Source organism: Tenrec ecaudatus, chromosome 3 (assembly GCF_050624435.1).
Source record: "Tenrec ecaudatus isolate mTenEca1 chromosome 3, mTenEca1.hap1, whole genome shotgun sequence".
Lineage (NCBI taxonomy): Eukaryota > Metazoa > Chordata > Mammalia > Afrosoricida > Tenrecidae > Tenrec > Tenrec ecaudatus.
The window spans coordinates 148,522,273-148,594,361 of NC_134532.1; the positions used below are offsets into that span (position 1 = coordinate 148,522,273).

Below are 72,089 nucleotides of genomic sequence, written 5' to 3' on the forward strand. Positions count from 1 at the left end.
GCTCACGGCTACACATCAGCAGTGGGAGCCCCATCCCCAGCCCTACACAGGCAAGGCCAGCATGTTTTAGCATTATTTGTCTCCTTGTGGAAAAGCAGTTTCCCCCCTGTGTTTGTCCTTGAGGATCTCAGCTTATTTTAACTGCCCCGTATTGCCTACACCCAAATCCTGAGCCTTGTGTCTCCCACCCGGATGTATTTTCTCAAATGCCATTGTGAAAAACCTGAGGTTCTAAATGATCAAACCCAAACTAAACAAACTGCGACTGAGTCAATTCCAACTCACAGCGACCCTGTAGGACAGGACAGAAGTGCCCCTGTGAGCTTCTGAGGCTAGCTCCACAGGACTAGAAAGTCCCCTTTTCCCTGGGAACCATTGTGCCACCAGGGCTCCTTCTAAGTGATTGGGACCCTCAAGTCCCAGGGGCAGAATACTTGCAATGGGTCATGCAAACAGAAAAGACTGGCCACTTGGGAAAATGCCTTGGGTCTCCCTGAGGCTTTTGGCGGAACCCCCCTGAGCTGTGGAGTCACCTCTGAGCTCTCAGGCCCCTCGCTGTCTGCTCAGCACTCTTCTATCTCTGGCTAAGGAGCTCAGGCTTCTTAGACACAGCTAGACACACAGCTGCCTAATCCAGGAAAGCAGAAGGATTGAGAACTGGGGGTGGGGCAGACGTCAGAGGGAAAGAGACGACCTTCTGGAGTTGGGCTTGGGTAGGAGGGGGCAGCCCAGACGATGCCACCTCCCCCTCTTGGACCTGCTCTGACTGAGGTGCCGGGAAGGGGAGTCTGGAGCTTTCCCCAGGGCTTGGGTGTCCCCACTGCCTTCAGATGGTATTCCTGATAGGCCAGACCATGGGTCTGGAGGAAATCCAATCAGCCCGGGATCCCACAGCCACCTCTGCACACAGGATGGGGATCTTGTCTCTGTGTATCTGCCTCATTGTTTCCCAGCGAAGTGCACCATAGAAGGTAAGAGCTTTCTTTCCAACCTTTATTAAAGGACAGAAATGTGGGAGACAGGAAGGTAGTGAATGTAAGTTTGCATGCAGGAAATGAATCCAATTTGGTTTGGGGATTGGTCAGAACACAGATCTCATCCAGGGAGTCGTGTGCGCGCGCGCGCGCGCACGGTCAAGTCTTACAAAGTCAGGTTTCTTTGCATTTCTGGGGTTCACTTAGGTGTAGATAAAGAATCACCTACATTTGCTGTGTTTTTCAGTGACCTCAGGTATGGATGAGGCTGAGTCAAGTCCCAATGGAGGCAGAAGTAGGCCAGTGACAGAATTCTCAACTACCAGGCAGGAGACCCTTGTTTGGTTCTTGGCCACTGTACCTCGTGTGTAGCCACCATTGGTCTGTTGGTTCAAGCTTGTGCCTTGTTATGATGCTCAACTTTCAGTGAAGCTTCTAGGCTAAGACAGCCTAGGAAGGAAGGACTGACAATTGACTTCTGAAAATCAGTCCACAGATCACAATGGTTCGATCTGCTGCATTCTGTTGTGCTTGAGGTTGCCATAGCTCGGGGCTGATGGAGCCCCCAACCACAAGTCAAACCCTCTGCGGTGTAGACGCACTTGTTACTTGACAGGACGGAGCTGATGGGACGCCAGCAGGAGAAGCAGTGATTCTCAATCAACACTGATTCCTTCCGAAACCCTGGGCCAGCTCAGGCTCATTGTCATGTCTGATCCGCTGATGTGTTTGGTCTTTCAGTGTTGCTTCTCTGAGAAGTGCTTCCTTCCCTTCCTATGTATGTTTTGACATGACTCTCCACAACCATATATCCTGCTTATTTAATCAGACACATTACCCCTTCTTACACGGGAGAAGTTGGGAAAATATAACTTAGTGATTCTTACTTAGGAAAAAAGGTATAGAAAAGCTATTTAATGTTAGAAACCAAAGTCCCTCATCCCACTCCGCTCTCCAAAGGTAATTCCTATTAATAGTTTGGCGAAACTGTTTGATTCTTAGACACTTTCTGACTTTTCAAATTACATACATGAGATCGGCAGAAGCATTAAACTCAAACCAAACTCACTGCCATAGTCAAGGCTGGCTCACAGTGACAACCCCACCCCCCACCCCCCTGCGTAGGGTTTCCGAGACTAGCTGTTTACTGGAATAGAAAGTCTTTCTCCTGAGGAGCTGCTGGTGGTTACAAACTGCCCACCATTGACCAGGGGGAATGCAGCCCAACCAGTAACTCTGTACCACCAGGGCCCCCCAGATAAAGCAGTTTGCTTTTCACCTAACAAGGTGTTTGGGGGTTATTTGCATACCATTATATGTAGACTGGCTTTGTTCTTTTTTCATGGTTTTCAATGGCCCACGATACATTTTGTCAGTCCTATAGTTCTAAATATTTCAGGTATTTTTTTATTTGGGGGAAGGGAAGAATTTAAAGAAATTTCTGGGAATGGCATTTAGGAAGGCTTTTCATCTAATTCTCCCCTCCCCCCGCCCCCCCCCCCCATGACACCAACAAACACCAAGACCGCATCTAATGACATTTCCCGCTCAGAGCCACTTACCGCTGAGTGGCAGTGAGCACACCCAACAGGGAAACCATGCTGAGCCGGGGCGGCGGCAATCTCCAACACCTGTGCAGTGATAGGCGTCATGGGAGTGCCCGCCCTCCTCCTAACGAGGCAAAAGCACACGCTTTGGTCTTTGGTGACCCGCTGATAATGGACATCTGACTTCTGGTACAACCCGATGCGCTGCCAGAGCAGAGACTCCATTGCTTTCACCGCTCGCGGTGGTTTTGCAAAGTTGTCGAGTGGGAAAGAGCTCGGGTCTTGGCTTCGCTCGAGAAGGAATTCACGCCGACGCCTGCTTTGTAATCCCAGTGGGCTCTTGCAAAGGACGGAGGAAGTGTCCGGTTGTGCAGTCTCCAAGGGGTACGCGCTCTTTCAGGGAAGCGTGCCAGGCCGCGGGGAAGCCGCGCTGGGGCTGGCAACCGGACAAGAGCAACCTCGTGGAACAGCGCGCCCCCACGTGCCCACGGAGGGCAGCGAGGCGGTGGCTCGGAGGAGAGTAAGAGAGATGGAGAGGCGGGGGCCCTGCGTAGGCCGGGGTACCCCCTTCACAGGCCACTGACCAGGAGCAGAGAAAACGGAGCGGCCTCCCTGCAGCCAGGGTCAAACCTCTGGCAGGGCGCGCGATTGCTGGTACTGGTTGAGCCCACTGGCTCTGTGGAGTCACCTGGGTGATGTCAAGGGCCCGGCCCTAGTTTGGCCGGCCCAGGTGTGCCTCCCACCTGGCTCAGGACTTGAATTGGAGCATGCTCAGTGAAGGGGTCTTCATAGTTTCTTTCATGCTCGCCTGGTTTCCTTCCCAGCCTCCTCTAGGGGTCTGTGCTGGCATGGGAGGGACAACCCCTGTCCCTGGCTCTAGCTCCCCAACTGTTTAAATGGTTTAAATGGTGGTTCTCTTCACTCCCTCACTCTACAGCAGTGTCATTTCTTTCTCCACTAGCTCTGTACAAATAATGCTTGATACTGCCGTTGTTGCCATGACACATGGTCAGATATGCACCAGTTCACCAGCTGACGCTTCACTTAGCAGCTGCCAGGGCTTCCTCACCTCTTTTGCCTTCTTAAATTTGAGCCAAGGACGTGTTATCGGTGGTTGACGTTTCAAAATAAGTCAGAGCGTCAGACTCAGTCTACGAACATAGGAGTGAGGCTCTACAATACACTCAACACTTTGAAGATGTTATTTGTAATTCTTGAGAGACATCAATGAGAAACCAGTCTCTGAGACGTGTACTCGAGAAGGTGAGAAACTGAGCTGAGCTCGTCTTAAACCCAAACCCTAAAGTCGCTAATGACCGGTTGGTTTGGTGTGGTGGCTGCCCAACTCTCCCTAATCAGGCCTGCGTCCCGACATCGCTTACAGCTGGGAGTGTTGTTTGCTCCCCCCCCCCCCCCCCCCCCCCGCACACAAAGAGAACAAGGTCACCCACCACCCACCGCTTTGGTTATTTACAAAGAATAAGATCCTGTAAGCAAAGTGAACCCTTTATTTTTATGTACAGGGAAAAGGGTAACAATCCTCAGACAAGCACAGTTCATTCAATAACCCTCAAGAACAGAGGAGTCGGGTGGAGTAGAAGTGGAGGAGGGAAAACACAATGGACTAGAATTCAGTCTTGCCATAGTCAGTACCTCTCGCATTGCTTCCCCAGGACGGTCCAGCGAAAGAGTCATCTTTTTGTGCACACATCCATGTGGCATAAAGTTTATTCTAGTACTCTTTCTCCGACCCCTCCTCTGAGCCGTCGCTTTGCTAAGTCCTGCGGAGAAAATGACGAACAGGATTCAGAATCTGGTCTCAAGGAGCGCACAGGCTGATCCAGGACTGCAGGATCCAGCTGTGAATGGGACAGACAGACAGGGGCTCAGAGGAGCGGGGGCCTGGGCTGAAGAAGGGGAGAGGTGGGGGTGAGAATCAGAGGGCCTTCTCGGAGGAGGCCGCTGTTAACGGGAATCAAAGGAAGGCTGACCTAGCAGTGGGTTTCAAGAGCAGGTTCCCGTTAAGAGTTAATGACCTGCCCCCGCTGTTCAGAATGAGAGTCACGGGGCCAGGGGGAGGGGAGCTTGGAAGAGCGAGTAAGAGAGACCAGCTGAAAGAAAGGGAGAGCTAGAGAGAGGAAGAGACGGGGTGAGAAAGCCAGAGAGAGCGAACAAAGGAATCCCGTATTAATAAACTTCTGGAACAGAAATCAATCAGAATGTCTAAAAGGAGCCGTCGCATCCCACCCCCACCCAGCTCTGCTGGAGAATGGCGGGGCTTTCCACTCCCGTGAAGAGTTACAGTCTCAGGAACTCACAGGGGCAGTGCTACCGGGTCCTATGGGCACCAGCAGAAGGGTGAAGCGAGGGCAAGGCTTCGGTGAGCCCTCTGGAGAAGGCCAGGTGTTATACTAGGTGGGGATGGAGAAGGGGTTGGAGATGCAGCCTGTGGCGAGAACCGTAGTGTTACTGCTGGACCCTTTAGCCACCTCGTGCCTGAGACTGAAGGGGAAGTGGGGAGGACGCTCTCCCATGATGTCTTGTCCTTCTGTTTTTGGTGTAATAAGGGAGGAGACAAAGTTCCTAGATCAGTTGATCAGTGTGTCCTGATACTCTGCTTGAATCTCCCTCTTCCAGATTTCCTTTGTCTACAAACAAGCCGGCCTCCCGTGGATATTTGGAGAGAGTGCTGTTGGGCTATGGGAAGTGGCACCTCCACCCAACATCCCTTTGCTTTTCAGAATGCCGAAAACGGTATGTGTCCCCAGCTCCCAGGCCAGCTATGGGTGTCCAAGGCCGACATTGGCTAGCAGGGGCTTGCTGATGGGTTACTGAGACGGCATGCCACACTTTATGGAAGTACAAAGCCCCATCTCTCTCCCAGGGAACTGCTGGTAGTTTCAAACTGTTGGTCTTAGGGTTAGCGGCCCAATGCATCATCAGGATGACATCCAGGCTTCTTGCTGAATATCTTCGGGCTTAGTAAACTACGCTTACTTCCATCGAGTCAATACTGACTCACCGTGGCCCTTTAGGATAGGGTAGATTTGCCCCTGTGAGTTACTGAGACTGTAACTCTTTGCGAGAGTAGAGAGCCCTGTCATTCTCCCGCAGAACTCTGGTGGTTTCAAACTGCCAACCTTGAGGATTACAGCCCAATATGTAATCACTATGCCACCAGGGTTCAACTAGTAAGCTATACTCGACAGAATTAACATTAGCTCAAGGAGTCAGTGTTTTCCCAAAGGATAGATGTACAAGTGAATGGATTAAGCTTTGTCAAAGGGCAATGAAAGAGAATTCCAGTCAGTGTGTTATACCTGTGGGGGAAAAATTTTTTTTTTTTTAATAAGAGGAGCATTCTTACCAGGAACTGGGTGACCCCTGCCTAGGTGCAATTGGTTATTCAGAGAACAATGCTATTCAGGACAGGAGGGAACTTGACAATCACCAAGCCTTCTTGTGTCCCTGTGACCACCAGGTGCTGCAGAAGCAAGTCTGCTGCTGAGGGGGCTGCTTGTTGCCCTGGGCCCGACTCTCCACTGGCTTCTTCTGCAGCTCAGTCCCTTCATTGGCTGGGGCCCCCGCCTTTCCTTGGAAACAGGGACTAAAGGGAAATTCATATCTCAGACAGCATGAGATGATTTGAGCAGGAGGGACTTCTTACAACCAAAATGCCCTCTCATGTAACATCAGGGACTCATACAGTGTTTCTTCTATAGCAGTCACCACAAGGGTTGTAGATCAGCTTAGGAATGGTGTGTGTGTGTGTGTGTGTGTGTGTGAGAGAGAGAGAGAGAGAGAGAGAGAGAGAGAGAGAGAGAGAGAGAGAGAGATGTTTACATGGAATATCCCAGCTGCCTTGTATTTTGGAGCAGCTGGGTGACTCCTGGCTGTCGGAGTGGCAGCTGTGGTTGTCTGAGATTGTCTGTGGTTAGATCACTGGAGGCCTCTGCATCTTCCTTTCTTGACACGTGTTGATCACTTGGCTTATAATGACCGAGCGCAGTGTGTCTCAAAGCGGACAGCGCTGCCCCCTGGCAGGTGCTGGCACAATCCCGGGGAGCTGCAAAGCAGATTACCTTACACTTGATCCTGAAGGATACAGGAACAAATATGTCTTGGAGATATTGTCATGAGAATGCTCCTTAAAAGTGCAGCTGGAGAGGCTCTCTCACTTGCTTTGGACATAGGATCAGGAGGGATGATTTCTGGAGAAGGACATCATGGTCGGTGGAGAACCTGTGAGAAAAGAGGAGGAGCCTCAGTGAGACTGGTTGGCACAGTGGCTGCAGCAACAGGCTCAACTCTAGCTTCTGCTGTGAGGACGGCAAGGTCTAGCAACGTTGCGTCCAGTTGTACATAGCAGGACTGAGTGGGCATTGACTCATTGTGGGGGGGAGTTTTTGAAGCCCACTAGGAAAGTAGAGAACCTGGGGACCACAAGAATGGGACCCAGTAAGCACCTGGCATGATATTGCACACTCATTTATGTATTTGCTATTCTGTTTTTTTCGGTCATTTAGTAGCTTCTTTTCCAAAGGAGGAATGGGCCCTGGGGGCGGTGTGCTTACATGTTGGGCTGCTCACCACAAGACCAGCCGTTCAAACCCACCCACCCACACACAGGAGAAAGACTTGGCTTTCGACTTCTGTGAAGAGTTACAGTCTTGGAAACCCACGGGAACAGTTCTGCTCTGTGGCAGTGAGTCTGAGGTTTTTCCAGATGAGGACATTGAGGTCAAACACTGCCACTTGGCCGGAAGTCACCGCTTGTGGAGTCAGGGCTATTCGAGGCTCAGACCCCAAGTGTCGTGGCTCTAGTCTTTTGTCACAATGGCCTCCCTCTCCCTGCACATCCTGTCCTTCACAGTGCTGTATCCTTAAATCTCTCCAGTTGACATCCGTTCAAAAGCTTTCCTCTATGCAGATGTATAAGTGAGGATCCCCGGCAAGCTCCAGCCATGTACACTTGCCTGTAGAACCACCAGGCAAGGGTGAAGTGAGGTAGGGAACAGGTAGGGGCCCAGCGCTGTGAGCAGCAATAAGGCACATTCTTCCTGCCGACAATTCTTGCCCCATGTGGTCCCCACAGCGTGCGCTTGGACTTTTATTTCGAAATGCACAGTTGAGAGGACCAGCCCCTGCTTCTCCGCAGGTCTTGGGTGGCTCAGCTCATAGTTTTGCTTCTTCCTCACGCCTGTCACAGCCTTCAAGGCAGCTGCGCTGATCCAGAGGTGGTACCGGCGGTACATGGCCCGCCTGGAGATGAGGCGGCGCTGCACCTGGACCATCTTCCAGTCCATCGAGTATGCTGGACAGCAAGACCAGGTCAAGGTGTGATGGGCTGTGGGATGGAGACGTTTCCAGCTGTGCTTTCCAGGCTCTGGCAGTACGGCCCAGGGGCTCAGAAATGAGGCTGGTGACGCTGATGGATGTGGGCCACTCCTAGGTCTTCCACCCCGCACCCTCCCTAATAGTCTTATTGACATAGACTTCACATATCACATAATTTAATCATTCAGTCACTTCAAGACAAGATGTGCCATCATCACAACAATCCGTTTCTTCTTGTATTCATCGCTGTTAGCTCTCCATTTCCTCCCAGGCTCTCTGGCCATGGCCAGGGTAAGGATCCATCCAGTTACTGTCTCTGTAGATTTAGCTCTCCTGGATTTCATAGTCAATAAATTAAAACAACAAGCAGGAAACAAACCCAAACCAACAACAACGACAAAACAAAACACAGCAAAGATCCAATAGAAAGGAAACCAGAAAATATTAAAAACTAGAAACAACTTTAAAATGGGTCAAAAGATAAGATTTTTTAACTTGACTATTTCTGCCATAATCGACTGTACAATGCTCTCTGTCAGAAAGCAAGGTGATTCACCTCCATAGACTACGGTCAGAGGGGATCCACCACAGGCTTAACCCCCGCCGGGACTTTGGGCTTTCTCTGTCATCCAGAGCCTTCTGCAAACTGGGTGTTCAGAATTTAAGCTCTGATACCAGTCCATCCTTTAGATTTGCATTTTATTATTTACAATCCTTGGATCACACAGGCTGGTGTGCTTCCTCCAGGTAGACTTCATTGATGCCTCACTTAGAGTGTTTGAAGTCAAGCCTTTCAGACCTCAGATGCTACTTTTTCCTAGTTTCTGCACCACAGTTCCTATAGTACTCACATCTTCAGTGATGGCTTCATGAGGGTGAGCATCGATTTGGGCTATGTCATAAGACCTACTTGTTCTTAGAGGGGGGCTCGAAGTAAGTGCCAGCACTCCTGGGCCTTCACTCATCTCTAAAGCTGTCTTCTTGGGTTCTTCCTCAGCTCCATGATTTCTTCAGCTACCTCGTGGACCACTTCACCCCCAGGTGCCGCACTGAGAGTGAGTATGAACTGCCAAATGGGACGTCCTCTTGTCTTGGGGTCATAGATAGGTGTGAGAAGTGTACTGGGAGTAAGAAGGTACATTCAGAGACAGAGTGAAGAGGCTGATCCACAAATGGTAGCGTGGATGTTTACTCGAGTTGTCTTGGAGAGAAGCATTGGAGTGTTTGCTCAGTGCAGGAAACATTGGGAGCACCTGCGAAAGGGATTTAGGGAAGGTCAGGCATCCCTGGGGACACGGTGGTTAAGCCTGCTGGGCTGCTAACCGAGGAGGTCTGTGGTTCGAGCTCCGCAGTTGTTCCCAGCAGAAAAGTGTGGCAGTTTCTTCCACTGAGACAGGTTTTCATTTGGGATGGTTATTAGTGTCCTCAGGCCGCTGTCATCAAACTGCACAGACTGGGTGATTTACAAGGTTAGAAGTTTATAAAAGGCTGGAGGGCCCAATGAGCAAATCTGCCAGGTCATGTTCCTTCTGAAAGGCATGGGAGAAGCTCCGTGTTCTCCTCTCTCCCAGTGTCTGCTATCTTGTTATGTAGGTGGGTCTTAGATGGCGGTCCATCCTCTGTCCATCTCTCTGTTTTGTTTTTTCTCCATTTTTAAAAAAGAGCACTGCTTCTGTTAGAGTAGGGTCCACACTGCCCCCAGTAGAAGGAGCCCTGGAGAAATTCCAATCACTCAGCAGGTAGATGGAGAAAGATATGGCCGTCATTCCCAATACAATTCATCTGGGAAAACCCTGTGGGGGTTGTTGCCCTCTGCCACCCGGGGTTGCTATGTGTAAGAATCAATTCCACTGCCCCTAGCAACCACCATCACTCCAGTATGACCTCTTGTAGGCATCTTCAAAGACCCCGACCCACAGAAGGCCACATTCACAGATATCAGGGGTTAGGATTTCAACATACCTTTTCTCACTGCCATTGTCTCGATGGTGGCTCATAGGGACCCTATAGGGCGGGGAAGAGCTGCCCCTGTGAGTCTCCGAGGCTGTAATTCCTTACAGAACCTTTCTCCCTCAGGTGACTGGTGGTTTCAAACCACTGACCTTGCAGTGAACAGCCCAATGTGTAACCAGTGCGCCACCAGGGTTCTTAATATATCTCTGAGGGAGACACAGTGCATCACATTTACTTAGCCCACAAATGAATCCGAATAGGAGCGAGTGCAGATGATGAACGTCATTCACCTACCTTGAAGGCCCATGGGAATGGAGTCTTTACATCTTAACTGCGAGGGTTATTGGGCGGAGACTGCTCGAGTGAGCGCAAGATTGGTCATTCTACAGCACACCCGCCTGCCATGCCTGCTCTTCGGTGGATCCAGGTCCCGCATTCTAGGGGGAAGCTGTCAAGCTAGACATGCAGAGGCTGGCGGTACCAACTGCGCACACTACAAGTGCCGATGCTGCTGTTGGCTTGTTTCTTCATCGCGTGCCTGTCCCCTTTCTTGCTACTTGTAGACCTGGACTATGCTTTCTAAGTCTGACAAAAGTTGATCTTTTCAAACACAAGTAGAAAGGAAACCAGCTAATGTTTTTGCTGACACTACAGCAATCTATTTTCTTCCTGTCCAGCCTCACTGTCAGCATTTCCCCTCTTCTGTTCGCCTTTCCTATCGCCATGCTGGGAGATCCTCTTCAACTGCTGTACACTGGACTACTGGTCCTTAGTGCCCACTAAACACTGCAGCGCTGACTCATACGCTTTCCCACCATTTCTATCCGGAGTAGGGGACTTCCTGGATCGCATGTTCACTGAAGAAAGATTCCCCGAGGACCCTGCGCTGGAGAGATGTGGGGACTTTGAGTGCATAGAGGTAACAGACAGTTACTCGGGGCCACATCTCTCCTTCCCGCTTGTTCCGGACCATGCAACTGCCCTCGTGGAAGCTTTCAGACGGAAACAAGTAAGCTCACCTGGGGAACCTGGGATGGGGGTCACCACCAGCTCTACATCACACCTCCACCAGCTCCAAGTCCACCTCCAGCTCCAAGTCCACCTCCACCAGCTCCATACCCACCTCCACCAGCTTCATGTCACACCTCCATGTCCACCAGCTTCATGTCCACCTCCACCAGCTCCATGTCCACCTCCACCAGCTCTACGTCACACCTCCACCAGCACCATGTCACACCTCCATGTCCACCAGCTCCATGTCCACCTCCACCAGCTCCATGTCCACCTCCACCAGCTCCAAGTCCACCTCCACCAGCTCCACATCACACCTCCACCAGCTCCATGTCACACCTCCACCAGCTCCAAGTCCACCTCCACCAGCTCCATGTCACACCTCCACCAGCTCTACATCACACCTCCACCAGCTCCATACACACCTCCACCAGTTCCATGTCACACCTCCACCAGCACCATGTCACACCTCCATGCCCACTAGCTCCATGTCCACCTCCACCAGCTCCATGTCACACCTCCACCAGCTCCAAGTCCACCTCCACCAGCTCCATGTCACACCTCCACCAGCTCCACATCACACCTCCACCAGCTCCATACACACCTCCACCAGTTCCATGTCACACCTCCACCAGCACCATGTCACACCTCCATGCCCACTAGCTCCATGTCCACCTCCACCAGCTCCATGTCACACCTCCACCAGCTCCACATCACACCTCCACCAGCTCCATGTCACACCTCCACCAGCTCCAAGTCCACCTCCACCAGCTCCATACACACCTCCACCAGCTTCATACACACCTTCACCAGCTCCAAGTCACACCTCCACCAGCTCCACGTCACACCTCCACCAGCTCCACGTCACACCTCCACCAGCTCCACGTCACACCTCCACCAGCTCCACGTCACACCTCCACCAGCTCCACGTCACACCTCCACCAGCTGCACTTCATCTCTCTACCAGCTCCACTTCTCCTGATCCTTCATTGTGGTTTATCTCACAGATCACATGAGGGGGCAACTGGTCTGAGCATTGCAGATATAATAATTACCTACACAGGCACAACCAATGCCTTTCTGGGGCTGACATTCTAGTAGAAGATGGACAAGAAATAGCTAATTAAAACAAGGAAATCATGTATTATGTTAAATGGCATTATTCAAAACTTACTGCCATCGAGTCGATGCCAACTCATAAGTACCCTAAAGGACAGGGTAGAACTGCCCCTTTGGGTTTCTGAGACTGTAGTTCTTTTTTTTTCTTTTAAATCATTTTATTGGAGGCTCGTACAACTCTTATCACAATTCATAATATATCCATTGTGTCAAGCACATTTGTATATTTGTCGCCCTCATCATTCTAAAAACATTTGCTTTCTACTTGAGTCCTTGGTTTCAGCTCTTCATCTTACCCCTCCCTCCCTGCCCCCCAAGACTAATTCTTTAAGGCAGTAAGAAAGCCTCATTCTCTCTTTTGGAGCCACTGTTGGTTTTGAATTGCTGACCTTTTGGATAGAAGACCAGCGCATAACTACTATGCTACCAGGGCTCCTTAAACGGTGTATGAGACTTCTGAAAAAGAATAAACTAAGTCATGAGTGGAGAAGATGGTAATTTTATAGAGTGACCCATGAAGCCATACCTGAGAAGGTCATTCCTGAGTCAAGCCCGAAGCCTCAAGAAGGGAATGGGCCCTGTGGGCACCCGAGGGAAGGGGAGCTAACACAAAGGCTCCGAGGCAGGAGTTTGCGTGGGCATGGGCTCCCTAGGACACCAGGAGGGCCAGTGTCGCTGGACAGGGAGATCTGAGAGAATGGAGGCAAGGACGGGAGGGGAGATGGACTCACTCTTCTGAAAGAGATGGGAAGATGTTGGGCATTGAGCACAGGAATGCCTCAATCTAGTTTGCTTTTTGAAAGACTGGTTCTGGCTGTTGGTTAAGCTGGTAGTTGACAGAGGGCCAGTCCGGAGAAAGATGATGATAGACTGAAAGATGCCTTGCCAGCCCAGGCAGACATGGGGCAGAGGAGTGACATTCTGGCTCTATGCAGAGCCTTCCTCATAGGCACCTGAAGATGAAGATAACTAACTACAGGAAGAACTCTGATGATGTGTCCCAGTAATGTCTGGACCACCAGGGACTTATTAGGTACTTTGCCGAGACAATCATGTGTTTCTACCAAGCTAAGGCAAGGCAAGTTTTGTAGTGTAGATGGGAAAGGGAAATTTAGTTCAGCACTTGGGGGAGGGACAAGTGGGGAGAATGAAAAACTGAAATAAGAAGACATAAAAGGAAAAAAAAAATCAGTGATGAAGGGTCCAAGGAACAATTTACTAGAGTCACTATTTAGAAAACAAAACAAACAAACAAAAAACCCTTTAAATTATTTTAAAGGTGTGTTAGGCCAAGTTGTCTAGAGAATCAAATATATATATATATATATATATATATATATATATATATATATATATATATATATATATATATATATATATATATATATATATATATATATATATATATATATATATATATATATATATATATATATATATATATATGAAAAAGCTTTATATCAAAGAGCAATTGTAGATTGAGAAAACATCCCAGCCCAGTCCAGATCAAGTACATAAGTCTGATATTAGCCCATATGTCTGATACTAGTCCATAAATTCCTCTTTAGTCTCACATAACACATGCCATGATGCTGAATACAGGAAGATCACAGGCCAGTGGGTGGGTGAAACGTCTCGTGGGTCCAGTGGTGGTGGAAGCATCTTACTGCTGGCATGAGTCTTCACGTGGCTCCTCCAGCTCTCTGAGTATGGCTCCTCACAGGAAAAGAAGAAGAGTATGTGAACCACCTCCAGGGAGAAAGAGAGGAAGTTCCCGGAATCCTCATGAGAAGGCCACACCTACAAGGACGCATCATCAGGTCACCACCTGATTGACAGGCTAGACTCCACCCCTGCACTTATATTTATTTTACTTTATTTTATGGTGGTAAACAAATAGGTACCCCCAAACATTTATCATTTTAATATTTTTTACATGTACAGTTAAATGTCATTAATTATGTTCCTCATGTTATTCAACCATCATAGGGTTACTTGGGGGTTTCTTCGGTGACCGGGGACATTTAGCGGTAGAGACGGGCCCATCTTCTCTCACAGATCTGTGTTGTTTTGTTTTTCCATACTTTTCTTCCCAGTAGCAGCTCCATGCTCGCTATGTCCTGAATCTCTTGCATGAAACCAGGAAGCACCTCATGCAGCTGCCAAACATCAACCGAGTCTCAACCTGCTACAGTGAGGAGATCACTGTGTGTGGTAAGGGCCAGAAAGAAAACGCTTCCGATGGGTATAAAAGATGGCTATAAATGACCCACATTTAAAGATATCGATAGAGATTACTTTATTAAGTCTTAAGCAGGTCAAAGACAAAGCAAAGATAAAAATGAATCATCCAGCTGAGGGAGAACCTTAATAAGTATGTAATCATAATGGTGTCTGAAGGATGCACAGACACGTGGCTAATTAAATAGACGATGGAGAACAAGGGAAATTGTTATAAAATTATGATTGGTGGCAGATCAGTTCATCACAGTGGCAGGAGGGGTTAAGGAAACCCATAAGGGACCATGATTGAGATAGGGGTGCTAGCGCAGATTAGAATCGTGTATAGGACTGGATTCTGACCCTCTGACCATCTTGGTTGGGACATGACTCATACTCATGCCACCCTGGAAGCCCAGTTTCCATCCGAGGCACACTCGGGCACATCCTTCAGGGACAGGCGGCTCTTCCCTGGGTCGGAGGCCCCAGCTTGTTGACATGCTGGTCCACAGGAAGCTCTGAATGGAGGCTGACTTTATGTGGAGATTCTAGTTGGAGGTAGAGTTCCTCAGACCGAGTGCTCAGAATTTCAGCTGTGATACATGTTAGCCACACGCAAGAAAACCCTGCCCGTGATGGGGAGGGAGCACAGCCGGGCTGGAGGCAGCTGGAGCAGGTAAGTCCCCTCCCTGCAAAGTCACAGTGTTAGATCATTGGAATTTTATCAAAACAACATGTGCATTCAGGCTTGTTTGCCAGCTGTTTTCTCCTCAACCTGGTATTTGCAAGAGCGGTTGCTATGCCGTTAAAGCAACAACAACAACATTGCTGTGAGATAAATGAACATATTTACAAAACCACCTCCCAGGAGGAGGGAGCCACTGGGAAAACAGACCGTAAAAAGCAAGTGCTGCTGGCATAACAACACGGTATTTATATTCATTCCTCCTTTGCTGGGGACATGGTGCAATGAAGGAGAAGCAGGGAGGCGGGAATCCCGGCCTGTTGTTATATTTCCCTCGAGCAAGTCAGATTGGACTCCAAACTCCTTCAGGAAAATAAAGCCCCTGCCAGTAGTCATCAGCCTCGATCCTTAGTAGGGATCCACTAGGGAAGCTTGATGGTTTGAGTCCACCAGAGGTCTCTTGGAAGAAAGGGCAGAAACATCAGGCCTTAACAGCCCTCTAGAGCACAGCTGGGGCCGCCGTGAGGTGGAGCGGATGCGTGCTCATTGGTAGTGGTGAAGGTTCCCTGCTGCAAGCCAGGCTATTTCTTAGTTGAGTAAGCCCAATGCCCAGGAGATGATTTCTTCCATCCCCACACATTCCTCTTTCAGATAGAAATCCTGTTGATGACGATTTTCTCCATCTATCTGCAGTGATATTTTAACATCCATCAGAGACTGGTGTCCACAAGGTAGGGATGGCAAAATAGCATTTCTAGGCTGAGTGAAAAGTAAGAGAGAGTTGATGTTAAGTCAGTTCAGCTCCTGGTGGCCCACGTGTGTCAGTGTAGCTCTGTGTTCCAGAGGGTTTTCGATGCTGGGTTTTCACAAGTGATCACCAGGCCTTTCTCTGGTGCCAGCTCTGGGTGGGCTCAGATGATCAACTTTTCGGTAGCTGTCTAAGCAGCTGTCATTTCCACAATCCAAAGACTCCATCTAGACGCTTGGTAACATTCTGTTTGCCTTGCAGTGTTCTTTAAATTTTTAAAAATTATTTTCTAATATGTGAAAATTTGAGGATTTTATATTAAAATAATACCAACTTCGAACGTCTCTCGAAAGTGCTGACGACACTGGCCCGTAGTTGTCCCAGCAACCTTTGGTTCCAAGTGGAGGGAGCGTGATCTTGTTGTTGTTGTTGTTAGGTGCTCCTGAACCGGTTCCAACTCACAGAGACCCGTGTGCAACACTACCCAGTCCTGCGCCCTCTCAATCAGGCCCATTGTGGCAGTTGCTGTGTGCGGTGATCTCCTTGAAGATCCCCCGATTTTTCACCAACCTTCTGCTTTCCCAAGTGTGAAATCCTTCTCTCGGGACCGGTCTTTCCTGATTGCATGTCAGAGGACACGCGGTGAGCTCTTTCTAACTTCACGTTTAAGGAGGACTCAGGCTGCACTTCTGAGACCGATTTGTCCGTCTGGCAGCCATGCTGTATCCAATACTCTTCACCGACAGCTTGCGTTCAAGGCATCGGTTCTGCTTTGGTTTTCCTTATCCGTGGTCCAGCTTTCCAATACGTAGGAGGGGACTGAAAACACCGTGGCTTGGGTCAGGCACATCTTAGTCCTCAAAGGGACGTCTCGGCATTAGGTGGTGTGCAGCAGATCTGCCCGATCCAACAGCTCAGCTGATTGCCTGGCTGCTCCTTCCATGACTGCGGAACCGAGTAAAATGCAATCCTTGACAACTAATCTCTTTCTCCATTTTTCATGACATCTCGTAGTGGTCTAGATGGGAGGTGCTTTGTTTCGTTTATGTTGCGGTGTAATTCATCTCAGATCATACTGTAGACCTTGACCTTCATCAGTCAAGGCTTCACATTTTCTTAGTGCTCAGCAGGGAAGGTTGTGTCACCTGCATATTGCAGGTTGCTAATGCGTCTTCCTAAAGTCATGACTGGAGTCACATTGAACGTCATACAGCCCAGTGCCTCAGGTTAAACGCTCAGCACACAGATGGAATAATTCTGGTGGAAGGATAGAACTCTGACCCACAGCCTCCAGATCTGAAACCAGGCAGGAGCCCTTGTTCTGTTCAATTGGAGCAAAGTCTCTCTTCTTGTCCCACCTTTGTTTCAGTGAAAATATAGTCCATTTACTGTTTCTAGTGGTCATGCAGAAAATAGTGCGCTTTATACTTCCTATAAAACATTGTGTGTTTTATAATAGTTAATGTTATTGCAACAAGGGAATTTACTATTTGACCTTACATATGGAAGTTGAGTAATATTAAGTTTCTTCATTTTATCATATTATCCTTTTTCATAGAAAATAGGGAAAATCATAATAAAGGGTATTCAGAACTGATATATATTTTAAATATCATTTTGGGGGCTTGTATAGCTCTTATCACAATCCATCCATCCATCCATCCATCCATCCGCTGTGTCAAGCACATTTGTACATTTGTTGCCATCATCATTTTCTTTCTACTTGAGCCCTCAGTATCAGCTCCTCATTTATTTCCCTCCCTTCCTCATGAACCCTTGATAATTTATAAAATATGATTTTTTTCATGTCTTACATTGACCAATGCCTCCCTTCACTTACTTTTCTATTGTCTGTTCCCCTGGGAGGGGGTTATATGTAGATCATTGTAATCAGTTCTCCCTTTCTCCCCCACCTCCCTTTTCCCCTCCTGGTATGCTACTCTCATTATTGGTCCTGAGGGGGTTATCTGTCCTGGATTTCCTGTGTTTCCAGCTCTCCAGGTAGATGCTCTGGTCTAGCCAAATTTGTAAGGTAGAATTGGGGTCATAATAGTGGGTGGGGGGAGGAAGCATTAAAGAACTAGAGGAAAGTTGTATGTTTCATCAGTGCTATACTGCCCTCTGACTGGCTCATCTCTTCCTTGTGACCTTTCTGTAATAAGGGGATGTCCAATTTTCTACAGATGGGCTTTGGGTCTCCACTCTGTACTCTCCTCATTCACATTGATATGATTTTTTTGCAGAACTGATATCTTTGTTTTTGTCTTTGACAGGAGATTTACATGGCCAGCTGGATGACTTAATCTTTATATTTCATAAGGTATGAATGTTAAGTTTTAACCACTTCTTTTGCTCAAGGATTTAATTTTGAAGGTTAAACAATGTATGCATTAAACAAATGCTGACATATTGCTTAGATGTAAAGGATATTACTACAAGAAAATACACAACATACAAGTCAGCACAGAAATATAGTTTAGTATATTTTTGTAAGCTATTTAACAAATATGAGATCTGATTTCCCCCTTCCCTCCCACCTCCACCCCCAAACACACATTGCTTATCAGAAAGCACTGAGTTGGTGTAGGGCCAGCTGTTACTGTCAAAGGTGATTTGGCTTTAACCTGATTTGCTATCCTGTTCTCAACTCCTCTTTGATTTATGTCCTTGGTGGGAAGAATGGCCTTCCATCGCCAGAGCGTGCTTACGTGTTCAACGGTGACTTTGTGGACAGAGGCAAGGATTCCGTAGAGATCTTGATGGTTCTGTTTGCTTTCATGTTGGTTTACCCCAAAGAATTCCATCTTAATCGAGGGAACCACGAGGACCATCTGGTGAACTTACGGTACACGGACAAAACCATCTTTGGTATTTGATGTTTGCTTGCAGTGCGTATACAAATGTGTTAGGTATCTATTTAAAGATGATTAATTTTTTTATAGATGTTTAATTTTTTACGTGCAATACAAATATATCAATGTTAAATAAATACATCAAAAATGTTTTACACATTATCTTACTAGTCCCATAAAGCTATTTAAAATGATTTATGAATCTATACTTTTTATTATATAAATATAGATATGCATTATAAAAATGGAAATACAGATAATAAAAAGGAAAAAATCATAATACCTCATAATTACTGTACCTCATGATGTCATGGTTGTAAGTATTTTCTGATTACATTTCAGGCTCTTTTCTATATATTTAAATACATATATACAACATGTATTTTTAGCAAAATATGATCATGCCATAACTATTGTCATTATATTTATTTTAATATCTATTTTTGCTTCTACATACAGATATGGCTTCACCAAGGAAGTGATGTATAAATACAAGGTACAATGCTCTTTAAAGCAATCATCTCTTAGTTCAAATAAATTGAGTGAATTATTTGAAACTTAACATATTGTCAATGCCACCTTTTCCCAACAGATGCATGGCAAGAAAATCCTAAAAACACTTCAAGATGTCTTCTCTTGGCTTCCGCTGGCCACTCTGATCGATGAGAAAGTGCTGATTCTTCATGGGGGTGTGTCAGACAAGACTGACCTGGAGCTTCTGGCTAAACTGGACAGGCACAAGGTATCGACTAAGGAATAAAATAATGCAAAATTCACCAATATGCCCACTTTTCACCATCATGATTAAATGAATTCTCTCTTGCATGCTGACTTCATGGTGAATGGCTGCTAGGAGCATAGAGAAGGACTGAGAATTCACATGTGAACTGTGATCAGTTAATGATGCCTGTGATCAACTAATGATGTCTGCCTCGGAGATAATAGAGGGTAGTATAGCAGTGAGTGCCACGGATCTGCCACACCTGACTTATACTATACCTATACCTATTCTACACTCACTGCCACTGAGTTGATTCCAACTCATAGTGACCCAATAGACCAGGGAGGACAGTTTCTGTGGGTTTCCAAGATACTTCTAATTCAGATCTCTCAATTAGAGTCATTTGAAGAGCATACAGTAAAAAATTATATAATCTTCAAATGAACTCAACCAATGTGTATTGAGTGCCCACTACCTGCCTGGAAGGTGCTTGGTAGTGCCAAAAATGAAGAGTTGAACTCTATATGGGGGGGGGGGCTTCAAAAATTTGTGGGAAAATTTTGTTATCTATCAATTCTATTTTTTTTCACGAACTTTATGATACCTCCTGTCCTCCTCATATGTTTTGACTGCTTGTTATGTGCAAGGGAGGTGCTGGAAGTGATGAAAGATCAACCAGAGATGGCCATTGCCCCAAAGGCATTTTTAATCCTCTGGTGATGAGGGACTGGGAAGATGCGAAAAGAATGCATTATAACCAAATAACAATGTCAACATTTTGGTTTCATTTTGGAAGTGGAAACCTAGAAAGCAAAGATTCCATTTTAATTTTTTAATCATAGATTCTCACAGTTGAATGATACCTTTTGGTACTTAAATTCTAATTGCCCCTCCCACATTAGGAGCCCTAGTGGCATAGTAGTTGCGAGTTAGGCTGCTGACTGATACAAGGTCAGTGGTTCAAAACCACCAGCTTCTCTGAGTGAGAAAGATAGGAATTTCTATTCCTGGCACAGCTACAATCTCAGAAACTCTAAGGGGGCAGTTCTCCACTGTCCTATAGGGTCACTGTGCATCAGCATCAATTCGATGGCAGTGAGGTTGTTGTTTTTTTTCATTACACATAGGGACCCCTGCTACAACATCCCTGACAATATGCTACTGTGAAGTTCCAAAGACAGAGAACTCATTGCCATGTAAGCCAGTCTGCTTCATTTTCAGGCAACACCAATTGATATAAAAGTTTATGTTTGATGAGATGGAAATGGGAGATCATAATTTTAGAATCAGACTTCTGAATTTGAATCTTAGACTATATAAGTCTTGACTGGTATGGCAATTTTGTACAAATAGGTTGTCCAGGGACCCAGAATTCTTGCATCTTGTCACTCCAACACCCCTAGTGTGCCATCCTATCCCTTCAATGGCAGGGCCCAAGATGTCTTGCCATTACATAGGGGTTCCAGGCAATAAGATAGAAGAAAGGGAAGAAGTATCTACCCCCTTAAAGGTACACTGTAGACATAGTATATCTCGCTCTGCTCTCAGCCCAATGGTCAAAAAGCGAATCCTTCGCTACCTCCCTACTAAAAAGGAGTCTGAAAATGCAGTCTTCCCTTATGATTGGTGATACGCCCAGCAAAACCCCTGCTTTTCCCTTCTTACGAGAGAAGAGGGCGAAACCAATTTGGTGGCAAATGGTATATTTGCTATGTAAATCCAACTCTGGAAGGATTTCTCCTTTTTCCCAAGTCTGTATGGTGAATGGCTAACCCACTGCCCATGATGTCAGATAGAAATGGACAAAAGTTCTGATTTTGCTATTTATAGTTTTGTGATCTTGAATCATTCAATTTCTTGTAACCTCAGTTTAAATATAATAGGGACATGAAAACTATACATCTCCCTTCAAGTCTCACTCCATAACGACATCCCCCGAAAAGTTCAAGGTTTCAGGACTCAAGTCTCATTTATCCAGTGTGGTAGGGCTCCTTGTGGACTACTGACTAAAAGACAAGTTGTGTGTCCCTGCCACCAAACTCAATGTTGGAAGAAGAAGAAAACTCCTTGGGAGGGGCAGGCAGAGCTGCAAATTTTCCAATGCAAACATCTATGTCCAGAAATCCACCCAGCAACGCATGGGAGAACAGATGTTGTTGACAGGTACCATGGGGTGGTTCTGACTCAAGTCCACCCCGCATACAAGAACAGAACACCACCCAGTCCTATACCACCCTCTCAACTGGTCTTCTGTTTGAGCCCACGGTTGCAGCCACTGCGTCCGCCCATCTTGCTGCCCCCCTGGAATAGCTGTCCTAGGCAGAGAATTACATTCTATTATGTAGACATGAAAGAGTTGGAACCTTGGGAAGGCATTTAACAACAGCTTCTTTTCTGTGGCTGAACAAAAACCACAGCCCTGGGGAGGAATGGTTCTCTAATTTTTAAAAAATCATTTTGTTAGGGGCACCTACAACTCTTATCACAATCCATACACACATCAATTGTGTAAAGCACATTTGTACATTCATTGCCCTCAACATTCTCAAAACATTTGCTCTCCACCCAAGCCCCTGGCACCAGCTCCTCTCCTTATTTATTTTTGAAGAAACCACTGTGACCCTTCTGTGAGAGGATGTCCAATTGTCTACAGATGGGTTTGGGGTCTCCACTCTGACCTCCCTCATTCTCAATAATCTGATTATTTGTTTTCGAAACCCTAACTTTGATAAGAGTATCTTCCCGATTTGGTCCAGGCTGAAATGAAGTGCCCTCTTCCCCTGACCTGCCCTCCATCCTCAAAAGAGAGGCCATGGACGTGGTGCTTGCTGGGAAACACTGTGCAGCGGCGCTGCCCTACAGCAAGAGTCCCGGTTTCCCTCACCAACACTGCTCCATTTCTTCCCCTTCGCTTAGCACGGCTGTCAGGACAGCAAAGTCACGAAGGACTTGCCTTTTTGAGACATTTGTTCTTTCCCATTCAAGCCTAAGAACCATAGGCTCCCAGAGGAAGACCATGACATAGGGGAGCGGTTCTCAAATGATCTGGGAGACCGAGCTGTTTGTTGTTTTTAAATTCCCAAGTTGTAAGATCAATGGTGGTGTGGTTCGTCTTCCTCCCATTGGCTTCCTTCGGTTCACTGTGACGTCGTGTGTGACCAAACGAAGCCGTCGTCCCGGAGGGGATTCCCTGGTTTGGGCTGACTCTCTGCTTCACCCAGCAGTGGAATGCCCACCTCTAGTGACTGCCCTTTTCTGCCACCATGTCCGAAGGAGGGGAGTGATGTCTCCTGAATCTCCCGGCAAAGGAACACGCTAATTGTATTTCCTTTAAGAATGCCACCCTCACTATTTTCACATAGCAAGACTTTAAAAAGGATAAGTATCAACTCTTTTTTATATATAAATCATTTTATTGGGGCTCATACAACTCTTATCACAATCCATACATCCATCAATTGAGTAAAGCACCCATATACATTCGTTGCCCTCATCATTCTCAAAATTCACTTTCCGCTTGGGTTCCTGGAATCAGCTCATTTTCCTTCCCCCACTCCCTACCTGCTCCCCCCTCCCTCATGAACCCTTAATAATTTATAAATTATTGTTTTATCTTATCTTACACTGCCCGGCGTCTCCCTTCACCCACTTTCCTGTTGCCCATCCCCCTGAGAGGAGGTTGTATGTAGATCCCCAAGATTGATTCCTCCTTTCTACAACCCCTTCCCTCCGGGTGTCACCACTCTCACTGTTGGTCCTGAGGGGTTCATCTGTCCTAGATTCCCTGTGTTTCCAGATCCCAACTGAACCGCTGTGCATCCTCTGGTCTAACCAGGTTTGCAAAGTAGAATTGGGATCATGATAATTTGGGGGGGTGGGGGGAGGAAACATTCAAAAACTTTGAAAACTGAAACTACAAAGTAAAGACATAGAAAATGCAAGTTCCTGGCAGTATCAAATTGACACCATTGAAATGCTCACACTGCCGAGCATATGGCTGCCATCAGGAGAACCAAGGGACTGGGGATACCATCTCCTTCCATGTCAATGCAGAAGGGGGTTTCTACCTCCCCCCCTTCTGTGTGCTGTGGCGCCCGTCCCAGCGCAGGTGACCCCATGGGTTAGAGTAGACGGCTTCAGGGGTTTTTTGTTTCTTTCCTTGCCTGCCTGCCTGCTTTAAGCAGATCCTCACAGAGTTCCTTTGCCAGTGTCAATGGGTAGATTCAAGACACCAACCTTTACGTTCCTCAAAGAAGCCCTCAAAGTCATTGCCACCAAGTCCATTCTGACTTCTGGTGCCCGAGGGCGGGGGTCTGAACTGCCCCTGTGAGTTTTTGAGAGGATAGCTGTTGGCGGGAGTGGAACGCATCCTCTTTCTCCCCAGGGGAGGCTGGTGGTTGAATTACTGACCTCTCTCGGTTTGGGGCTCAATGCATAACCCCTTAGTTGTGAGGGCTCCTTTGAAAGTTAGCGGTCAAGTACAAATTCCTTGCACACACCCTTTCCCTCCTCCCCACCGCCCCCGGTTCTGTAAGAGGTTCGGAAGGTTCCGCTTCTAAACGTGGCTTGTCAAGGACCAGACATTCATGGTCCCCACACCCAGCACTTCAGCGCTGGCCCGAGCGACACTGACCCACTGGGACTCGGAGCGGAATTAGAGTTTCATCCCTGCATCTGTCTCTTTTCTGGACACTTTTAGGTTGTTTCCACCCTGAGATGCAAAACCAGAAAGGAGACCGACAAACGGGTGGAGGACACGAGAAAAGCCGAGCAGACAAGCTCTCCAGGGAGACCCTCCCCCTGGTTCCTCCCCCAAAGCCGCTCTCTCCCCTCTTCGCCCCAGCACCTGGGCTCTCACAGAGGTGGCAAGGCTGGCCGCTCCTCCAGCATTCCCAGCAGCGCCTCCCTGCACCAGAAGACCCTCTCCTGGCAGGTGCAACGCTCAGTGGACCTGGAGCTGGAGAGGTGCTGGCAGCAGGCGGGTTTCCCAGTGATCCAGAAGGGGGAGCCCTTGCCTTCCGGGGCCAAAGTGGACGCTGACACTAGGGAGCTGCCGGAGCCCACTCAGGAGGAGTGGAAGCAGGTGAGTTGTGGCCAGGTGCTACTTCTTGAACTTGGCTGCCATCGGGAAGTACTAGGGATTTAATATAGGCCCATTATCCCTTTGTTGACCTTTCCCCCCTGATGTTAAAGCACTCGATAACTCAAACCCAGTGCCTTGGTGTCTATTCTGACTCATAATGAACCCTTAGGACAGAGTAGAACTGTGCTCTGCGGTGTCCAAGGCTGTACATCTTGATAGGAGTAGAAAGCCTCATCTTGCTCCTGAAGTGTCTGGTGGTTTCGAACTAGTAACCTTGAGGTTACCAGCAGCCCAGGCCCTAACCCACTGCACTCACAACCAAGGCTCTAGGACACCCATAAGGCTGTGATAACAAGGAATACTGCTGTGGAGTGGATTCTGTGTCAGAGGGGAATCGATAGGGTTCCTAAATGGGTGATTTTGGGGGAAGTAGATTATCAGGCCTTTTTCCTGAGGCACCTCTGGGTGGACTCCATTCTCTAACTTGTGGGTTAGCAACTGAGCTCATCACCGTTTGCGCCCTCAAGGACTCTAGAAAGATGAGTATTTCTCTGTCTGTTGACTCATGGCATCCTTGGGTGGCACAAATGGTGGAGGCACTGAACTGGTAGCTAGAAGCTGCTACCTTTGTAAAGCCAGAGCTTTGCAAAGCATGGCGAGATGGAGCTGGAGAGCCACACTGCCTGGGAACCCTTGTTTGGTGAGCCAGCATCATGGGTAAGAAGGTAAGGCACACATACTACTTCCCTGTAGTTCTTAAATGCTTACTCCCCCCACTCTCATGATCCCAATTCTACCTTACAAATCCGGCTAGACCAGAAGATGTACATTGGTACAGATAGGAACTGGAAATGCAGGGAATCCAGGGTGGATGATCCCTTCAGGACAAGTGGTGAGAGTGGCGATACTGGGAGGGACAAAGGGGGGTGGGGTAGAGAGGGAAAACGATTACAAGGATCTACATATAACCCCCTCCCTGGGGAATGGACAACAGACAAGTGGGTGAGGGAGATGTTGGACAGTGTAAGATATGACAAAATAATAATTTATAAATTGTCAGGGGTTCACAAGGGAGGGAGGGAGAAAATGAGCTTATGCCAGGGGCTCAAGTAGAAAGCAAATGTTTTGAGAATGATGATGGCAACAAATGCACAAGTGTGCTTGGCACAATGGATAGATGTATGATCGTGATAAGAGTTGTACGAGCCCCCAATAAAATAATTTTTTTAAAAAGATGGTAAGGCATACTTCACTGGATGCTTCTTCCATGCTGTCTTCTGTGAATCAGCAAGTGGGCTGCTTCCGCCCTTTTTGATCGGTAAACACATCCATTCATATGGCCCAACCCATTCATATGGTTCAAAATAGAAGAAAGAGTGAAAGGATGCATTAACAGTGAAAATGAGCTAGGCTTGGCAATTGATTGGATAGAAGGCAGAGAGAAAGAGGAGGCGTCGAGGCCAAGTCTGAGGCTAGAAAAACTTCAAGGAAAGTGATGAGGCCTTTAGTTTACATTCTCTCTGCATGATCAGTTGGGCTTTAATGCCAATGCAGACCAATCAAGTGCAATTTTTTAAAGGAAATTTTGGAAAATGTTAGGTGGCAACCGCTGAGATACATCCAATCATTTCATCTGGGTTATGTGTGTAAGAAGCCAGTGGCCGGTGCTTGGTACGTTCCTGAGTAACAACAACACCACAATATAAAACTCAGTGTCATCAAGGGGATTCCGGCTCATAGCGACCCTACCAGACAGGGTAGAATTGCCTCTGTGGGATTCCCGAGAGTGTAACTCTTTGAGGGCGTACAAGTCTTGTTTTTCTCTGGAAGAGAGGCTGGTGCTTTCAAACATATGACCTTGCAGTTAGCAGCCCACTTAGCATCACCACTAGGCCACCAGGGTTCCCTGTGAGTAATGATAGCAAGAGGCTAGCACACATGGTTAACTGCCTGACCTCTAATGGAAGGATTGGTGGTTCAAACCCACTCCAAGACACTTTGAAAGCAAGGCCTGGTGATTTGCTTCCTAAAGCCATGGGCATGAGAACCCTGCGAATCACTTCTACTCTGCACACATGCTGTCTCCATGATCAGAATGAACCGCAACAGTGGGTTCTGTTTGTTTGTTTTCAAGAACAGGATTATGTTCAAACAGCTAAGGAAACAGACCAACCTCTGTACATTCATTAAAATGTCAAATTACATGAAGAATGGAGATATCGGATTGTGTTTTCCTTGGACTGCATTTCCTTGGGCCTTGTGAATGTTGCAGGACAGCATGTGCTTCTGGCAAACGTCTCCTAACATAACATCCATAACAGTGAAAGGGGCTCATGGACTACGTCGTGCCAGCCTCTTGGACTTGTGGCTGCAACACTGACAGGGATCATAGCTGTCAACGGAAGCAACTCCCTTTTATCTGTTTCATTTATTGAGCTTTCACCAAGATTGACCTCCAAGAATGTATTCCACTATTGAACCAAAATCAGGGAGAAAAGGAAAAAGAAAAAGATTGAGAAGGAAAAATAAGAGGAGTTGGGTAGAAGATACATCATCATATGCTGGCCTATTTTTGTTGCGATTCCTGACCCGAATCCACCCCATCACAGCAGTACACGACCCAGCCCTGCAGCAACCTTAGACTCCTTGCTCTCTTTGAGCCCAGTGTTGCAGCCACTGTGTGAATCCATCTCATTGAAGGTCTTTCTTCCCCCACCCCAAGACCCTCTGCTTTACCAAGCATGATGTCCTTCTCCACGTTCCGGTCCCTCCTGCCTGTTAGGTGCTGGCACTTCAGATCTGACTCATCGCAGTGCTGTGGATGACAGAAGGAAACACCGCCTGGTCCTGGGTCATCTTCACAACTCTCCTTATGTCTGAGCTCATTGTTGCAGCCACTGTGTCAATCCATCTTCTTGATAGTCTTCTTTTATGTTGGCCTTGTACTTCACCAAGCATGAGGTCCTTTTCCAGGGACTGGTCTACCCTGACAGCAGGCCCAAAGCATGTGAGACAAAGCATTATCATACAAGTCTTTAAGGAGCATTTCGCTGTATTTCTTCCAAGACAGGTTTGCTTGTACTTTTGGCACTATTCCTTAAAGGCTCTTTCAATTTTTGTTGTCAACATCACAGTTCAAATGTATCAATATTCTCCACTGTCCTATTTTCTTATGTATACAGATGATTGAAAATAAACTGGCTTGGGTCAGGTCTTCCAGTTGACATCCTTGATCTTCAACCCTTTACAGAGATGATGTGAAGCCTAATAGCCCACTGTAATACATCGTTTGATTTCTTGACTGCTGCTTTCATGAATATTGATTGTGGACTCTAGTAAAATGAAATCATTGACAACTTAAACTGCAGTTGCCAGTCATAGTGCATGACTGTTAGCCTAGAAAATGTTGTCTCCTAACATAACACGTCCACCACTCATCTGTCAGTTTTTTCCTACTGTGGTGGCTGGCTTGTCACTGTGCTGATGGAAGCTGTGCCACCAATATTTCAAATACCAGCAGAGCCAGCTACGTGGGCAAGTTTTATCAGAACTCCTAGAAGAACAAACTATGAAGAAGTAGTAGGGGTTCCACTGCAGGGGTATGAGCCCCTGTAAACCTGCTAACAGCAGTGGAACACTGTCTGATGTCGTACGAGAAGATGAGCCCCCCAGGTCAAAATATGACTGGGGTAGGGTTGTCTCCTCAAAGTAGCGTTAACCTTAATAAAGTGGATGGAACAGAGCTTTGGGGACCTTCACCTGCTGAGGGGCATAACTCAAAATTGAAAACAAACAGCTGCAAACATCCAGTAATAAGTTGAGTGTGGAATGTATGAAATATGAATCTGGAAAAATTGGAAATTCTTTAAAATGAAATGAGACACATAAAGATCAATATCCTTGGATGGACTGCTATCAGCCATTGTGAATCAGACAATCTATGGTTTACTCTGCCAGAATGACAAATTCAAGAAGAACTGCATTGCATTTATTGTCAAAAATATCTATTTGAGCATCTGTACTGAAGTATAATGCTGTCTGTGATAGGATATCTCTGTGCCTGTGAGGAAGTCCAATTAATTCCACTAGTATTCAACTCCACACCCCAACCACTAAAACCTGTGATGAAGAGATTGAAGAATTCTACCAACTTCTTCAGGCTAAAATTGATCAAACTTGCAATCAAGACACTCTGATAGTGGTGACTGGAATTCAAAAACTAGAAATGAAGAGACAGGAACAATAGTTGGAAATATGATCTTCCTAAGAGACATAAAGCTATAGATTACATGGTAAGAATTTTGCAATGCTAGTGACTTCTTCATTGGATATACCTTTGTTCAACAACATTAACAGCGACTATATACACGGATCTCACGAGGAGTCAAATTGACTGTATCTGAAGCTCAATATCAATCGCCAAAGCAAGGTCGGGGGCTGCCTGTGGAGCGGACCATCAGTTGCTCATATGTAAGTTCAGGTTGAAACTGAAGAAAATTAAAATAATGCCATACAAAAAAGAGCTTAAATATAACTTTGAGCAAATTCACCTGAATTTTGAGAACATCTGAAGAACAGATTTGAAACATTGAATACTGTGGTAGTTACATAATTTCATGTCAACTTAATAAATAGAATGTAGGGGTGGTGGAATGTCAATCAAGTCACAAGGTAACACCCATCAGGTGGATTCTGGGAACTTCCTCTTTTTTTCCTGGGAGGAGGACCACACTCTCTGCTTGACATTACTGTTGACGAGGCACATAGAGCTGTGCCGATGGCAGCCAGAGCCCTGGAGCTGGAGAGCCATGTGGAGAGTCCCGCCAACACTGAGATCCTTTCATTGCCACTGGATCCACAAGACTCCCCACACACTGGCCTGTGATCTTACTGCATTCAGCATCATTGCATGTGTTCAAGAGTCTGAAGAGACATTTATAGACTTGTAGCTGACATATAGGCTAATATCAGACTTATGGACTTGATCTGGACTGGGATACTTTCTTTTTTGGGGGGGATAGTGTCTTAATATCCAATTACTCTTTGATATAAAGCTCTTTCTTATACATACATGCATGTCCCTGGATTTGTTTCACTGGTCAACCTGCTCTAACACAAATACTAATGGCCAGAGACCTGACAAGTTATGGGATAATATCAAGAACGTCATCCATGACAAAAGGAAAAAGTCATTGAAAAGACAGAAGAGAGAAAAGACCAAAATGCTGTCAGAAGAGATGCTGAAATGTGCTCTGCAAGGTGGAGTCTCACTCGCTGCATCAACTTGATTCTGTCTCAGGGACCCTCCAGGAGATCGCCTCGTACTGATGTGAAAATGGGCGATGAATCAAGAAGACCGAAGAAAAGCTGAAGCATTTGTTTCTGGTGTAGTACACTGGTACAGATAGGAACTGGAGACACAGGGAATCCAGGACAGATGATCCCTTCAGGACCAGTGCTAAGAGTGGCGATACTGGGGGTAGGGGAGGCGGGGTGGGAGGAGGGTGAGGTGGAAAGGGAGAACCGATTACAAGGATCTACATATAACCCCCTCCCTGGGGGATGGACAATAGAAAAGTGGATGAAGGGAGACGTCGGACGGTGTAAGACATAACAAAATAACAATAATTTATAAATGATCAAGTGTTCATAAGGGAAGGGGGACAGACGAGGGAGGAGGAAAATGAGGAGGTGATACCAAGGGCTCAAGTAGAAAGCAAATGTTTTAAGAATGATGATGGCAACAAATGTACAGATGTGCTTGACACAATGGATGGATTATGGTAAGAGTTGTCTGAGCCCCCCACTAAAATAATAGAAAAGAGAGCGTGTTCAAAGTTTCAAAGATTCCCAGAAAAATAAACAAATCTGACGTGGAAGAGGTACAGCCAGGAATGAGGAGAGTGAAATTTAGTCTCAGAAACGTCTCGTGCGTTGTCAGCGAGCCGAGTCCTTGGAAACAGACGTGTACTTGGTAAAGTAGAGGGTTAGCTAAAAAAAGAGGAAGACTCTCGAGAAGATGGATGGACACAGTCTCTACACAACAGGCTCATACAGAACAATTCTGAAGATGGCTGAGGACCTGACCGTGCCTCCTTGCGTGGTGCATAGGGTTGGGACTGGCTCCGTGCACCCCACATCAACAGCAACGACACATGGAAGTGGACATCAGCCAGATTGGGTTGTTTCTCTGTTTCTAGGTAGTTTGGGCCACCACTTGCCTATTAGCTTGTTGTGCTCTGGCAGCTTGTGTGATGCTGAGATGCTGAAGGCTACGTCACTGGTATTTCAAAGACCAGCGGGGTCCCCCAAAAGTGGACAGAGCTTCCAGGCTAAGAACAGACAACAAAGAAGGAATGGGTTGTGGGCTTCAGAAGAATTAGCCACTGACAGCCCCCGGGGACAGCATTGAAACCTTGTCAGTTATTGAAAACTTAATGATTACAAGGACAATGTTATCAGCGATGATGCCAGAAGATGAGCCCTTCAGGTCAGAAAACTCCAACTCAGAGCAACTGTACAGAACAGGGAAGAACTCCCCCTGTGGGTTCCTGAAACTGTAACTCTTTACGGGAGTAGAAAGGCACCTCTGTCTCCTGCGGAGTGCCTGGTGATTTCACACTGCTGACCTTTCCCGTAGTAGGCCAAATCATAACCACTCTGCCCCCAGGGCTCCCTCGTGTCAGAAGGCATTCAAACGATGACCGAGGAAGAGCTGCCCTCCTCAGGCAAAGTCAATTCAACCCTAAGGACATGGCTGGGGAACACTGGTGACATAATGGGTTACATGTTGGACTGCTACCTGCAAGACAACCGTTTGAACCAATCAACCACTCTGCGGGAGGCAGATGAGGCTCTCTTCCCCCATAAAGATGTCCAGCCCGGCACACCCTGGCGGAGTTCTATCCTGTCCAATAGGGTTGCTATGAGCTAAAATCGGCTTCATAGCAGTGGCTTTGGTTTTGGATTTGGTGAATGCCCTCTCCTGCGTTTGTCCAACTCCAAAACCAAACCCAGTGCTGTGGTCCATACACGGTCTCACCTTAACCATCGAATTTGATTCTGACTCACAGCTCCATGAAGGGCAGAGGAGAACTGCCCCTGGGGTTTCCAAGACTACAAAGCTTTACAGAAGCAGACTGCCACATCTTTGTCCTGACGAGAGGGTGGCGGATTAGGACTGCTGATTGTTTGGTTAGCAGCTGAGCGCTTAATTGAGCCACCAAGGTTCAATTAAAACCCACTAGTCATGTGTCCATTCCTGTGGCTGTGAGTCTGTAGTCTGTGTATCTGTGCGTGCAGACAAACAAATGTACTGCAGTAAAATATTGTTTGTGTTGTTATAGACACATTAACCGAATCTATAGCTGTCAGTTGATAGATACGTGTAAAATATGATGAGTTGCTGTTGAGTCAGTCCTGATTCACGGTGACCCATGTGTCTAAGAACACACTGCTCCATAGGCTCTCAAGGCTGTGACCTCGCAGAAGCAAGTCACCAGGCCTTTCTCTCAAGGTGCCTCTGACTGGGTTAAAACCACCAAGCTTGTCGCTAGTGGTTGAGTGTTTAACTGTTTGCACCACGCAGGGCCTCCAGAGAGACTTTTAATGAGTGTGATCGTTATATAATCTGGTGTCAACTTGAGAATATTGAGTGAAGGGGTAGAGTTTAGTCACAGCTTGATGACCTCATTTGGAGGCACTATGGAGATAAATAAATAGCTCACTGGAGGCCAGACCCACTCTTTCTGTTCGCCATTCCTGCTAACAAGCAACATGGAGTTATGCTAATCTAGCCAGAGCCCTGGAGCTGGAGGAGCCATGTGGAGACCCACGCCAGCACTGAGATGCTTCCACCACCATTGGATCCACAACAATACCCACCCACTGGCCTGTAAACTTTCAGCATTCAGCATCATTGCATGTGTTCATGAGTCTGAAGAGGAATTTATAGACTAGTATCAGACATATGGGCTAATATCAGACTTATGGACTTGATCTGGACTGGGCTGGGATGTTCTCTTAATACCTTTGATATAAAGCTCTTTCTGGTATACATATAAGTGTCTATGAATTTGTTTTTCTAGTCAACCCGGACTAACACAATGAGTAACAAAAATATTTAAAGTTTTGGAACCTCACTGGTCCAAAATATCAATGTAGGTGAAATATTGATTGCATGGGAATGTCTTCGGTTCATTTTCCCCCCAATAACATTCTCTTCTCAGAATGACTCAGGATGAATATTCGTCTACTTTCCAGGAATGAAAGGCATCTCTTGTTTTTCTAGGTGGTAGATATTCTGTGGAGTGACCCAATGGCACAGGAGGGCTGCAGGGCTAACACTGTCCGAGGAGGTGGCTGTTACTTTGGGCCAAATGTGACAGAACAACTGCTGCAGAAACACAACCTGCAGTTTCTGATCCGTTCTCACGAGTGCAAATCCGAAGGCTACGAGTTCTGCCACAACCGCAAGGTGGGTGGACCCTCGGCGGCATCCCACGCTTACGTGGCACAAGCATGGTCCTTAGGCCTTTCAGACCTGCCTATCACCTCAGGTCCCAGGGACGCAAGGCTGTTGGGTTCTAACAATCTAATACATCTTATATGTGTGACCTACTTGCTCAAACTAGGTTTGCCAATTTTTCCAGCGGGGTATTGAGGGACGGGGAGGTTAGATGAGCCTTCTTTAACATGGCAATACACTTTATCCAGATAATAAATTAATATTTATGGTTAGAAAAATATGGTAATAAATTAATATTTATAGTTAGAAAAAATATGTTGGGCACTTACCATGAGGCATGCTTTTGGGTGTGTGGAGCCAGTTGATGTTATAATGTTCCAACTCTAAAGATTGAAGAGTAGAGTGTCCTTCATTATAAACCATGGATTAAGATCATTTGAGTTTCAATTGCCCTTTTAATTGCTTTGCTCATGACTTTTGTAGCCTCTTTAATAACTCAGAATTTGATTGAGGCCACCATCACTAATGCCTTGAGATTAGGGTAGATATGATCCCATTGCATGTCTGGAAATATGGCCCAAAGTTTGCCACCTACATCTCTATTCGTTAAGTTAGATGATTTCGTGTTAGGTCTCAAGTGGCCCTAAAGAACAGTACACTGGGACTCAGGATTGTCTCACTAAGTTTTCAGATTCGGCAAATCCTACAGTATTTGCCCAACCTCATGCCATGTTGTGGAGCTCTGGTGATGCTGTGGGAAAAGCTGCCAACTGCAAGATGGTTGGCATTTCAAACCCAGCAGCCACTCCTCAGGAAGATGAGGCTGACTGTTCCCCTAACGATTGATCACTCTGGAAACGCTATGTAATCTTACCGTGAGTCAGAATCAACTCAATGGCAGTGGACTTTCCTTAATGCTAAGTTAGGGCAGCATTTCTCAAGTAGTGTTCCTCAGAATCAAAGATTTTCATGTGGAAGAAAAAGGCTTATTATCAACTAATGTAAGAAATGCTTTGCTAAATAGTATCTTAGTTATCTAACCCAAAAACAGTCATCAAATTGATTCCTGCTCATGGTGACCCTATAGGACAGGGTAGAACTGCCCCTGTGGGATTGAGACTGTCACTCTTTACGGGAGTACAAAGCCTCGTCTTTCTCCCTCCGAGCTTTGCAGTTAGCAGCCCAACACATTAGCACTATGCCACCAGGGCCCCGAGCCTACTCTAATAGAGATTCTACAGTGTTTGGCTGTAATCAACAAATTAATAATATCACAATGTAGGATGCTGGAATTCCAAATCAGGACCCAGCTCTAGAGCAAGGCTTTTATTCTCTGTTGACTTGGGCGAAAGGTCCTTGTTTCCTGTCAACATCTGTGGGCTAGAGACCCAGTGTACTTTGGAGTTTTCCATGTTCCTTGACATCAACTTTCCCCTTTGCTTCCCCATAGCACAGGGACCCTGGGTCGAAAGGACCCTCTGTTCTGAGCTCTTCTTTCTTTGTGGTAGTCAAGTTCCTCCTCCTTTGCACCTCTCTCCCTTTTTCTTGTAGGAGCAAAGGTGATGCAGAGGTCCCACCTTAGAGAGACTCCCTGGCATTGTGTCAGGGCTGTAAGAGCGTTGCATCCCCTCTAATCCCATTACAGCTGATAGCTGATGAGATCACATACCATGTGGGGATGATTGAGTCATCCTACCTCTGGCAAACCATGGAGAAGCATGACTCAAACAAGCTGACCTATATTGGGGGAAATACAGTTCAATCCACTAGGGTGCCAGGGAAAAGGGGGAACCCTTGAATGATGTGCATTTTGTTGAATCTGTAGATTGAATTGAGTAGTATGTTAATATATTAACACTATTAAGTCTTCCAGTTCATGAATTTGGAAGAATTTTCTGCTTATTCAAGTCTTCTTAAATCGCTTTCCACAATGTTTTATTATTTTATTTTGTAAATCCTTTACATTCCTGGTTTGGTTTATTCCTAAGAATCCTCTTAAATGCTATTGTAAATTGTCTTACTTTCTCCTTCAGATTTCTCATTGTTAATGTATAAAACCCCACCTAAGTTTTGTTTGTTGACCTTGTACCCTACAACTTTGCTACATTCACCTATTAGCTCTGTATTTTTTTTGGGGGGGGGTGTACTCTAAGATTTTCTAGCCATAGTGTTGTGTCCATGAATAGAGATCATTTTACTTCTTCACTCTGGATACCCTTTGTTTTTCTTATTCTATTGTTTGGGTTAGACTTTTAACACAATATTGAATACAAATGGTGAGAACGGGCACGCTTGTCTAGGTCTCAATTGCAGGGGAATGTGCCCAGTCTTTCTCCACTAAGAATAATGTTGGTTGTTGACTTTTCGTATGTGCCCTGCATTATGTTGAAGGTTTCCCATCTTATTCCAGTCTACGTTAGAGTTGGCATCAAGAAAGCGGGCTGGGTTCCATCAAACGCACTTTCCACATCCCTAGAGATGGCCATGTGGCTCTCTTCCTTTGTTCAGTTCATGAGGGGTATTACGTCGATGGGTTTTTCTACCGTTGAACCATTCCTACATTTCTAGAATAAACCCAACCTGGTCACACTGTATAATGCTTTTAATATGCGTTGGGATCCTAGTCTATAGTGGTTTTTTTTTGTTTCACTTCTATATTCAAAAGAGATAGTGGTCTTTAGTTTTCTTTTCTTGTGGTATGTTTTAGCATTAGGGTATATTTGCCTCAGAGAATGAATTAAGGATCCTTACTCCCTCCTCTACTCTTTGGGGGACTCTAAACACATTAATGACTTTTAAAAGTAGCCTCAAAATGGTACAAGGGGTAGTAGCAGCCCATGAACTTGGGCAGGCCCATATAGGAAAGGTGAATAATTCTAACTCACCTAACCATCTGCTGGAGAAACCTGGCAACCAGTTTCTGTAAAGACTACAGCCTAGTAACTTCCCGCCCAACTCCACAGCCTAGTAACTCTTATAGGTCAATTCTACCTTGTCATACAAGGGTTGTTACGAGTTGAAATCAACCAAATGACACCAACATATGGGGCTGGGTGTGAAAGGCATCTCAGTGAAAGTGCATAATTGTCTTTCTTCTATTTCAATTCAGGTGCTAACCATCTTTTCTGCCTCCAACTACTATGAAGTTGGAAGTAACAGAGGAGCCTACGTCAAACTGGGGCCAGCCTTGACCCCACATATCGTTCAGTATCAAGCTAACAAGGCAACGCATGAGCTGACCATGAGGCAAAGGCAAGACATTACAAGATGATTTTTCGGAAAAACAGAATTACAAAGATTTATCTTTAAAGTGTCATCTGTCATGACATTTATCAAACTCTAAGTAAGAACTCAAAAATCAGCTATGTCAATATAATGATCTAGAATAGACATGGCAGCAGACTTCTCCTCTCTTCTACTCTAAAGTCTCTCATCTTCAATGGCAGCAACACATTTGCTTCCTGCAGAAATTATTCTCACTGGATGGATCTTTGCTTTGGTAAAGTCTATAATACCAGTTCACCAGCCCAGGATTGCCCTTCTATTTTTGTACCTCCTTAAAGGACTTTTGTTATGCCCATAAACCATAGCCAAGGTCTATGGCAATTTGACAGAGAGATTTCAATGTGCATATTTATTAACAATGACCCTTTCTTGGTGGTAAGGAAGCAAGTTACAGTCTTTCAATGATATCTGTCAGAACGATTCTGAGTTCTGACTGTAGCTGAGCACTTAACGCATACCCAGTGCTATTATAAAGATTTAGATTACTATCCCACAAAGAACTATGAAATCAATAGTATTAATTTGAACTTTGTAGATGAGTTTGCACATATTTCGAGGAATCACGCTTGGCTGGTCCATGGGCACCCTGCTAGGAAGTGGTGCTAATAGCTTTGACCTGGGCAGTCTGACTGCAGAGCCTGCACCCTTAATGATTGTGCAGTACTGCCTTCTGCCGAGATGGAATCTCAAAGTGTGGAGGCTGCACTGACGGATAGGGCACGACTGGTCAGTGTTTCGCTCTGTTGTCCATACGTAAGTTCACTATGAGTCGAAACCACCTGATGGCACCACCACCAACAACTCATCCTCACTAAAGGAATCACTAAGGGCTCCTACAAATAACACAAAGGCTTCTAAAAAAGCGTATGCACCTCAGTGAGACAAAGGATGCTCAGTTCTGTGAAGTGCGCATCAACTTCATTACCTCGAGTACAAACACCTAATACTTTTTTCCCTTCCAGAATTTTTTACAAGTAGTTTTATTGGCACATAATCCACATATCATACAAATCAATAGTTCAATTGTATCAAGAAGAGTGGTACAATCATCACCACAATCAATTTTAGAACATTTTCTTCTTTCTTGTACTCATAGTTATTAGCTCCCCATTCCTAGCCTCCCGCCTCCACCTCCACCCCGCTGTGGCCCCAAGAGACCACCTACAGTAACTTACCAGTTACTGTCTCTGTAGATTTCCCTTGCATGATGGCTACTCATTACCAGGCTGCCAACTGCAAGGTCAGCAGCTTAAAATCAACCGCTGCTTGCTCCGTGGGAGGGAAGTGAGGCTTTCTACTTCTGCAGAGTCACAGACTATGACACTTACAGGGGCAGCGACCCTGTGAGTCCACCCTGCCCCGTAGTTCACCAGGGACTCAATGGCAGTGAGTCTGGTTTTTGGTTTTGGATTTCATATACACAAAATAATACAAAAAAAAACAAACAAGCTACCACAAAAACCTAACAACAATAACAAAGTAAAACAGAAAAACCTCAGTCAAAAAAAGTAGAAAATATTAAAAACTAAATCATAAGGTGCAATAATCCATTTTCCAACGCACTTTGCATGATAGTGAGGCTATTCACATCCATGGTCTGTCTATAAGTCAGAGGCTCAATCCACGGACAGTATCTAATTTATCCAGAGGTCAATGATGTGAGCACAACGAAGAATTTAGACATAAGGAATGAAAGACCTCTGAGTAGCCATAACCAGTTTCTTAACAGCCACAAACCCAAGGCCACATTGTCTTCTTGGAGTAGTGGTTCTCAACTTTCCTAAGGTTCTCAACCCTTTCATATAGTTCCTCATGTTGTGGTAACCCCCCAACCATAAAATTATTTCCGTTGCTACTTCATAAAGTGTAAGTTTGCTACTGTTCTGAATCGGGCAACCCCTGTAAAAGAGTCATTCTACACACACACACCCTCCCCCCCCCCAAGGGGTCACGACCCACAGGTTGAGAACCACTGTCTTAGAGTACCACTCCCCCATTCAGAATCCATTTACTACTGGTTTATCTCACCTTCTCACAAGAGTAGCGGAACTACTCTGGAGTCTGGCTGCCAGCACTTGATTCCTGGCTACACTCATTATTAGCGTTGTGACCTTGGGCCCCTTTCTTCCTCTGTGTGTGATGATCTTGCTAAGGAGCATCCCCATCCAGTGGGTGGTGGAAGATTAATGAGCTGACCCATGCATTCAGTAAGTGCTTAATGTGTGCTGTGCATGACCTAGCGACAGAGGTCCTTATACGCCCTGACATTCTTATAGCTCCTGGGGACATTGTCACACCATAGCCCTGCATGAGAACTATCTATGACTACAGTGTGCCAGAAACTTCTTAGTGGTCTGCCAAACCAGTGGTCCCTAAACACGTGAGGGGTTTGAAAAGCCATATGCTGACATGCAGTACCAAGATGCTGAGAAGTCAAGTTAAGGACGGTTATGCTAAACATTTTCAACCTTCAAGGGAGGTCAGGTCTTCATCAACCAAAGCATAATTGAAATATTTTGTTTTTGTGATATTTGCTTTGGGGTACTTTCAATAGTCTTGTTCACTCAACTACAGATATTTACTGAACACTTACTTTGGGCCAAATGTGCCCAGCATTACTTTTTGACCTATTATCCATGAAGTCGAATTAATACTAATAATTAATACCAGATTCGTATTATTTTGTCATTCATTAAGTCTAACCTTGTGGCTTTTTAACACACCAATAAATTATAAGGCATGGTGATAACAGAGGATGACTGATGATTCCGTGGATCAGTAATTCGCCTGTCCATCATTATAGCAGCCCTGAGGCAGGCACCATGACTGTGCTTCTTTTACAGATGGGGAATTAAGGCCTGGAAAACTTGCCCACAGAGGTGGTCTTTCTAGAGCAGGGGTCCTCAAACCACGGCCCGCGGGCCACATGTGGCCCGCCGAGGACATTTATCCAGCCTGCTGGGTGTTTTTGCTGCCACTGCCTGTTCTGCTTAGCAGCTGACTCATCCAGTGTGCATAGGAATTTGTTCATAGTTTTTTTAAAAACTGTAGTCCGGCCCTCCAGCGGTCTGAACTGGCCCCCTGTTTTAAAAGTTTGAGGAGCCCTGTTCTAGAGAACCTAGTCACTAGAAAGGACAAAACAGCACTCTGCCAACACATCCTATCTGTACACAGATGGGGAAACTGGCAGTGGGGGCTGGGGAGAAATGAGAGCTAGCAGTCTTCTCCCACAGACTGAGCTCTTGAGAAGCTAAGAAAGAGGAGAAATTTGGTAAAAATCTGTGGCTTTTCTTTCGGGAACTTACTGTTTGTCTTTCTCTCCTGTCCCAGGATTAGCAAAGTAGAGGAGTCAGCCCTGGGAGCTCTTCGAGAAAAATTATTTGCTCATTCCTCAGATCTTCTGGGTGAATTTCAGAAGCATGATGCGGGTCAGACTGGTAAGATGCATCAAGTCAAAGAGAGCCCCGTGGAGGCAGAGCCGTGACATTCACAAATTCACAGCCACGTCTTTTCACGCCATCTGCTCTCTCTGCCAAGGCGTTTCCATTAATAATCTACAAGAGGGGCTTCAGAAAGTTTGTGGGCAAATGCCATGCCCTTTGATGCTGTTTTTCCATGACCTCTTGGAAATCCCCTCCTCATCTGAGGGATTTAGGAGGTTTGAAAATATTTAAGCAACTGATGCTTTTTATGTATAATGTGGTATGCTATTAACTTCATAAGTCTTGTGAGATTTCCAAGAGCGAAGAAAAAACAGAGCACTTTGAATGTGAATTTTAGATAAATCACAAATAATTGTTAACATTTGTTTACTCCCTGCAATTCTTGGTGCATAGTCAGTCTTAATTGAATGTCTAAACAGCCTGCGCTTTATCCGGCAGTCCTAGTATGCAGACGACTCTGCCGTGAGCAGCAATAACCCATGATGGCTGTTATGTATGGAGAGGCTGTCAGGATTCAAATGCGTACACTGTGAGGGAAGACACTAGCTCTATAGGTGATGGGTCAACCCCGTACCTCTTCTCTGTAGGCTTCATCACCCTGAGTGACTGGGCGACCGCTGTGGAGTCTGTGCTACGTCTTGGGTTGCCCTGGCGGATGCTGAGGCCACAGCTGGTGAGCAGCTCCCCGGAGAGCCTGCTGGAGTACAAGTCCTGGCTGGAGGGCCTGGTCAAGCAACAGCTGAGCCGGGAGGTAATGGTGTGATTGATCATGGGCCCCGAAAGACCTTAGGAGAACTTTGAATCAGAAACAACAAAATCTTGGGAATCCTAAAGGGAGGCTAGGTGAGAAAAGGCAACAGCTCTTTGCTGAGTTTGTGTGCATAAGGCTTTGGCTAAGTGGTTTACATATGTGGCCTAGGTTAATCCTCACAATCCCCTTAAAAGGGAGGCATTACTATTATTATTATTTTGACCTATTTGGTTTTATTTTAGTATTATTTTAAAATAATATTTTATTAACATAGCTTACACATTCCAATAGATCCGTTCACATACAATTCTGCTGTTCAATCCCATTGGGTGGCGTCATACAATCATGAATGCTATCAGCTCCACTTTAGAGCTATTATGCTTAGATCATGGAGCTCTGGTGGCACAGTGGGTTAAGTGTTGGACTGCTAACAGGAAGGTTGGTAGTTCACACCCACCAGGAGAAAGATGAGGCTGTCTGCTACGGTAAAGATTTGTAGTCTCATAAACTATGGAGCAGTTCTACTCTGTCCTACAGGCTCACGATGGGCAAGAAGCCATTCGATGGCAGTAGGTCATGCTTAGATGCCGCTTAGAGAGGTTAAGAAACCTGTCTGCTCTAAATTGTAGGACAGGCACGCACACCCAACTCTGCTAGCTTCGGGGCTGCTTTCTTTCCTTGGCACCATACTGCCTGCCCCCTTAGAAATGCATTTGCTGGCTAAGTATGGGCTGAATGTATAGTGTATCTAAGACCCTGGGCTAGGTACTTCCTAAACCTTTAAATTCTTTGATATGTAGAAGAGGCAGAGTGGGGTGGAGAGTTGGCTTCCACTTTTTTTCAAGCATCTATTGTTCTCAGAGTTGACGTGTGTTAGTCATCTTATGGAGACAAAGCCACAAAAGAAGATATAGAAGGGAAATGAGGTGTTTTTCTTCTTACAGAACATACAGTCAAGTTTGCTGGAGACACTGTATCGAAACCGATCTGACCTGGAGACCATCTTTAGGACCATAGATAGTGATCATTCAGGTAATGCATTCAGGAGACACATGTGGTCGTTTCACCGCTCCATCTTCAGTACAGCCTTCTTTCTGTTTAGTTAACCCTCCACTCAAGCAGTTTAGGAAGAAACTAAGTACCTGTCTTGCTGATCAGTAGCAGGAACTAGAAAGGCACATGAACCATCCAAGCAACTAACCACTGTGGTAGAAGGGGTGCGGGGAAAGGAGGCAGACCTGCAGAATGACGACCAACAGGCTCCCCGTAGAGAGAATAGTGACTAGATGTGGGGTCCCACGCGAGTGCATTAAAGAAGAGACAAGCAACGCAGAGGGCCTAGACCACCGAGGCTTCTGCAGTCTCACCCCAAAGGCCTTTAACATTTGAATTTTGAAACAATTATAGATTCACAGGAAGTCACACTAAATGCACAAGGAGTCGTGTGTACACTTCGCCCTGCTGCTTCCATTGGTCCAAAAGCTTTTGGGGGAAAAATGGTATTACTCTTTTTAAATGAGGGTGCAATTCACCTACCATGTAATTCACCTAGTTGGCAGGTACATATGAGGCGTTTTCCATATTCACGAGGCTGTGTAACTATCACCACAAATTCATTTTAGAACATTTCGTCCTCCCAAGAAGATACCCCAGCTCACAACACCTGGCAACCACTTCTAACGGAATGGCCTGGCCTGCTTAGACGTATTTCACATAACTCGAATCATACAATGTGTGACGCTTGTATGAAGATTCTTTCACTTATGTAGCATAATGTTTTCAGGTTTACCCAGGTCGTAGCATGTAGCAGAGCCTTATTCCTCTTTGTGGTTGAATGAGATTCTTTGGTATGGATATATCTTTTTTTCCAATTATTCAACAAGCATTGGGTTGCTTTCCTACTATGAGTCTGCTGCTATAAATATTTGTGTACAAGTTTTGGGGTGAACAGGTGTCTTCCGTTCTCTTGCATATGTGTGCGTGTGTGTCCAAGAGTGGAGTGGGTAATATGCTAATTCTATCTTTAACTCTTGAGAAACTGCCAAACTGTTTTCCACACTGGCTATCCTGTCTTATACCCCCATCAGCATTATGTAAGGTCTCAATCACTCCATAGCCTTACCAAAAATTCTTTTCTCTCTGTGTGGTTATAAAACTCTAGAGGGTGTGAGGATTCTTGTTTCCATAATGTTCAATTATATTGATCATCTTTTCATATATTTACTGCTTTCCTTTTGTCTATTTGTGTTTCTTCTTTGGGGAAACATTTCTCTGCATCTTTTGCCCATTTTAGAACTGGACTATTTATCTTTTTGTTGTTGAGTCGAAAGGGTTCGTCATATTTTCTGAAGGCTAGACCCTTGTCAGATATACTTGTGTTACTAGTAAATATTTTCCCCATTATTTGGGAAGACTTTTTCCTGCACTTGAAAACATTCTTTGAAGTTTGGAATTTTTATAAAGTTCCATAGATGTATTTTTTATTTTCTTACGTGTGCTTGTGGTGTCATATTTAGAAAACTGATGCCTAATCCAAAGTCACAAGGATTTACACTCATGTTTTCTTCTAAGTGTTCTGTAGTTTTAGCTTTTACAGTCAGATTGCCAATGCATTTTGAGTAAATTTTTAAAAATATGATGTTAGGTAGGCGTCCAAATTTATCTTTTGCAGGTAGATTTCTTAGTTGTTCCCGTACTGTTTATTGAAAGAGTGTTCTTTCCCCCACTGAATGATCTTGATACCTTTTTAAAAGAGAATCAAATGAGTATAGATGCATGTGTCCAGAGCTTTACACCAGCAGAACGTCCTTGTGGGGGCGGGGGATGCTCAGCAGCAGCCCCATTGCCACTGTAAGCCCGATGAGCCTTTGTTTAGGGGTGCATCCTGTGCATTGCACGATGCTTAGTTGCATCCTTGACTTTATCAATGGATGCCAGTAGCACCCCTTTCACAGACATACCAATAAACATGTCTCCAGACCTTGCCATATGTCCCCTAGGGTAGAGTATCATCGCCCCAGTTGAGAATTATTGGTGATCAGTGTGTGTGTGTGTGTGTGTGTGTGTGTGTATGCATGTGTGTTTCATCCTCTTGGGAGTTGAATGAGCTACTAGAAAATCTATGGAGGTTTTAGTTGGTCTTCGATGTCTCCACCCTGCTGACAGCAGTCAGCAGGTTACATTGCAAAGATGTCAGGGGAAATGGACATTAAATCCCATTCTCACTCACTGAGGTGCCCTGCTCTCTCTCGTAAGGGTTCATCTCCCTGGACGAGTTCAGGCAGACCTGGAAACTGTTCAGCTCTCACATGAACATCAACTTCACGGACGACTGCATATGTGACCTCGCTCGGAGCATTGACTTCAACAAGGACGGCCTCATCGACATCAACGAGTTCCTGGAGGCTTTCCGCCTGGTGGAGCAGTCCAGCTTGGAAGGCAGCCCCTCAGATGACCCACCGGCCACCACCACCGACGACAGCGGCTGCCACAGTGCAGGCATGCCCTGACAACAGCCGGTTTCGACCCCCCAGGCTGCCTCATCAGCCATGCTGAGCTGATGGCTGAAATGTCCTCCTTCTGCGTGGATGGATAGAACTTTATCCTGAAACGTCATGCATCAGAATCCTCTGTGAACAATGTTTTTCCTTTTGGCTTCTGTGTTTGGGTGTATGATTCCTCAGTTCAGACACTTCATAAATCTTTTGCATTTCAAAGCCCATCACTGTAACATAGTCCCCTCATGTTTTCCTTTTATTTATTAAAAATGAGGTACTGATAAAAGAAAGTTATAAAAAATTATTTATATCATCCCACGACACAAACGTATGGACTATATCTCTTATGTATTTTTTCTTACTTGTCATAATTTCAGTGTTTATAATATAATGGTTGACCTTTTTCTCAATTCATAGCTAGTTATAAATACGTCCCCATGCTCCTGCATAATTATTGATTTTTACTTTTATTATGCACTATAATTTATTCAGCCATTCACCCATTTTTAAAGAGTTACTTGTTTCCAGCTTTTCATTATTCTAAATACCTATGATTTATAACTTTGTGCACATATTAAATTTTTTTCTATTATACATTGCCTGAGGATATATCCTTGGAATGGGAGTCCTTTGTCAAAAGGTGTGAATATTTTAAGGGGTGGCACATACTGCCCCATTGCTTCCCAGGACTGAGCACATTGGGGTCACCACATACTCACCAGCAGTAAGTGTAATCCTTTAACTTTCGTTTGTTTGGTTTTTTTCACTGCCATCAAGTTGATTGTGACCCATAGTGACCCTATAGGACAGGGTAGAACTGTCCCTATGGGTTTCCAAGAATGTAACTCTTTACAGGAGTAGAAAACTTGGTTTTCTCCCAAAGAGCTGCTGGTGGTTTCAAACTGCTGACCCTGAGGTTAGTAATCCAACACATAACCACTACGCCACCAGCACTGGTGTTTCCATTGTATTTGACTATGTATTTCTTTGGTTCGTATTCAGAGTTGTCTTGCTGACCTCATTCAATCGTTGAGCTAAGTGAGGTTTGGAGAGCTTGCTGGTCTGTAATCCAGCTAAGGCAGAGCCTGGGCTGGAGCCCACATTTCCAGACTCGATCCACTTTTCTTTCCAGCTTTCACCAGGACCGATGATCTGTTTGGATTGGCTGTAACCATCTATGGTCCCTCTGTTTCCTCCTTTGTGTGTCAAACAAGAGTCTTAGATGCCCCAATGATTTCCTGCAACCTGGTGTCCATGGCCTCATGTAGTCCTGTGTCTTACTTTTAGCCAGTAGAAAATGATAAAGGTGATAGATAGAGGTTACATATTGGTTTGTGACATGGCAAAGATGGTGGGTGTCACTCTTGCAACCTCTGTAGGACTGTGTGCTAGCTGACTGGCAGCTGGACTGAGGAAGCCAATATGGCAAGGAATTGCAGATGAACTAGAGGGTCTGTAGGCAGTCTCCAACCAACCTGGACCACATAACCTGGGGCCTTTGGCCCAACAAATACAAGCAAATGATAAATTCAAACAACCTGAATGTGCTTGGAAGCAGTCTTCCCTAGTTCGACTTCTCAATGAGAGTGAAGCCCAGCCAATGCCTGGATTGCAGACTGTGAGATCCTGAGCAGGGGACCCAGCTAAGCCCTCCTGGACTCATGGCCCATGGGAACTATGAAATAAATGAATGTGTATTGTTTTCTGCCATTAAACTTGTGGCGAAAGAGCGCTGGTGGCACAATGGTTAAGCACTTGGCTGTTAGTCAAAAGGTTGGCCCTTTGAACCCACCTAGTGGCTCCACCAGAAAAATGACGTGGTGGCCTGTCCGCATAAAGGTTCCAGCCTAGACAACTCGCTGAAGCGGTCCTACGTGACAATGTCCAACAACCAGTCTGTGGTGATTTGCTGTACAGCATGGAAAACAACTACACCTTGGGGACTGAAAAAGTTCTCTTTATTTTCTGGTTCGATCATTCAGGGAGTCCCGTTGGTGTCATGGTTACGTGTTGGGCTGCTAACTCTAAGGTCAATGGTTTGAATCCACGGGAGAAAGTTGGGGCTTTCTACTCCCACATGAATTACAGTCGTGGAAACTCTGAGAGGCAGTTCTCTGCCCTATAGGGTTGCAATCAGTCAGAATTGCCTTTATGGCAGTGAGTGAGTGAGTCTACCATCCAGAAACGTCTGGACTTCCATCCGCTGATACAATCAATGACTCTTAGGATCTGTGGGTGCATGTTGCCTAGCTCAGCAGCTGCGAGACCAAGTTTGCATGGTGAATGGAGGTTTTTACATCCTGTGCAAACAGCCCTGTCAACAAACACAGTGCTTGTCTTGTTTTCACAACATCCTCCTCATTCTTTTGGTTAAAGGTAAACAAGTCGCAGGCAAAGAATAACTCAAGGAACAACGGGGTAAGGGGCTGGAGAGGTAGTCATACAAGCTTGTAGGGAGATGGGGGGTGCGGGGTGAGGTGCATAGGGCAGGCATGACCAAGGCTCTCCAGCCAGCGCAGGAGTGGGCCGTACCAAGGCAAAGGGCGCGACTTCATAAGACATGTGGTTGGTTGGCTGGTCAGTTCAGGGAATGGTGGTTGTAATGCCCTCTGACGGGAGATTCCGGAATCCTATGCAGATGGACTGACTGCCGGCTGGTTGTCTGCCATCCTATTCCGGGCAGCGGTTGCTCCCGTTGCTGTCTGGGGCCTGTGTGCTGTTTTAACGTATTTCAGTGTCCTGTAAACTCTATGTGCGTGCTCAAGGTTCAGAGGAAATTTCCAGGGAAACATTCCGCAATTAGTGAATTAATTGAGGTAGGGCTTCAAGATTCCTTCATTTAAAAGGAATCTAAAAACTGGACTTGGAAGAATTAGCAAAATCATTTTCCTAATCTTATGGTTTAATCTTAACAGCAAATTAAAAACAGCTGGGAGCTTCTAAAACTCTTTAATGCCTTTGGGCCTCCCCCCAGACCAAATTAACCCAAATCCCTGAGTAAGAGACCAGGTATTGGGATTTAAAACTAATCCACCAGGTGCATATGTGCAGCCAGGGAGGCGTAACCTTTGATTCGATTGGTTTACAAACAAACCAACCCCCTCACTGTGGTCCAGAGTCCATTTTGACTCAAGGTGAGCCTCTGGAGCAGAGTAGAACTGTCCCGTGGGATTCCGCGGTGGGCGAAGAGAACCTCAACTTTCCCCCGCCAAGCGGCGGGTGGTTTCAAACTGCTGACCAGCCGTCCAATGCTGAAGCCCCACACCTCCAGGGCTCCTCTCTGCTCAGCCGATGTTTTTATAAACCGAAATAACCCAATCTCCTCTACTCCATCAAACTGACAGACAAGTGGGGTTGATGATCTTTCAAGGCACTAGATGTCGCCCTCGGCATATGTTCTGCATCATAAACGGAACAAAGCCCATCGCGGCCGCAGACTCGACTCGCAGGGACCTTGTAGGACGGCACAGCAGCGGCCCTGTGGCTTCCTGGGACGGGGGCTCTCTAGGTGCGCACCTAGAAAGCCTCCTCGCGCCCCTGGGGAGGGGCTGCTGGTTAAAAGGCAGCCGCGCGCCATAGGGCTCCCCTAACAAAGGCGCGGGTCCAAGAGAGAAACAACCAACAGATCAAACTTGCTGCCAGAGTCCAGCCTGGCTGTGGTGGCATAGCGGATGAAGAAGCATTGGGCTGTTAACTCCAATGCCGGATGTTCAAGCCCATAGTCACCCCGCCATAGGCAGCTATTGTCACTTTAATAATTTTCTAAAGCCACAAGATGCCGCTTTGAGCAAATATTCTGTGTCATTAGCGATAACAAAACAACCCCAAATTCACTGCCACTGAGTAGCTCCTGTCTCTTGCAACCCGATAGGATGGAGCAGAACTGCCCCTTCGGTCCCGCACGCACGACTGTAAATTCCTAAGGTGGTAGACAGCCTCCTGGCAGTGCTGGAAGGGAAGCCTGATTCAAAGTGCAAATGAAAAAAGGGGCCTAATGTTAGTGTCTCCACAGGTCTGTCTGAATAGGACAGGCTGGATGAACTATCTGGAGGAAAAACAACGGGACCGACAGTTCCGGGGCGACTTGGGGTGGGGGGGATAAGGGGGGTAAGGAAGTGGTGTTAACAAACCCAGGGACAAGGGAAAAACATGGGACCCCAAATGGTAGAGAAGGGGGAGTAGCAGGCCTGGTGGGAAATGATCAAGGGTAAGGTTGCTTAGAGAAGAGGTATACTCTAGCCCAGGTGGCGATGAAGCATGGTAGTAGGGCAGGAGGAAGGTCAAGGGAGATGGAGGAAAGAGCTAGGAGTCAAAGGGCATTCATGGAGGTCTAGACAAAGACATGTACATGCAAATATATATAGGAGGATGGGGAAATAGATCTATGTGTCTATATTTATAGGTCAAGTATTAAGGTGGCGGAAGGACCTTGGGCCTCTACTCAAACACTCCCTCAATGCATGAATACCTTCTTTTATTAAATTGGAACTCTATGATGCTCACTCTCCCGACACAACGGCTGGAGCCAAAGTGGGTGAACAAGTAAATGTGGTGAAGAAAGCTGATGGTGCCCGGCTATCAAAAGAGATAGTGACTGGGGTCTTAAAGGCTTGAAGATAAACAAGCGGCCATCTAGCTCAGAAGCAACAAAGTCCACATGGAAGAACACACCAGCCTGTGTGATCGAGTGGCCCCAAAGGGATCAGTTACCAGGCATCAAAGAACAAAAAATCATATCATTGACTGCACACCTCCATGATAGGATCGCTGAAGACAAATGGGTGCATAAGCAAATGTGGTGAAGAAAGCTGATGGTGCCCGGCTATCAAAAGAGATAGTGTCTGGGGTCTTAAAGGCTTGAAGGTGAACAAGCGGCCATCTAGCTCAGAAGCAAATAAGCCCACATGGAAGAAGCACACCGGCCAGTGCGATCACGAGGTGCCCAAGGGACCAGGTATAAGGCATCATGCAAAAAAAAAGATATGTGTGTGTATGTATGTGTATATGTGTGTATATGTATATATGTATGTGTATATATGTATATATATCATATTAAATGAAGGGGGAAGTGCAGAGTGGAGACCCAGGGCCCAAGTGTCGGCCAATGGAGATCCCCTCATAGAGGGGTTTAGGAGAGGAGATGGGTTAATTAGGGTGTGAGGTAGTACCGATGAAGAACACAGCTTTCCCCCAGATCCTGGATGCTTCCTCCCCCCAACTACCATGATCCGAATTCTACCTTGCAGGGCTGGATAGGACAGAGGCTGTACACTGGTGCATATGAGGGTTGGAGGTACAGGGAATCCAGGGTGGATGATACCTTCAGGACTAAGGGTGTGAGGGACGATGCTGGGAGAGTGGAGGGTGAGTGGGTTGGAAAGGGGGAACTGATTACAAGGATCCACATGTGACCTCTTCCCTGGGAGAGGGACAGCAGAGAATGGGGGAAGGGAGACTCCGGATAGGGCAAGATATGACAAAACAACGATGTATAAATTACCAAGGGCATATGAGGGAGGGGGGAATGGGGAGGGAGGGGAAAAAAAAAAGAGGACCTGATGCAAGGGGCTTAAGTGGAGAGCAAATGCCTTGAGAATGATTGGGGCAGAGAATGTATGGATGTGCTTTATACAATTGATGTATGTATATGTATGGATTGTGGTAAGAGTTGTATGAGTCCCTAATAAAATGTAAAAGAAGAAAAGAGAAAAAAATGATTAGGGCAAAGACTGTACAGATGTGCTTTATACAATTGATGTATGTATATGTATGAACTGTGAAAAGAATTGTATGAGCCCCAATAAATTGTTAAAATAAAAAAAAAATCCATCTGAAAAAAAAAAGAAAAAAGGGGCCTAAGGCAGAGAGGCGCAGGCGGGACCTCAGGGAGGTGTCCCTGCTCTCTGCACCCAGTCAGTTCTGACTCCCGGGCCCTGGATTGATGTGGACTAGCTGTCGTGCCTTAGCAACCAGGTTTGTTCCTGCCCATCCCAAACCTTTAGCGTTGGGGAACATGCAGTCAGTAAAATCCGCATGGTGGGGACTGTGCTGGACAAATGGTTTCTTCAAAAATAAATAAGGAGAGGAGCTGGTGCCAGGGGCTTAAGTGGAGAGCAAATGTCTTGAGAATGAGAGGGCAATGAATATGCAAAAGTGCTTTACACAATTGATGTATGTATGGATTGTGATAAGAGTTGTATGAGCCCCAATAAAATGATTGAAACAAACAAATAAATAAATAAACAAATAAATAAGGAGCTGGACCCAGAGCAGGGGGAGGAGAGATAAAATAAATAGATAGATAGATAAGGAGATAAGATGAAAGAGATTAGTAAGGGGAAATTTACAGTTCAGAAGAGGCTAGAAGGTAAACAAGTGTCATCTAGCTCAGAAGTAACAAAGCCCACATGGAAGAAGCACACCAGCTTGTGTCACCACGAGGTGCCGAAGGGATCAGTTATCAGGCATCAAAGAACAAAAAAAAATCTGTGTACTCATCTCCCCAATATGATCACTGAAGACAAATGAGTGCATAAGCAAATGTAATGAAGAAAGCTAATGGTGCCTGGCTATCAAAAGATGTAGCATCGCTTGAAGGTGAACAAGCGGCCATCTAGCTCAGAAGCAACAAAGCCCACATGGGAAGAAGCACACCAGCCTGTGCAATCATGAGGTGCCAAAGGGACCAGGTATAAGGCATCATGCAAAAAAAAGAAATATATATAATGTACAAATGTGCTTTATACAATTGATGTATGTATGGATTGTGATAAGAGTTGTATGAGCCCCCAATAAAATGATTTTTTTAAAAAGAGGCTAGAAAACCTACCAGTCAGAGAGATGTAAAATTCAGAGATGTGGGAATCTGACTGGAGAGTTGTGATATTAAGACATTGTGACTCACGTGGGTGGGGCATGACAATGATGTTGAGGTCATTATTATTTTTAATTAACTGGAGATACACAATGAAATATTTACTGGGATTTGTTTCGAGATAGGAAGGAACAGCAGGTAGGAAGATGGGAAAATTAGATTGATCCTATATTGATCAGTACAGACCATGATTATATGTGGCCTTGGTATAGTAGCTTCCTTGGACATGTGGGTTTGAATTTTTCTATAATAAATATTTTAAAAATTAAGTCTGTGTTCAAGTGGGAGGGAGAAATGCCACACCTGTCAAAGGAAGCAGCGAGGAAGCTTTCCTAGGGCCAGTTGAAGCTGAACAGAAACCTTCGGGTCATGACACTTACAGATGGACAGGAATTAATGCGTTAAATAAATACTTACTAGTTTTGAGGGATTTGGGGAAAATAACCTAACCCAGTTAGCCTGAGTTTTTCTTTCTTTCTTTTTAAAATCATTTTATTGGGGGCTTGTAAAACTCTTATCACAATCCATACATCCATCCATTGTGTCAAGCACATTTGTACATTTGTTGCCATCATCATTCTCAAAACATTTGCTTTCTACTTGAGCCCTTGGTATCAGCTCCTCATTTTCCTCTCCCTCCCCACCCCTCTCCCTCATGAACCCTTGATAATTTATAAATTATTATTATTTTGTCATGTCTTACACTGTCCGGCATCTCCCTTCCCCCACTTTTGTGTTGTCTTTCCCCCAGGGAGGAGGTTATATGTAGATCCTTGTGATTGGTTACTCCTTTTTACCACACCTTCCCTCCACCCTCTCAGTATCACCACTCTCACCATTGGTCCTGAGGGGTTCATCTGTCCTGGATTCCCTGTGTTTCTAGTTCCTATCTGTACCAGTGTACATCCTCTGGTCTAGCCAGATTCATAAGGTAGAATTGGGATCATGATAGTGCTGGAGGAGGAAGCATGTAGGAATTAGAGGAAAGTTGTATGTTTCATCGTTGCTACACTGCACCCTTCCTGGCTCGTCTCCTCCCTGTGGCCCTTCTGTAAGGGAATGCCCAGTTGCCTACAGATGGATCTTGGGTCCCCAATCTGCACTCCCCCTCATTCACAATGATTTGGTTTTTTGTTCTTTGATGCCTGATACCCGATCCCTTCGACACCTCGTGATCACAGAGGCTGGTGTGGTTCTTCCATGTGGGCTTTGTTGCTTCTGAGTTAGATGGCCGCTTATTTACCTTCAAGTCTTTGAAACCCTAGATGCTATATCTTTTGATAGACAGGCACCATCAGCTTTCTTCACCACATTTGCTTATTCACTCGCTTAGTCTTCAGCGATCATGTTGGGAAGGTGAGCATAATGGAATGCCAGTTTAATAGAACAAAGTGTTCTTGCATTGAGGGAGTGCTTGCGTGACTAGCCTGAGTTTTCTTATCTGTGAAATGGGTGTTATACACTATCTTACAGAGAAGTCATGAGACTTAAAGAGAAAATAAACAAAACAAACTCATTGCCATTGAATGGATTCAGACTTATAGTGAGCATATAGGGTAGAACTGCCCCTGTCAATTTCTGAGACAATGCTTTATCTTTCTTCCAAGGAGCAGCTGATGGTTTGGAACTACTGACCTTGTGATTAGTAGCACAATATGTAACCACTGTGCCACCAGAGATCCCTCAAAGAGAGAAGCACATAAAAGCATTTGAAACCCATGAGAGTTGGTTATGCGATGACATTAGTTTATTCATTCACACACATTGGGCAGACACCGGACACTGTGGATAAAAGATGAAAGAACCTCAGTCCTTCCTCGGCAGGTTCTGTGTTCCTCAACCTGAAATGCCCAGCCATCACCCCAGATGAACTAACTCTGAGTCTTGGAGGTGGGGACTGGGAAGAGGGATTTTTAAACATCAGAAGTTCTGAGAAAGTCATTAAGAAGACTGTGACTGAGTCCTGCAGGAACCATCAGAGCTTACGCTGGCGCACCTCGCCATCCAGCTGGCAAGAGCACAAAACAGGCAATTCTCCGCACCTGCCGCCACAGCGTCCCAGCCCCCTCCCAGGAATCCAGCCTGGGGAAGGCATGCAAGCTCCCAGCAAGGCAAGCAGAGAGAGGCAGATGTTACACCCCCAACACCAAAAGGATGGGGCTGCGGCAATACATTCCGAGTGTCCCTATGAATCGCTTCGGGGAGCCATCCACCTCCCAGACGTTGCCGGAGCAGTTCAGTCTGGTTCCTTTCCAGCTACGCGCCGTCTCCCGAGGGTGGTGAGGTGAAAAGAGTCCACAAGGTGCCCGAAACCAGTGAGACCAGGATGGGGGGGGGCGTTCCTGGTGCCGGCTTACCTTACAGATCCAAGTCACATAGCACTGTTAGGCAGCTTAGCCTAGGGAATTGGGAAGTCCATTTACGCATGCCCAGGAGAGCCAGCATAGGAAAGCTGGATTTTCCCGTGGGTGGGCTCGGATGGGCGTTACACCTGGAGCAGCTCACCTGGGCCGGGTGATTGCAATTCGGCCAGTGGGAGCGACCTGGGGTCGTTCACCACACCTGGGGTCAGCCAATGGAAGCGACCTGGGATCGTTCACCACACCTCTCCCGGGAACCCTTGAAAAGGCAGGGACCGGAAGGGAGAGGAGCTTGTCTTGCTTGGTGGTCTGGTCGTCTTCTTGGGAGGAGAGAGATCCTTGCGTGACCTGGGGCAGTCTTTGCCAGGCCGCATGGTCAGAGGAATCCTATGGGTGCCGCGTAAAACCTGAGGCTTCTTTTAACTCTCATTAAATTCACTTGGATCATGAGCCCGGCTTCGGCGTGAAGTCTTTCTCGCGCAGAGCCAAGGACAGAGGCTGAAATCTAGTCCCGGAGAGAGAGACCTAACAGCACCACTTACATTAGATCTCTCTGGAGCTAGATCTATACCTCAGTCCTTGGCTACGCATGAGAAAGAATTCACACGGAAGCCTGGTTCATGATCCAAGTGAGTTTTATGAGAGTTGGAAGAAGTCTCGGGTTTGCACGGCACCCGTAGGACTCCTCCCAACCATGCAGCCTGGCGGAAACTGCTCAGTGTCACGCAAAGTGTGTCTCGACTCTGGGCTGCTGCCTTTTCAAGGATTCCATGGGGAGGCTTGGTAGACGGCCCCTGATTGACCCCATTGGCTGAATGGAATTCACCTGGCCTAGGTGGGCCAATCCAGGTTTAGCGCCCACCCATGCCTGCCAGCCGGAAACCTGAACCTCTGAGCATGTGCAGTGCACCACTCCTTTTTTTAAAAAGAAGAAGAAGAAGACTGTGACTAGTGCTGTAGTCAAGGAGACCTGTAACTTCTGGGGACGTCCTGTATGATGGACAGTGGAAACATGTCTGCACAGTTTTCACGGACAGATGTTCAGAAGTAGATTGGTAGGCCATTCTTGCCCCATCTAAGAAGCCTGGGTATTTGTTTAATGACCAGAGATGCCCTCCAGGTGGTCCCTCCCTAGAAGGGCGAGTCAGTCCAGCTGTGTACCTTTGTGGGCATCTGACCACATGGGATCTCTCTATGGCAGACACGAGAACCAGGAAGTTTCAGATATTTCCAGTGGGACTTTCCAGTGTGCTTGTCTTCTTTGCAAGGGATTTCTCGTTGCTGATGAGGAAAGGTTTTGAGGTTTGTAAATTTCCCGGTTTTGGGTCTGAGAAAGGAAGACCGATCAGAGTTCCTGAGTCACCGTCCAAGCCAGCCCTTCTGAGTTAGCAGCCCTGAGTCATGCTGCACCCGGGAACTAGGGAGTTTGAGAGAGGAGGGCAGTGAGCATGACTGCCCCCACCCCACTCCACCCAGCACAGAACTCCCTAGCAGCTGCTTCCTATTGGATCTCTCTTGTTTTGTCCCAGAGGATCTGAAAAGCGAGCAACTTGATCCCTTGCAATGCCAAAGAAGGGAAAGGAAATCTTGGGTAGGAAAGTTTCCAGAGAGACCGAAAAATACTGGAAAGGCGGGATTCCTGATTCTCCCCATGTCTTTGCTAGATGCTTACTGAGTTGTGTCAAACCCCAGAATAAAGAATGGTCTGCCCTGGGGCTCTTATTGTGCTCGCCCTTTGTGGCAGTAGCATAATCTCCTGTCCATTTGAGAAGGGGTGGAGTCTAGCCTGTCAATCAGGCCATAGCCAATGAGATCTCTGTGTGGGCATGGCCTTCTTCTGAGAATTCTGGGAACTCCTGTCTTCCTCCGTAGAGTGGGGAGATTGTCTCTGCTTCGTCTTCCTGTTCACAAGACACGTGGAACAAGACTGACAAAGCCAGAGCCCTGGAGCTGCAGGAGCCACATGGAGACCCACGCCAGTACTGAGATGCTTCCACCATCACTGGATCCATAAGACTTTCCACCCACTGGCCTGCGATCTTTCTGCATTTGGCATCATTACATGTGTTTCATGAGTCTGAAGAGGAATTTATAGATTGGTATCAGACATATGGCCTAATATTGGACTTATGGGCTTGATCTGGCCTGGGCTGGGGTGTTTTCTTAATATACAATTGCTCTTTTATATAAAGATCTTTCTTAAACACATGAGTCTCCCTAGATTTGTTTCTCTAATCTACCCAGACTAACACACCCTTCCATAGATCGAGTAGTCCCAGTGGAGCAGTGGTTATGCATTGTGCTGCTAACCACGGGGTGGGCAGTTTGAAATCACCAGCTGCTCCTCTGGAGAAAGATGAGGCTTTCTATTCCCATAAAGAGGGATGGTCTTGGAAACCCACAAGGGTTTTCTACCCTGCCCTATCAACTCAGACAGTGAGTTTAGCTTCCTCACAAAGCCACACAGTTTTCTTCTTCAACGCCCTTCTCAAGTTAAAGATACCTGCCTGGGTGGGAGCTTTATGCATATGCAGTCAACCTTCCATATCTGCCTTTCCATACCAACCAACCCCTGGCAAATGCCGGTTAAGAACATTCAGAGGGGAAAAAAAAATTAGGTGGTTCAAGCAAGCACTCAATGGCTAAGAGAGCACAAGTGCTGTTTACGTTACATACACATTGCATTCGGTATTGTGAGTTCTCTAGGGATGATTTACAGGGTGGGGGAAAATGTGCACCGATCTCACACCAATACAATGTCATTGTATACACATGACTGGAGCTTTCCTGGCAGATACCAATGGCTGACTGTACCCTGAAACCACAGTCCCCAGCTGATGTCCCAGCTCAACTGCTTACCAGCTGCTAACAGGAGGGAAAATGCTTAGAAGTTGTTTTACTTATGAAATGGTGCTCTTGGGAACGAAGGGGATGGTGGGGTGAAATGAAGACCCAAAGTCCATCTGTAGATAATTGGACATCCCTCACAGAAGGGTCACAAGGAAGGGATGAGCCAGCCAGTGTGTAGTATAGCACTAACAAAACATATAACATTCCTCCCCCACCCCAACTATCATGACCCCAGTTCTACCTTACAAATCTGGCTAGACTGGAGCATGTACACTGGTACAGATAAGAGCTCTCGATACATGAAATCCAAGACAGATAAACTCCTCAGAACCAATAATGACAGCAGCGATACTAGGAGGGTAGGGAAGGTGGGGGGAGAAAGGGGGAACCAATCACATGATTAATCTATAACCACCCACCCCAAGGGGGATGAACAACAGAGACGTGGGTGAAGGAGAGAGCAGTCAGTGTAAGATATGAAAATAATAATTTATAAACCATCAAGAGTTCATGATGGAGGGAGTGTGGGGCAGGTAGGGGGGAAATGAAAAGCTGATACCAAGGGCTCAAATAGAAAGAAAATGTATTTAAAAGGATGATGGCAACATGTGTACAAATGTGATTGACACAATGGATGTATGGATTATTATAAGAGATGTAAGGGCCCTCAATAAAATGATCTTTAAAACAAAAACAAACAAAAAAACTCACACACAAAAATAAAGCTTGTGAAGCACTGGTCTAGTAGCCTCGTGGTAAAAATTTAGCCCTATCTTACTATGTGGTGGAAACTGTCAAATATTCTGCATTCTTTATCCCCCTCCACTCTCCCGGAGCCTTCTGGACGGAGCCCTGGCTGGACCAGAGCATGTACAGTGGCACCTCTTGATAAAAGGGTACTCGTGTCCCCTTGATAAACTATAAATTATTATTTTCATATCTGACACTGTCCACTGTCTCCCATAACCACATTTCTGTTGTTTGTCCCCCTGGGGGAGGGATATACCAATCCTTACAGTTGATTCCCTTTTTCTCCCCCTTCTCACCCCACCTTCTCCCATATCTCTACTCCCATTATTGCTCCTGGGGGCTTTATCTGTCCTGGACTTTGCGTGTCAAGAGCTCTTATCTGTACCAGGGTACATGCTCCAGTCATTGGGTTTGTAAGATAGAACTGGGGTCATGATGGGGGTGGGGGAGGGGCGGGGAAGCATTAAAAAACTAGAGGAATGTTGTGTGTTTTGTCAGTGCTATACTTCACCCTGGCTGGCTCATCCCTTCCTTGTGACCCTTCTGTGAGGGGATGCCCAATTGTCTACAGATGGGCTTGAGTCTCTGCTCTGGCTCCCCTTGTTCACACTGGTATGATTGTTTGTTTGGGGTCTTCTGATGCCTGAGCTTCACAACTTTAATGTCTATGTGAAATACCTGGTCACCTGTGGTAGTCAGATATTATGCCAAGCAGACACTTCTGGCTGGGGAGGGAATTCAACTTGTCAACCAAGTGGTAGCTTGAGGATGACTCCGGGGTGTGTGGCCTTTTCACGGAACTTCAATGGGACACTGTGTCTGCCTCCAGGGGCCATCCCATGTGGGCCACCCACCTTGACTCCACGTGACTCTGAATCCACTGGCCAGTGACCTTCCTGCAGCTGATTCACATTTCAGTATTGTTGGCCTGCAGCTACGTGAGTCTGAAGCAGCCCCAGCTGGCATTGGGCTTACAGACTTAAAGTGAACTGGCTGGGGTGCCTTCTGGATACGAAGTGCTTCCTTGTACATAGATGAATGTCACGGGTTGGTTTCTCTAGACAACCCAGCCCTAACACAACATATTTTAAGAGCACTCTGACAGGACAACAAACGCACAAGAGTGAAAGGCAAAATACTCAAACGGAACCTCATAAATATTAAATATTTCTGTTTATCCAAAGACTATCAGAAAAAGTGAAAAGACATGCTACAGAGTAGAATAAACTCTGGGGGGGTGGGAACCAAATACCTTATAAAGATGCGAAATTTGGAAAATCCACAAATTATAAAGTACTAATGCGTAACAACAACAATAACCAAAGACAGAGAAGCCAACAAAAAAGGACATAAATAGACATTTCACCGAAGAAGACATTCAAATGACCAGCAAGCAGATGACCAAGTGCTCTGAGCCTGGAGCTATTCGGGAAATGCACATGAAACCACGATGAGATGCCAGTCCACCAAGAATAGCAACATCCCAACATGGAAAAGAAGAGCTACTGGCAAGACTCTGGAGAAGCCGAAAGGAAGTCTCATCTGTTGCTGGTGGGAATGTCACAGGGCAGTCTCGGTAGAAAACAGTTCGGGAGTTTCTCACAAAGCTAAACCCAGGGCAATTGCACCCCTCGGTGTCCATGCAGAAGTCTGGGAAGTCACTCAGACAGACACCTTTTTTGGGGAGCACTATTCGCAGTAGCCCAAACCACCAACATGTCCATATCATTTGTGGAAACAAACAAAATGTGCCTAACAGATGAATGCACGAGCAAAATGTGCTGCATACATACAATGGAATACTAATACTATTCAGCCTTTGAGGAAATGGCACAGGGGCCGCTTCCAACTGCACGATCCAACGCCACCACATCTGCCCAAGGATGGTTCCGGTGAAGGGCCGTTTAGACATGCTTCCACGAAGAGGTGGAATTCAGCCGGTTCTCACTGGTTCAAGCAGAACCAATACAAAATTTGTTTGCTGAGTTTGGCGTACTGGTTGCTAAAATGTCGCTGTAATCAGGGTTCTGTCTAAGGTGGGTGGCTGAGCAGCTGCCCAATGTGGAAATCACAAATTTACATTCCTTACTCATTTTCAAACAGTTTTATTAGCACCTCAACCACTTGGCATACTATTCAATAATCCAACCGTATCAAGAAGAGTTATACAATTATCACCACATTCAATTCTAGAACATTTTCTTCTTCCTTGTACTCATTCTTATTCATGTAATTATTTTTTCCTTCTAATTCTAATTTTCTTTCTTAAAAAAATCATTTTATTGGAGGCTCGTACAACTCTTATCACAATCCATACATCCATCCATTGTGTCAAGCACATTTGTACATTTGTTGCCATCATCATTCTCAAAACATTTGCTTTCTACTTGAGCCATTGGTATCAGCTCTTCATTTTTCCCCTTCCTTTCCCACCCTCCCTCATGAACCCTTGATAATTTATAAATTATTATTATTTTGTCATGTCTTACACTGTCCGATGTCTCCCTTCACCCACATTTCTGTTGTCCATCCCACAGGGAGGAGGATATATGTAGATCATTGTGATAGGTTCCCTGTTTCTCCCCACCTTCCCCTTCCCCTCCTGGTATCTCTACTCTCATTTAATTCTAATTTTCTAATTGCAAAGATATACACAACAAAACATTCTCCAATTCCACACCTTCTACACGTATAATTCAGTGCCATTGATTATACTCTTCATGGACAACCGTTATTGATATCTTTTTCCAAATTATTCCACCACCATTGACATAATTTATTTATTATTAATCGCTTTATTGGGAGTGCTCATGGCTATTATAACAATTCATCATTCAACTAGATCAAGCATAATTGTACAATTACTGCCACCATCATTTTCAAAACATTTTCTTTTTTCTAGAACTCTATGATATCTGCTCTCCTTTATCCCCTTGAGCCTCCCCTACTCCCCAGGAACATTTACTATTATATTATGTATTATTATTGTTATTATTATTTTGCCATATCTTATGTCATCCAATGTATCCGTTCACCTACTGTTCGGTCATTTTTTCCCCTCAAGTGGGGTTATACAGTCCTCAGTGATATAGGTTCCCCCTCCCCCCTCTCTTTCCACACCCTCAGGGAATCATTACTCCCATAGCTATTTCTCAAGGATTTATCTATCTTGGATTTCATGCATCAAATAATCTTAATCATACAAATGAGCATACATGTTTCATAAGATCAATGAGGTAAAACTAAGCCCATAATAGCAGAGGGACAAAATATGAAAGAACTAGAGGATAGTTATGTGTTTCATCAGTGCCATACTCCACCCTGGATATATCATCCCTTTCACGTGGCTCTTCTGTGAGGGACTGTCCAATTGTCTGACAGGTAGATTTTGGGTCTCTACTTTGTTTACCCTTCTCAATGCCAATTTAATTGCTCGTTTCTTAATTGCTGATACCTATTCCCATTGACACCTCATGATCACACAGGTTGGTGTGCTTCTTCTATGTGGGCTTTTTTCTTTCTTCCTGGCCCATTATCATGTTTTCCCATTGTGACAGTTAGGTTTATTGTACCGACCTGGCTAATAGGAACATGTGGGATAATCAGTCAAATGTGATTGGAGGGCAAAGAGATAAATGGCTGTGCTGACCATTTGCCTCTGTCTATCAGAGCTTGCTGGAGCGTTTGTGCTGCTGCTGTTCTTTGCCTCAACCTGTGAGCTACAGCACCTGTGGGTCAGGCCAGCCTGCGGGTTGTGTCGCTAGAGCTTGAGGCTCCTTCAAGACCTGCATACATCACTTGAGCTTGAGGCTGGCGATTATGTTGCCTTGCATTGCTTGTGGTCACATCCCATCTAGGCCTGCTTTGCTAAGCTCCTGAGCTACTGCCTGTTGGTGACCCACCTTGCTGCTTGTTGCCTGTGGGTAGACTCTGCTTGTCTTGCCCCAGGGAGGACTCTGCTGTCTGCTTCCTTGACCTTGAACCTGGCAGCCCACGTGCATTGAAGGACATCCAGTATATTAACTGTTCCACAGGAGTGAGTTGAACTGAACCCCCTGTACTGTTGTGTGGACTAATCAGCTGTTATATTTGTTATATTCCTTTTCACTGTATAAACCTACACAGAGAACCTTGCCTAAGACATACGGTGCCTTGGGAGTGGGGTCCTAGAGAAACAAATCATGAAGATGGAGAGTGGATGCTTGTTTGACCTCTGCCTCCTGGTAGTTTTTCTTCTTTGGCTAGCCAGAGGTCAGATGTGGCCATGCAGTTTACTGGGTTGTTTTCTGGAAAGAATATGGAAAGTTCAAGTTTTGATTATTTTGTTTGATTATTCCTGTTTGAAATGGGGAAAATGAATGTTGTTAATATATATTTTGAGCACTCAGAGACTATGCTGCTCAGTGAAAATGGCTAACAGAAGGTCAAAATGGCTTACAGAAGGCCTGGCCCTGGCTTAAGGCAATGCAGCCAGAGGTCTAGGGTCATATTTTGTATCAATAGAACAGTTTAGATAAGAATTAAGATAAGGTAGATAAGGATTGTACTTGACCACTTAAAGAATTTATTGAGTTTAGGATCTAGCTGTACTGGGTTTATACTGTTTTCTTCTGCTTATTGTTACTGATATGATTAATAGAAATGATGGTTGGGAAGTATGAAAATAGAGAGTTTGTAAACCTTGCCTTCAGCCATTAAAATTTGAATCTTTTTCTTCTGATTTTATTTATTTAAAACATTTTATTAGGGACTCATATAACTCTTATCACAATCCGTACATATATCAATTGTGTAAAGCACATCTGTACATGATAGATCGCTCAGGACAAACGGGTGCATAAGCAAATGTGGCGAAGAAAGTTGATGGTGCCCGGCTATTAAAAGATATAGAGTCTGGGGTCTTAAAGGCTTGAAGGTAAACAAGCAGCCATCTAGCTCAGAAGCAACAAAGCCCACATGGAAGAAGCACACCAGCCTGTGCGATCATGAGGTGTCGAAGGGATCAGGTATAAGGCATCATCAGAAAAAAAAAATCTTACGATAGGGAATGAAGGGGGAAGTGCAGAGTGGAGACCCAAAGCCCATTTGTCGACCACTGGAGATCCCCTTGCAGAGGGGTCTAGGGGAAGAGATGAGTCAGTCAGGGTGCGATGTAGCACCGATGAAGAATACAGCTTTCCTCCAGTTTCTAAATGCTTCATCCCCCCAACTACCATGATTCGAATTCTACCTGGCAAGTCTGGATAGAGCAGAGGTTGTACACTGGTGCAGATAGGAGCTGGAGGCACAGGGATTCCAGGGCGGATGATACCTTCAGGACCAGGGGTGTGAGGGGCAATACTGGGAGGGTAGAGGGTGAGTGGGTTGGAAAGAGGGAACTGATTACAAGGATCTACATGTGACCTCCTCCCTGGAGGACAGACAACAGAAAACGGGGGTGAAGGGAGACGTTGGACAGGGCAAGATATGACAAAATAATAATTTATAAATTATCAAGTGCTCATGAGGGAGGGGGAAGCGGGAAGGGAGTGGGGAAAAGGACCTGATGCAAAGGGCTTAAGTGGAGAGCAAATACTTGGAAAATGATGAGGGCAAAGAATGTACAGATGTGCTTTACACAATTGATGTATGTATGGATTGTGATAAGAGTTGTATGGGCCCCTAATAAAATGTTTAAAAACAACAACAACAACATGACAACAAAACAAAAAAATGCTCACCAAATACAGGCTCACCCAATAATTGACAAATTATCAAGGGTTCGTGAAGGAGGGAGGGTGGGAGAGGGGAGGGGTAAATGGTATCAAAGGTTCAGGTAGAAAGAAAATGTTTTGAGAATGATGAGGGCAACAAATGTACAAATGTGCTTGACGCAATGGATGGATGGATGGATGGATGGATGGATTGTGATAAGAGCTGTACAAGCCCCCAATACAATGATTTTAAAAAAATACAGACTCACCTAATACCAACAACACATAGCATTTAAATTCAAATAGCATTTTTTTCGTTTTCTTTCTTTTATTATTGTGCAAATATAGTCTGCCCACTGCAGATAGTTCAAGCTCTTCCAGATAAAACTGCGGCACCTTGAGCATGAATTGTCTTTTGGGAAGGTCTCCCCCCAAACCAAGCTCACTGCCATCAGTCAATGCTGACTCATACTCACCTCCTGGGTGTTACCATGAGACTAACTGTTCATGGGAGTAGAAAGTCCAGTCTTTCTCCCTCGCTGCTGCTGGTGGTTTCGAACTGCCAATCATGCAGATGGCAGCCCAACCCGTAACTCCCACTGGGGCTCCTTGGGAATGGCTTCTAGACGTCAAAGGCTCCACACCTGGCATTGCTCAGTGCCAGGCTCACTTTCTCTGTCCATGGAGAGCAGAGCCTCCGGGTGGCTTGCATGGAGTCTCTCGCAGACCGTCATTGTGTGTCCAATCGATTGCTTCACCTTGATTTTACTTGAGTAATTGGGTCAGAAGTCCTTACCAATCAGTAAGTGTCAATAGCCGAAAAGTTGGCAGAGCTTGAATCCACCCTGAAACATGTTGGAAGAGAGGGCTGGTGGTCTTCTTGCAGAAACGCCCATCGTGGGAAACCAGGTGAAGCACAGTCCGACTCTGAAAGGTAGGGCTGCCATGAGTTGACTTGACTGGAACGAGTTCCTTGTTTAATTAATACGATAGTATTTTCCCTATGGCCTCAGTTGGAAAACATATCAGTAGCTCTTTTAATATATATTATAAATTGGGAATTAGTACATATATCACATTCCACAGTTCAGTCACGTCCAGCAGAACTGTACAATTGCTACCACAGTCGGTTTCCAAGCATTCTTTTTCTACTTGGACTCCTTGACCTTGTCTCCTCTTCACCCCGCCCCCACCACTGTACTTCCTACCACCCAAATCCCTTTACTACTTGCTTTTGCTATAGTTTCATCTATCCTGTGTTTCTTATACTGGAAAAAACCCCACAAACAAACATACCACACAACCTCAGGAGGGAACACCTCTGAGATACACCTTAATATGTACAAACAAGAACCAAACAAAACAATACCAGCCCAAAATATAGAAAAATTTGGAACCAGATCAGGTCCAGCCTGCATCATAGGGAGAATTGCTGACAAAGGTTTAACTGGTCAAGTCAGATGTATGCCTTTGATCTTCTACACTCAAAACTCTCATGCACTCTGTTTAGTCACCACTCTCCTCCCATCCTCAGCTGGGGACAGAAGGAGCTCACCGGAGGCTGATTTCCTATGTTGGTCCACAAATGGACCATGGGCTCCCCCTGTCCTACACAGCCTTCTGCAAACCAGATTCTCACACTGTAGCCTCGTTAAGATAAGTATTTTAGATAAAAAGCATCTGGGGTCTTAAAGGCTTAAACAAGCAGCCATTTAAGTGAGAGGTCAACTGAGTCCCCATGGAAGCAGCACACCACCCTGAGTCCCCCAAGGATTGGGAAGAGTATAATGCGAAGTCGACGGGAGTAATATCAGTAGCTCTTATGAGTTGCTGTGACTCGGAATTGAGTCGATGGCAGTAAGTTTTATGCTAAGAAAAACATAGTAAGTAAAATTAAACTATCAATATTTAAAATATGATTTTTACAAAATATGAACAAAGTGTACACAACTTAACCAAAGTAAATGATGACAATAAAATACGCAAGTTTAAGGGACCCTTGTTGATAAATGCAGGCGTTCTGGTGGTGTCGTGGGTTATACTTTGGGCTGCTAACCGCAAGGTCAGCAGTTCAAAACTGCCAGTAATACCATGAGGGAAGCTGGAGGCTTTCAATTCTCAGGACGAGTTAGTCTCAGAAACCCAATTCTGCTGTCTTGTAGGGTCACTATGAGTTAGAATCGACTTCATGGCAGTGAGGTAGTAAGACTGAAAGAAACCTATTACTGGTAGAACTGATCTGTAGCAATCCACTGATCAGAGCCATGTTTAAATGAGATTTGTTTGGAATAAACCCAAGAAAGTATGAGTGACCGGAATGCTATATATTTCTACTATCCTTGGGTATATGCATGTGTAAAAATAAGTGTCTCTTGTTTCCAAAAGAGAAAAACCATTCTTAACTGTTTGTGCATCCTTCAGAGCTTTAGAATGCATAGTTGTATACACTTTTTAAAAAGGAACATTTGGAATTATACACAAGCCTTGTTTCTTTTCTCATCTAATAATATATCTTGATCTTTTCATATTCTTTTTTTTTAATTTTAACAATTTATTAAGGGCTCATACAATTCTTATCACAGTTCATACATATACATACATCAATTATATAAAGCACATCTGTACAGTCTTTGCCCTAATCATTTTTTTCTCCTCTTTTCTTTTTTTACATTTTATTAGGGACCCATACTACTCTTATCACCATCCATGCTTATACATACATCAATTGTATAAAGCACATCCATACATTCCCTGCCCCAATCATTCTCAAGGCATTTGCTCTCCACTTAAGCCCCTTGCATCAGGTACTCTTTTTTTTTTTCCCTCCCTCCCCTTTCCCCCCTCCCTCATGTGCCCTTGGTAATTTATACATTCTTTTCATATTCTTACACTAGGTCTACTTCATTATTGTTTGTTTGATTTGTTCCTTCTAAAATTATGCATTTGGTGGGTGTTGATATTTCAGACTGTTAACTCTGCATTCAACAGCACAAACCACTGAGCAACCCCGCCCTGGACCTGCCCCGCCTCCTCTTCCCAGCGTTCTCCTCCTCCTCTTTTGGACCTCCATCCTCCTTTACATCCAGGTACATCGTGTCAACCTTCTGCCCCATCGCTTCCTTTTCCTACCCTTGCCCTCCGTGGCGCTTAGATTTTATGTCAACCTGTGTCAAAGTGTAGGGATGGAGTCCAGCCTATCAACCAGCTTACAGTCTAATGGTGCCTCCTTGGGAGCGTGAGCTTTTAATAGCAGGACAGTGAGAACTTCTCTTTCTCTGGCCCTTCACCTTCTTCCTGGATCGAACTCTGTTTGCCCCCAGGCAGCCCCTTGTGGGCTGCACATCCCTGTGAGCTGCCAACTTGCCATCTTCCCACCGACCTTGGATTCACAGGCCTCTGCACCCCCACCCCACCCCTGCACCCCCTGGGCTCGCCCTGCTTCCCACTCCACCTTCCCAAGTCATCAGCCTGCAGCTAGATGAGTCTGAAGAGGGCTCCAGCTCACACTGGGCCCATGGACTTGAGTTGGACTGGGCTGGGACACCTTCTTGATATGCAATGATTTCTTCATAAACAGTTCTGTCTTACACATATATGACCGTCACTGGTTGTGTTTCTCCCTTCCTCCCTTGGAATTTCCTGTCTGTTCCCTTTGGTGTGCTGTTATTTGTCTGGGTATTTATCCTCATGGTAATCATCTCATCCAATAGCTGTCCTTTTGTGACTGACTACCTTCGCTCTGCATAAGGTTCTCCAGGTCCATAACTGCATTCTGCTTATTGGCTAGTGTAGAGTACAAGTGGATCTCTAGAACTGATTTGACCAATTCCCAGCAGATGAGCGTTTAGGTTACCAGTGTTTCATCGTAAGCAAAGACACACTGAACTCTTGCTCAAGTGTCCCTGTCCTCGTGTAGGATTATATTGGCAAAGTACATTCCAAGAAGTGCAATTGGTGCATCAAAAGTCTGTGCATTTTAAATATTGCTCAATTGCTATCCATTAGTATCTTCATCAACTACTTATTTATGTCCTTTGGCTACTTTTCTGTTGAATTATTCATCTTTTTCTTATCTATTTTTAAAGTAATTCATTTTTGTTTAGTTAGGAAAAATTCAACTAAAATCAAAGTATCCATTTACACACTCAGCACAGTGGTGTTTAGTGTATTCACAATGTTTTGCAAACATCACTTCTATCTAGTTCCAAACATTTTCATCCCTGAAATGGGAAATCTGTGCCCATTCCTAGTTCCAGCTCCCTCTAGCAGCCTTTCTGAACTACTCTGCTTTGTGACCTTATGAACTTACCTATGCTGAATGTTTCATAGAAATAAAATAATATAATGTGTGACCTACTATGCCTGATTCCTTTCACTTAACATGTCTTCAAACTTCATCCAGATTGTAGCCGGTATCGGTACTTTATTCCTTTTTATGACGGAATCATATTACATTGTGTGTATGTACTGCAATCTGTTACCTATTTGCCAGTCAGTGAATTATTACAGATATTGCTGCTTTGAACATTTGTACACATTTTTCTATGAATGATGGTTTCATTTCTCTTAGGTATACATGTGAGTGAAATTGCTGGCTTATAACTCTTTCCCATAATTTTCAAATTTTCTATGAGGGCCATGTACTAGTTTTATACCAGCTAAATGACCTTTGATTGAACTTTAAAGGCACCTTTATCTTTTTATTTTGATGACCATACGGATTAAAAGTATAGCCTGGCTTCTCAGCCGGTGTCTTAGTCACATCCGCTGACTCCAGAAAAACCAGCGTGTATGCCAGTCTCACCAGGCAGGCATCCAGGGGGTTGTGTCAGAAAACACAGAAAGAGCATGCTGGTGCTGCGAGTCTCCTGCTCCCTTCTTAAGTAATTTTCTGTGTTGTTAAAACAAAATGAAAAAATTAATCTCATTCCAGAGCTTTTCAGGATATGCTGAAGACAACATGCCTGCTTCTCTGAGGGCATGGAGGGAAAACCCTCTCCGTGTGGGGTTGTGCCAACCCAGTCAGTCGAGACCCCTCTTCCACGTCCTGGTTCGCCCATGCTTCTGCACTGCTGAGGGCTGGTACCAGCCACACGTTCATGTGTCTCTATCTCCCTTCCCACTTGTCCTAGTCCCCTCTAATGAATTAGTCAGACGCTGGCAGCCCCAATCACTTCTCATTATTTTGTTTTACTTAAATGGACGTCTTTGTGCCCTAAAGAACATTCCACTTCCATGAACAAAGTCAAAAGAGCAAGGCAAACACCACTGCAATATCAATAGACAAGAAAAAGAAAGATATGTATATATATGTATTTCTGCTGGTGGGAAACCAGGAGGAGCAACCTCCCTTCAGGGGGAAAATGCTTTACAGTTCTCATATCAGACCCAAGGGGCAGAATCCGCCACATAGGATGCTCCTAATTGGACATTTTTGACCTAGTATGTTTCCAGTCTGTAGTGACCCAGGCTAAGTGCTATTGATTACTGAGCCTCTAAACTCTGTCTTTTTGATATGCACAATATCCTTTATAAGCCACGCCAGAAGGATTTTCTGTGGAAATGCCAGGAAGTGAACTAGGTTTTAGCGCAAATTCTGCTGTAGCAGATTTAAGGAAACCACCTACTAGGAGTGGATTTAGGGCTGAAGTGCCCAGCGTGAGAAGAAGCAGGTGGATACTGTTCCAAGGTTATGCCCAATGAAATGTGGCCTGGTACCACCACCTAATGTCTGTTTTAAAGCCGTGCTTGCTTTCTTATGGCACGTATTAATTGAGTAGGTCTGGTTCTGCCTAAGTGAATGTATTAGTCTGGGTACTTTAGAGAAACAAAGCCACAGAAACTCAAGTATAAGAGAGAGTTGTATGTAAAGGTTAAGAAAACATCCCAACCCAGTGCTGCCCAAGCCCACAAGTCCAACATTAACCCATATGTGCAACACCAATCCACAAGTCCTCCTCCATCTCACAAAACAGACGCAATGGCACCAACTGCAGGAGGAAAACTGAGTCAGTGAACATGTAAGCATCTCAGCGCTGGCAGGGATCTCCACACGGCTGCTCCAGCACCCAGGGCTGCATCAGGGTAGGTCCATGTGGCTTCTCCTTGGGGATGTCTTGCAGGAAGTGAGCCTTGCCAGTTGAAGCAAGGAACTGGCTAAGGCAGCTGCACCATGATCTGACCATCAGAAAGCAAGAGACCCGAGACCTAGAAAGGCGAGGCTCACTGAGCCATTTATCCCTCCATCTTTCAATGAATCCCACATGTGTTTATTGGCCAGGTTGGCACAATAAACTAACTCAGTGAATGAGTGTTATTGGAAGTTTTGCCCTATTACCAATCCCTATTGTTCGTGCAAATAGTGTCCATTCACTTAAGATTCTAATTTGTACAATTCATATATTGCTGTATGAACCTATAGTTGTATAATTTCCTTTTCTGAACAGTTTTTAAAATTCCATATTATTGGCTAAATTAATGACAGGATCAGTAGAATTAGCGACATCTCTCAAGTGAATCAGAAACATATAAGAACCATAGATATATGAATGGATTTGGGGCTCGCACTTAACTCTTGCCACAATCTCAGAACACGTAGTTCTTATGACTTGCCCTGCTGGATGCCTGCCCTCATGAAGAGATCACTGAAGATATGGGCGCTATAGTAAAGTGTGGTGAAGAAACCAGATGGTGCCCGGCTATCAAGGAATAGTGTCTTAAAGGCTGAATGCCTTAACAGTTTGTCTTCAGACCAGCAGCCATCTAAGTGAGATGTCAACTAAGTCCAAATGGAAGAAGCACACCAGCCTCTGTGATCTAAGAACTGTAAATAATGAAATTCACATTTGAAAGAGAATGGCATCAGAGCTTAAATTGTGAACACATGGTTTGCAGAAGGCTAGGGATGGCAGGAAGCCCCAAATCCACTGGCCGGGTCCCCGTGTGGCTGAAGCCTCCAGAGAATGCCCCCTGACCACAGTTGGGGAACACGAGTAGCCCGGCTATCGGACAGCGAGCATTGTCAAGTTGATCATTGCAGATGTAGGTAGGCTGAATGCAATGCCTTATCATTTGTTCTCCCTTTTGACCCATTTAAAAGTTATTTCAGTTTTAAAAATATTTTCTGCTTTCTTTTTGATTGAGGTTTTTCCAGTTTGGGTCTAGTCATTGTTGTTGGTTTTGTTTGATTGTTTTCTGTCTGTGTTTTGGATGATTTTCTGCATAGGAAATCCGGGATCTAGAGAGACAATAACTGAATTGATAATTGCCTGGGGGCATGGCAGGGGCGGGGGACATGGAGCGCTAACAACAATGAAAATGACAAGGAAATGTTTTGAAATTGATTGTGGTGATGACTGCACAAATCTTAATATGACTGAAGGATTAAATTGTATATGTGAGGTATTTGCCAATAAAATTATTAAAAATCAACAACAAAGTGAAAGGCCAGATCTATGTCAAGACCGAGTTTATCCCCTTAGAGTGATGCATAACCCATTATGAATATGTATAGCCTCCCCCAGATATTTTATGAATATTTACTTGTTCTCAATTTTTCTATAAAAATTCCCTCCTCAAAAAGAGAAAGAAAATGTATTTCTCTCTCTCTTTAAGAGCATAAAAAAGAAAAATAGATAATAGATATGTGATAAAGTTGCTAATAATAGAATCCAGGTGGTATTTAGACGTTCACTGTCAAATTATATCAGTGTTGCTCCATGTTTCATAAGAAGCCCTGGTGGCATAGTGGTTATAGGTGGGCTGCTAACTGCAAGGTCAGCAGTTCAAAACCACTCCTGGGAGAAAGACCAGGCTTTCTACTCCCGTAAAAAGTTACAGTCTCAGAAATCCAGAGGGGCAGTTCTACACCGTCCTTTGGGATCACTGTGAGTTGGAATCAAGTCAATGGCAGTGAGTTGTTTATTTTTTATGTTTCATAGTAAACTATTAAAGGAAAGGTGGAAATTGGATCATAGGATATTGTGAGACTAGAGTCACCGGAGAAAGCACACGGACCAGGGGAAGTAAAAAGGAATCGCTACTTCTAGGGTTCCAGTTCCTACAGGCAGGGGTTTCTCTCAGAAATAACTCATCTTAGACCCAAGGTGAATTAAAGAAAAAAGAAATCTAACCCCAACAGTAGCTTCTGAGTGGTCTGCTGGACCAGTTAAATTCAAGGCAAGAGAGATCAGCTGAGAAGTTTATAGTAGATGAACAATAGCTTCCCCCTTTAATATATTTGTTTTTTTTAAACATTTTATTAGGGGCTCATACAACTCTTATCACAATCTACACATATACATACATCAATTGTATAAAGCACATCTGTACATTATTTGCCCTAATCATTTTTTTAAACAATTTATTGGGGCTCATAAAATTCTTATCACAGTTCATACATATACATACATCAACTGTATAAAGCACATCTGTACAGTCTTTGCCCTAATCATTTTTTTCTCCTCTTTTCTTTTTTTACGTTTTATTAGGGACTCATACAACTCTTATCACAATCCATACATATACATACATCAATTGTATAAAGCACATCCATACATTCCCTGCCCCAATCATTCTCAAGGCATTTGCTCTCCACTTAAGCCCCTTGCATCAGGTCCTCTTTTTTTTCCCCTCCCTCCCCTAATATATTTGTTTTTAAAAAATATTCCTATAATTTTGTAGCAATACTTTTTTTTACTAACCCTTGTTGTAGGAACTTCCTCTGAAGAAAATATTGTGACACGAAACAGAATTGAACGTGGCAAAGGGCTGTCTGGACAGACCTACGAGTGCTCTACAGGTGACGTTGCAAACCAACCAAACTCACTGCCGTCTAGTCCATGCTGACTCGTCGTTACCCCGCCGCACAGGGTAGAATGGCAGTAGGTTTGGGCTTTTGAACCCAGACACTTGGCTTGAGCTATCTGGTCCCCAGAATTGGAACCTACAGAAGTGGGGAGTAGAAAGCTTCTCTGAATGGAAATGGTTATTTGTCCCGTCACACACATCAGAACAAGAAGTGAGTGGGGTTTTGATGGAGAAGTTCCTTCTTGCTCTGTTACTGAGTTAGTTACGGTCTGGTCTCTGAGGTAGGCAGAGCCCTGAAGATTTTCTTTGTAGGGAGTTGAAAGATCTTGACCAGGTGGGGACTACTGGGTTTGGAATGGACACAAGCCACTGTGTCCATGTCCACTTATCCATGTCAACGTCCCCTGGAGGGACTTCCTGCGGAAACAAGACTTCCTATGATTCATGCCAATATCCACAGATTTATTTTAAGCCTCTTGGATCGAAAGTCTCAAGGTGGATTTCCTAGCCAAACTACTAATACTTTACGGTGCTTTTCTCATTGTTGAAATTATGTATCTTCATTGTTCATAAGCAAAACTCTTGAATCCCCAGGAAAAAGAAATTATTCCTGTCTCATGAGTAATCGAGAGTCTTAGACTGAAGTGATAATCTGTAAGGGAAACCCCTGTTCCTTCCATATGTAAATGAGGATCACCATAACCCATTTTTTCTTTTGCCAACATGATGATGTAGCATGTAATGCACATATAAATATCGTTCAGGTATCCAGATCCTATCAGGAGGCTTCAGCGGGAACCTCAGTGATATTAAGCAGTTCCTTCTTCCTGGTGGTACAAGGTAACATCCTCAACTATAAATTATATTATCTGATAAAAGAAATGAATGCACAACTAGACAGGCTGTATGCAATCCACTGACCATAATGTGTTTTAACTCACTTTTATGACGAGGGCATATCATCTTATTTGGTTTCTCAAACTTTATTTTATATGATGACATGTATATTTAAATAGGATATTCTGATATTTTATGGGTTATCATAGGTTTTAAATGGTTAA

General features: G+C 45.3%; 1 protein-coding gene across 1 annotated transcript; it reads left to right on the forward strand.

Moving 5' to 3' along the window:
- Positions 1-5,220: 5,220 nt before the first annotated feature.
- On the forward strand, positions 5,221-43,705 carry PPEF2 (protein phosphatase with EF-hand domain 2). The gene is made up of 16 exons (XM_075543553.1): positions 5,221-5,275; positions 7,731-7,858; positions 8,856-8,913; positions 10,645-10,820; positions 14,041-14,155; positions 17,868-17,914; positions 18,273-18,439; positions 18,906-18,942; positions 19,039-19,188; positions 23,867-24,250; positions 32,541-32,726; positions 35,827-35,969; positions 39,333-39,439; positions 40,033-40,196; positions 41,141-41,228; positions 43,452-43,705. The coding sequence occupies exons 1-16, from the start codon at positions 5,221-5,223 to the stop codon at positions 43,703-43,705; spliced, it is 2,259 nt and encodes a 752-aa protein (XP_075399668.1).
- Positions 43,706-72,089: the final 28,384 nt, after the last annotated feature.

Coding starts and splice junctions, on each gene's coding strand:
- PPEF2 (XM_075543553.1), top strand. CDS start 5,221: ATGGGAAGTGGCACCTCCACCCAACATCCCTTTGCTTTTCAGAATGCC. Junction 8,914..10,644: donor CCCCAGGTGCCGCACTGAGA/GTGAGTATGAAC, acceptor TATCCGGAGTAG/GGGACTTCCTGGATCGCATG. Junction 17,915..18,272: donor TAATCTTTATATTTCATAAG/GTATGAATGTTA, acceptor CTTGGTGGGAAG/AATGGCCTTCCATCGCCAGA.